We start from the raw sequence: 68847 nt of genomic DNA on the forward strand, positions 1-68847 counted from the left end.
TGTGGTAAAGTAAAGCTAACACACAAACGTTCACTCTCTAGAAATCATGATTTAAGTGAACAACTTCCAGAATTGGGCAATGTTTTTATCAGTTTTCTAAAGATGAACCACATTTATTTGAGTTTCTGGACATTCACTGAGGCTGCTTCAAACATACAGCAGACACGTTCATTTTTAAAGTCCAGCACAGGCTCCCTGTACGTCTGAATCTGCTGATGGGGCCTGTAAACAGCCCACTGCACAGGGAAGCAGTGCTGAGATGATGAAGAGGCTGAGTTACTGCTCATGAAAACTGGAGTTCAGGAGACATGATGGGATCACCTTGACCTTAATGTGCGCAGCTGTAAAGGTGAGAAAACAGCAGCTGCATGTTTGTGTATCAAGTTTTGTGACGGCTGTTTTCGACAAAGAGGAAAGTGGAGGTTAAATCTGAAGTGACTAAACCTCTCCTTCCTGAAGACCACATTTTGAACACACACACACTCTGCTGTTTCCTGCCAACTGCTTCCTTCCCTTCTCATACACTTGCACAGACACACACAGCTTCAGGTGACAGAGATTAATAGCCTCACTGACTGACAGAGTAACTTCCACTTCCTTTGTGTCACTGTCAGCCTCCAGCTGCATGTGCGTCTCGCTGTGTGTGTGTGAGTGTGTCGGTGAGTGAAACCATTATTAGAAGTATAATTGCAGAGACATTTAAAGTGTTTCCCCTCAAGGACTCTGCCGGCATCCAATAAAGTTTTCATACCGCAGGAGAGACGGAGGAAGAGGAGAGCGTGACAGAGAGGACAGGAGGCAGAAGGAGTCAGAGAAGACAGAAACACAGAGCAGCTGAAGGTTTGTGGGTGTAACTGTAGCAACCATGTGGCGTCCAGGCTGTACTCACACCCTTCATATGTAGGGCTCCAAGCTGCAAAAGTGTTTTATTATTTCTATCTGTAAATATCCAGAGACAAGAAACATCAAGAAAAAGTCCCAGATGCTGAGTCGAAAATATGAAGCACTGCGCCCACAGGTGGCGCTGTAATGGTCGAGATTACATTTCCGCAGTCATCACGAACAGCTTGGACCACAGTCTACGGTCTTCTCCTCTCATTTTTCAACATCTCTTCATAAACTGCTGAAGCAAGTGTTGCAAAACTGAAACGCAGAAACGTTGTCCGTGGATTCTGAAGCTGTGTTTCTGCTAAGATCTTCTTGTTTTGTTGGGTCAGTCGTGTGGTTTCATGTTCATTGCACAGAATCAGATTTACTTCCTGGTTAGTTGAGCTCCCTGTCCTCCATCCTCCATCATAAGATGATGTTGCAGAACCAAGCAGTGAAGACATCTGCAGATTTCATGGAATCAGTTCTTCTGTGTTCAGCAAACATCTAATCTGTTAAAGGTTGAACTGAAGAGGGAAAAAAAAGCCTATCAGTAACGGCATGTTTTTGATAAACTGCTGTTTCGAGCCAACAGCTCCATCTCATACAGCTCCGGAGGGCTTGACTGAGCAATCACTGCTTCATATTTTCACTGTTTCGAGTTAAATATGAAGTAAAGCATAGAGATGAGAGATGGAGCGAAGAAGAGGAGGGGGGGAAAGGTGATTACTGGTTCAGTGAATCTCTGAGGATGAAGGATTTTTATTAAAAACAGATAAGAAGAATGCAGGACAACTTCTCACTGCCGCTCAGCCTGACACCCACCTCTGAGATTTACATGTCATACTGAGACAGCAAAGATTGTACCTGAGAAGTTCACCAAATCAAACAGCTTCAAACATGATTTGTCCATTTGGATTAAATGAGCTGATAGCGCCAGGTGCAGTGCCTCCCTCGGTCTGTTGGATGCTTACTCTTTCTCAACATTTGCTTCAGTTGATGTTTACGTTGGCTTTGACGTGCCGTTTGGTTATGTTAAGTGTTCAGGCATTAGAAACTAACCAGTTAGGGTTATGATTTGTCTTTAAATAGCTATTCTCATGATAAAAATCTTCTTGTTTCTATTTTAATGGATTACACCTCCAGCTGAAATACTTAAAATCATGGCGTTGCACTAAAGAAATCATTCTAAAATTAAATTAGACTGAATTAAATCTGCCATTTTCTCAGTTATTCTCATCCTACTTCTTATTTTAACCATCAGGTTGACACAAGACATTTAAGCTGGTGATGGAAAAATGACATCCAAATATCACACTGACCCTCAGCAGCACTCTCATTGCCTACATCCTCCTTTGTTCTTCATCCACAGAGCACAAGGTGCAGGTACAGGAAGGGGGAGAAGAGCTAGATGAAGGGGAGATCTAAGTGATGTTTTAAAAACAGGAAGAAGGGATGGAAATGGGGAGAAGGACAAAGGCAGCAGACATCATCAAGATCAAATGTTTTATGATCATAAATTCCTGAGAGGGGTCCACAGCATCATTGTAAACATTAAAAGCCCATCTTTCCCCAACTATTCCACCTCTTCACTGATGAGATACCTCATTTGGACTCCCTTGATTAAGACAGTCATTTGTGAAAGATATGGACCAACCAGTTAACATACTTCTCATGACTGTCGTGTCTAATCTAAAATTCAAATTTAAGGCTTTTTTTCCCTAATTTCTGCACAAATGGCTTTGTTTATGTGGACAAAGCGCCTCTTGTCTTTCTGTTTGTCCGTTAAAGGAAAGTGACATTAGATGATGATAATGTTTAATTAATTGGTTTTAAATTACACCTCATTTTTAAGGAAAGGTTCCCTAACTCGAATACATCCACTTGTTAAGTTGGTAAATTGAGATCAGGTTATGAAGAAGTGATATATGACAAGTTTCGTGTAGACAGAGGTGTTATCTGAAGATCCATGGTTTTACAGCTTCTGAATCACCTCTTGGGGATTATCTATGGAACAACCTAAAATGTCTGCTGCTCTTGTTTGAGGTTGTCCTGTGAGAGCTGAAGACTTGAAGAAGTGATGTAAAGTGTTAAAAGGAACCCCGACTAATAAGACTTACAGAACTTAATATGTTCTAATTCTCCTCTCCTAGTAAAACATTGCTAAAAACAAATTAATTTAAATAGTTTGAACACTCAAAGTTCATCACATATTTAGGAATAGAGGCCCCACCTTTACTAAGCATGTGTGATGCATTTGGTGGTCAGTAAATATACTGATTCAGTGTCACTTGCTGCTGCCTTTCGTTGCAGTCTTCAGCTGAAAGTGACATGGATGAAAGTAAAGCAAGTCATCGCAGACAATAAACTCCGTTTATTGGAGCCGATTGGATGGAGCTAACAGGTGTTGCTTGTTGTACTGGAGAACTATAACTAAAAACTCTGATTTCATTATAATCCACTTAATTTCTAAGTAATATTGATAGATGCTTTCACAGAAAAACACTAACAGCAGCTCTCAGTTGTGTAATGCAGCGAAATTGCTGTTTGATCTATTTGATTTCAATCCCTGTTGTGTCCAAACACAGCCTTAAAGATAAAGTGAGGAGCTGGATCTCCTTAGAGAAAGAAAAAGAGCTGCTGCTTCTCCGTATCAAAAGGAGTCAACTGAGGTAGTTTGTGCATCTGATTAGGATCGCCTGGTTACCTCACTCTAGAGATTTTTCTGGCACATCCAGTCGGGACAGACGCAGAACTCACTGGAGGGATTATACATCCCATCTGGCCTGGGAACGCTCCGGGAGCCTCCAAGAGGAGCTGGACATTGTCACCGTGGAGAGGAATGTCTGAGTTTCCATCCTGGACCTGTTGCTTCCGTGGCCCAAACTCAGATATGCAGAAGATAATGGATGGATGGATGCATGGATAAAAATCAGCTGACAAACTTTCAGAAGGTTAAAGTGTAGCAGAGGTGTGTGGTTGAAATCTTCAAGTCAGCAGGTAACTCAGGTGAACTCTCTCTGTAGACAACATGGACAGAAACTCACAGCCAGCAGTTCAACATCCAGAGTGCAGAGATGATCTGTTGTTAAAGGCACTTGTTACCTCTCTGTCTGCAGAGTACAGAGGTGTTCGAGTTGTTCCTGATCCTAAGTCACAGTGAAATAAATCATATTACCTTTCCCAATATTCCTACATCATCTTGTCAGGGCTTCAAGCGCTTCCACTTTATCTGCAGTTGATCTCAAGTTTCCATGATGATCAAGAGAACAAATAGTTTAAATTTCCTTTTTCTAGTGCAGTGCCTTTCTCAAAAAGTCTTTATTTGGACTTCCTTCTTTCACATTATAAAAGCTTAGTTAATGTTAGGGGAAAAACATATGGTTAGATGTTTAAATACACAATGAAATGCATTTTACTACACCAGGCTCCACCAACATTTACCATAACGTGATGCATCCTGCGACTGTTAACTTAACAGATCAGGAAACCCTTTTCTTCTTCACTTACACTCACAATTTGTAGGTTTATTTAATAAAGATAAATAAGGTTAGAAATTAAACAATAAATGGCTGTTTTTTCCACATAGGTGTGGCTGTAATATGCTGCTGAGTGAGGACTCATTGTTAGAATTTGGATGATTCTGTAGCTTTTCTCTAGATCCCTCAGCTTCGTAACATTCTCCAGTACAGCTAATAGAACATCTCTGCATGCTACTAACATATGAACATGGACGTATACGTGCTCAAAAAAAAAAACATTAAACAGTTCAGAACTCAACTTTTCTCAAGTGTATTTATCAGTAACTCATCACAGATTGACCGGAGAACAACCTGAGGAAGAAATTTTGATTATGATGTAATGGATTGTAACAGTGGTTTCATCGAAGTCTGTAGAAGAACAAATTGTTTCGTGTTGAAGAGCGAACAGACATTTTCTTTTTTGCTCCTGCATTTGATCTGTTTTGATTCTCTGACAGTTGGATTGAATGTGATGACAGCTGGGGGCCCGTGATGCTGTGTGTGTCATCTGTAATTGGTAGTGCTTGATTTCGTATTTCAGAGGCAGAAAACCAGAGCAGCAATGTGACTGCACACAGGCAAACAGTCAAAGTTCCATCAAGGCAAGGTTGTTTCAAGATGTGAGAAGCAAGAGGAGGGAATATCGTTGCTTATAGATCAAACCTTGCATCGATGAAATCAGCATGAGACAGGAATTGTCTCTATTACTCAAATACAAAGACAACACAAGCACATTGGCTAATTAAAAGAGAGACAGGGTGGAGAAAAGTCAGACAGGTAGGAATACTGATAGGATAAGGGAGACTGTAGACTTCATGAAGAAAAGAGAGCAAATTGACCTCCTGAATGAGGGAAGTGTTTCATTACATGTCCCCCGGGTATGCAGGGTAATAAGGTTAAAGCTAGGGGCACTCACTACAAGATTAAAAGACACACCGCCAGGACAGAGATAATAGAGATGAAGCCATCATAGCACTGCAGTAACAGCTTTTTAAACTGCCTACAGTTTGCAAATATTAAGTAGGAATAACAGAAATTTCACACAAATGTTTCTGCATTTCTTCCATCAGGCGTTATTTTTCCTCACTTTTGCAACGAGTTGTCCTCACTGATCAAAATGTGTGTTACACCTGCTTCAAATCTGTTAGGGACAAGTCATCCATTTGAAGCAGCTCTACAGAGTTTTGTGAACCATAAAACTATTTGGTCCTGACTCATTTTGTACACAGACTTTTGTTATGCACATTCCAGGACCTGAAACTGCCCTGGAGAAACCGCCTGGGGGTGAGATACTGCACTTCGTGACTTTGTTTTCCAGCCATGCGTCACACCGTTTCACTTTACGGTCGCTGGACATTTTTCTGGGCTGTTGATGTGGCATCTTCGACATGACAACAAATCCACGTGCACAGCTGTGCATGTGCATGGCTCACATGTAAAAATTTGTATTCATGACTGTGATAAAAGTAAAAGAGTGAATAAATCACAAGAACAAAATACAACACACTGTTAGATTGCTGGTTGCTGTGTTTCTCCATGTCACTGCGTGCACGGCAGCTGCCAAGTGTGTCCTACTGCTGGTCTGCTGTGACTCAGATCTGTCCGTTTAAATCCCAGTTCAGCAACTAAGAGACGGTAGTAATGAGTAACTACGAAATCTGTATGGTGACCAGGATGTCTCTTCATTGGAACAACCTGGAAATCCAGAAGCAGCAGAAAGTAATGCTTTCGAGAAAGATATCCAACAGCTCTGATACAGCTTCTGGCAGACCCTGCTTCGTGAAACAGAGATCGCTCTTATGGCCTGATGCAGGCAAGGTACTAACTTCTCTTAAGCTCTACAAAAAAACTAACTATCCCTTTAAGTGTAATGGTGGAATCTCCCCTGTGTTAAGTGGAAGCACTTGCAGCCAAACGTCAGAAAATAAATAATATGGTAAACACAGCACAACAGAACAAGCAGGCTCAGGTATTCCTCTTGCCTCCTGTTTGTTCCCTGAGCTCCAGCAAGTCAAAGCCAGTCTGATGCTCGCTCTTGTTGGCGTGTGACATGGTACTGGAAATCAAAACAATATTTTTGCCACACTCCAGGGATGTTTCAAGCCTGGTAATGTGCATAATGAATGTCCGTGCACCTTGAAAACAAGTCAGAACCTAATCATTTAAAGGCTCACACACTTCTCTAAAGCTGCTTAAATAATTAGCGATAAACTGGAGCAATGAGTCTTCAGTTCTTTTCAGTGAAAACGCTTCAGTGGTGGGGTATTTTGACCTCGTTAGTGGCTGCATCTGTGATGGCCTCTTTTTTTTCATTGAGTTTTGGCACACAAAATGCTTTGGATCTTTGAAATCAAACCAAAATGAAGGACCATTGCAATGACGGTTAGCTTCTACACAAGATGAAACGGTGAAAGAGAATTTTCGATTTGTGTTCTTTGACAAAGCAAAGGTTGCAAAAAGTCTTCCAAAGAAGACTGTTTGAAAAAGTGAGAGCTTTTTTAGTGGGCTGAGGTCATCAGTCAGTCGTGAATCTTTTATAGTACAGCCGAATGACCTTCTGCTCTCACCACCATCTCTCACACACAGTGAAGACGGACAGCCGGAAACAGCAGACTGCAACACTTACCCACACACTGACTGGAGATGGGTGAGGATGGGCATGCACACACAGTATACTGCAGTTTCCCTCACACACATGCAGTCCCTGGCTGGCTGGACGTAAGAGTTCGCCACACACACACAGACAGTGAGCACCCAGAGTGAATTGTGTTGGTTTGAAGGGCGGAGGGTCAGGGTTGGGAGGTGACCAGCGTCCAGGTGTGCCTCTCCAATTATCGGCTGCTGCTGCCTCTGCAAAGTACGCACACACAAGCAAGCAAGTACACTCAAAAACACACCCATGCGGCTCTCATCTCTCCCTTCCACACAATTAAAGCATCTCCCTGCTCCAGCACCTGATCTCCCACTGCAGAGATGAGAGGGTATGTAGGAGTAGGAGCAGGAGAAGAAACATCGATTTGATATCCTGTTTGTGTTGCCTCTGCTGTTGTCTGTCTGACAGCCTTATTTCTTCTTGGTTTACCAGGAGTGAGATGGCGACCTGTGAGAGCTGACCCTGATGTTTCTGTGGCTCTATCTGACATGCCAACAACAACTATTTGACTATGAAAATAAAAACTACAACATGGAGGAAGGGTAGACAAGCTGGGATCTGAACACACTGACGAGTTAGTGTGGAGACACGGCCACCACAGGTGATTCACAAATATGTGGGAAGCAGGGGAAACAGGTGGAGGTGAGCTGGAGAAGAAATTTAAAACAAACAGAGGAAGTAGTAACAGAAGCTGAGTGGGAGACACATCGTGTGGGATGAAAAGAAATCTGAGGATGGAAGCAGATCAAAGCTCAGACGGGCGAGGAGTAAAATACTGAGATAAAACAGCAAACTGAGAAAAGACTGAGATTTAGAGTAACAATGCAGATGAGGAGGCCGTGTCCTCACCGCAAGGTGAGAGGTTAAGACTGCACATCCGAATGTGTTCCTCCATCAGTGCATACGTGATGCATTTAGTTTATTTTCCTTGTCTGGGAGTGTGAGGCTGAAGGTTCCACATCAGCTAAATTTGCATGTTTAGTTCTGACGGAGCGGAGAAGAACCTCTATATCGATATATCTACATCACAAAGAGCGATATGTACTGTAGGTGTTCAAATTTAACAACAAATCACAAAAAAACCTTCAAATAACAAAAAGTGTCTGGCTTTTTGGGGAAGAAGACCCAAACACAGGACTGAGAAGGAAGCGAAAATAAGCTGCTGGTCTCAAAAGGCATGAAAAAAGAAACAACAGAGAATCTACTGGGAACAGAACAGCATCCATCCATTTTCTACAGCCACATAATCCAACTCAGGATGGAGCTGGGGCTGGAGCCTATCCCAGCTGTCATCGGGCAAGAGGCAGGGTTCAAATCTGTATCTTCAAAACTTATGCTGTGTTCAGACGTAGTGCACAATTTTGTGTTACCTCTTGGTCACTTAAAGCATTTTCCTATTGTCACTCTGCTCTAATAAAATCCTGATTTTATAACCACAGCCTCATCTGCTAAAATCCCCATTCAGGGAACTTAAAGACAATGTCTGTGCAGTGAATTCAGCTGTACTTATATGATCTCTCACAGAGAGAGTTAGACGCAGCAGAATGTCTTGAACATTTTCTTATAAAATCCACAGCAGCAACATACTTCAGTCAATGAGTCAGTCATTCCCCTCCCATGCATGTATTCTGGGACAAGGACAGTAGGCCCAGTTTAATTGCACAGTAAGGTGCCTAAGAGTATCTTGACTAAACTGTGCTGAATGACCTTTGGCGAGGCTGTCAGCCACTCTGCCAGTGAGGCCTTATTGTTCTTAAAGCACCAAATTTTTAAGGCTTAATCTTGTTAAATCGATCCTATTCAGATCATCCGAATGATGGGTACAAGGCCGCTCATAGTAAATAGCAAAAAAAATTATTAAGTATTGGTAGATATGGAGGAAAACACTGTATACTGTAAACACAAAATACTGTAAAAAACACTGCAGCAGATGGTCTCAATGCACCATTAGGTTCATCTCACCTAAATGTTACTAGATCTAGTACCTGGCTGAGTCATGTTGTACCTCTGAGGCAGAATCAGTTGCTTTCTGATGTCAGGAGAGTGTTCACTGTAAATGCACTCAAGTGTTCAGATGGAAATTTGATTTAGTCAAAGGCTTTTAGTGAAAATAACCATCCTCAGGTCTGTTCTCGGACATGGTGGCAGTTAAACTACAGATTTAGATTTAGAAGACGCACGTTTAATGTTCACACTCATTGTTAATGTTTGTGATTCATGCTGACCAAACAAATGAAGGATGAAACCTCACAGAATTACATCCAGTAAGCACAACCTCCCTGATGTTTTTTGTCCCTTTTTATTGAGGGTCAGGAGACTTCACCATTTGAAAAGCCCTGGAAAATTTTTACCAAAACTTGATTTCTTCTTTTGTTGAAATGACTTCATTTTCTACCCTTGAACAGATGTGGAAATGCTTGCGTGAGTAAATCACAGCCAAGGTTGTGTTTTTATTGCCAATCAGAAATCACAGCGAACAGTGAGTCAACGTTTTCGACTAAGTTGTCTGGAAAAGTTTCAGTTTTTGCATCTTTTCTATTCAGAAATGTTCAGTGGATGAAAGCAAACAATTTTTACTTTTTCACACAGTTCTGGTAGGATGTATAGGCTCCTGTTCTTTGGCTTAATTGAACAGCTGTAGCCATCACAATAATTAACTTTTTTAAATCAACATGCCATTGTACGGGTAAACAGGTGCACAAAGGACCAGTTGCACAAAGTTTTTTCCTTCTCTGTGATATTTCATAGACCCAATCCCAATTCCTCCCATAGGCCCAACTCATTTTGCACAGATAGGGTCCCCATTCTCTTTTAGGATCTGGGAGTAGTGGGCAGCTAATCGTTAAAACAGAAAGATATAATGGGGTAAAACAGAGTGTTCTTCAACTGCAAAGTGATTGTAAATTCCTTTATTCTCCAACACAGCCTGAACCCTCTCAGACAAGCTTTCTGTCATTTCTTTAAGGAGTCTTCAGGAATAGTTCTCCAGGCTTCTTGAAGGACATCACAAAGCTCTTCTTTGGATGTCGGCTGCCTTTTGTTCCGTTCTCTGTCAGATGATCCCACACTGCTTCAATAATGTTGAGGTCCGGGCTCTGGGGAGGATTCATCCCTCCATAAGACCTGTTGCCACTGATTTTCAGTCCACTTCTTGTGTCATTTGGCATAGCCCAGCCTTTTCTCCCTGTTTCCCTTCCTTAAGAATGGCTTCTTGACACACTTCCATGGAGACCATTTCTGATGAGGCTTGGGCCAACAGTAGATGGATCAGCTGAAGGTAAATGGTAAATGGACTTGTACTTGTATAGCGCTTTTCTAGTCTAACTGACCACTCAAAGGGCTTCACTACATGCCACATTCACCCCACTCACACACATTCATACAGCACGTCTTAAGATACTTAACTTAACTACGTGCTTTTTCTAATCATTCATACCCCAGTGATACACTGGGAGGCAATGTGTGTCTTGCCCAAGGACGCTTCGACTCGGGGAAGCCAGAGTCGAACCACCGACCTTCCGATTGGGCGACTGCTCTTCCTCCTGAGCTACAGCCGGTCCAGATGCATCTCTCAGATCCTGTCAGGTCTTTGCTGGATTTTTTCCTCTTTCTTAATGACATCACTTTCAGATACTGTTCATCTGCTGTAGATGGTCTGGATCCTCCCAAGCATAATCTAAAGAAAAGAAGGCTGCGTCTGCACAGCAAGCGGCAGCAAATTTTCATTATATGTGTGTGATGGTAATATAAGTGTAATTCTAGTGTAAATAAGCCTTTTGAAGTGAAGGGATTTTTGTCACTTTAAGTTACTAATGACAGACTTTAATTTTAGTCCCATATGTGTGCACAAGTATTTATTTGTCTGCCATCTGCAGTGTTTCTTAGCATGTACATCAGATGTTTGTGGTGCATTCGTGTGTGTGTGTGTGTGTGTGTGTATGTTTAACTGGTCCATTTGTTGTTCATAAAATCATTAACAATGGAACCGCCGTCTCAGGTAGCTGAGGCGGTCTGTCTCTGTCAGCTTACCTCCTCAGATGCTTCCTCCCACCTCTAAATATACATAAACAGTGGACACACACACACCTACAGGGCCTGCACATGCATTCATTAATACACAGTAAAATTTTAAATGAAAAACGAAAGATAGATGAAATTAAATTAAACTTTGTGAGTGGACAGATGCTGCGCTTCCTGATTCTCCTGCCTTCTTTGGTGACAATTTTAGCTGGAGAAATTGAATGGCTTTTCAGCAGCAGATTGCATATTACACTATGTAATTTATGCCGGAAAATGCCTTTCTGTATTTTCATACTATGTTTTCATCCTGTACCGTTTACAAGGCGTTCGCTTTGTGTGTTATTCACACAATCTCTGTGATGTCCATTGGGAAGTGAAAGCTCCCAAGGTCCTCAAGATTTCACTGTGTGGTGAAAGTAGAAGATGTAAATCACTTATGGACTAAGTTAATGCAAATGAGCCCTACATCATATGTCTCACAAAGTGTTCTTCAATCACTAAAACAATTAGCAAAGCATTCACAAACACATGACATATTACACTGTGTCATTATTTACTGGACAAAACACAGAAGCAGTGAGTGAAAAACTAAGTGTACCCTTACTTCCACAGAAATAAAGAGGGTAAAAGGGTAAGTAGCAGCCAGGTAAGCAAACTGATCATCAGCAAGTGTGACCACCTCTATAAAAGCAGAAGTTCTGTCAGTTTGCTGCTCTGCAGCATTCAGGTGTGTGTTAACACAATGCCAAGGAGGAAAGACATCAGCAATGATCTCAGAGAAGCAACTGTTGCTGCCCATCAGTCTTGGAAGGGTTAGAAGGCCATTTCCAAACTATCTGGAGTCCATCATTCTACAGAGAGAAAGATTATTCACAAGTGGAAAACATTCAGGACAGCTGTCAATCTTCCCAGGAGTGGACGTCCCAGCAAGTTCACCCCAAGGTGAAAAAGCCAAGAGCTACATCTCAGACTCTACAGGCCTCAGTTAGCATGTTAAAGGTTAAAGGTCATGACAGCACAGTTAGTCAAAGACTGAACAAGGATGGCTTTTTTGGAAGGGCTGCAAGAGAAAGCCTCTTCTCTCTAAAAAGAACATGGCAGCACAGCTTAGGTTTGCAAAGCTGCATCTGAACAAAGCACAAGACTTCTGGAACAATGTCCTTTGGACAGACCAGACCAAAGTGGAGATGTTTGGTCATAATGCACAGCAGCACGTTTGGAGGAAGCCAAACACAGCATATCAGCACAAACACCTCATACCAGCTGTCAAGCACGGTGGTAGAGGGCTGATGATCTGGGCTTGTTCTGCAGCCACAGGACCTGGGCACCTTGCAGTCATTGAGTCCACCATGAACTCCTCTGGATACCAAAGTATTCTAGAGTCAAATGTGAGGCCATCTGTCCCACAGCTAAAGCTGGGCTGAAACTGGCTCATCAACAGGACAATGATCCCAAACACAGCAGCAGATCTACAACAGAATGTGTGAAAAAGAAAAGAATCAAGGTGTTGCAATGGTCCAGTCAGAGTCCAGACCTCAGCCTGACTGAAATGCTGTGGTGGGACCTTAAGAGAGCTGTGCAGAAACCAATGCTGCAAACCTCAATGAGCTGAAGCAATGCTGGAAAGAACAGAGGACAAAAATTCCTCCGCATCTATGTGAGAGACTGATAACGTCACACAGGAAATCATTACTGCAACTCACTGCTGCTGAAGCTGCTTCTACAAGCTGCTGGATCAGGGGGTTCACTTAGTTTTGCACACACTGCTTCTGTGTTTTGTCTAATTAATGGCACAGTATAAAATTTAATTTGCTGTATTTACCTCATTTCAAGACCTGGAAAGGACCAGTCCTGATATGGAAAACCTTAGAACGGAGAGTAATTTGTACCTTTTCTTGAAAAATTAAAAGAACATTTCTGTCTCTGTATAATTTAAATATCAGCATCAACAGATTATGCACATTTGGTATCATTGGGTGTTTGTATGTCCTGCAGCAGACAAATATAAGGAGTTACATGTCATAAATTCTTAATGCTTAAGGAGAAACCAAACAGCTAATGCACACACACAAACACACACACCACAATGCTCTGTAGGTCTTTACTTAATGAGCTTCAGATGCAGCTCTTCCCTACTGCGCTGAATAGTGAGAGAAAGATGGATGTATCAGTGAGGAGATGAGGGAGAAGAAAGAACAGAGCAGGGAGGGAAAGAGAGTGCGGTGGAGACAGCAAAGAGGTGTGGACGAGGAAAAAAAGCAGGTGAGACTAAGAGATGGATGTGTCTGGAAGAGTTATCACCACATTTATATTCGTTGGTCTTTGTGTTGATGCGTTCTATTTTGTGGAGTTTTAACTTGTCACATAAATCTGTATCTGAAAGAAATGTACAACACGTACTGTACTAAAGTTCCTCTTAAAAAATAGTTTACAAAAAATGTAATATGATGTCATCATGGGTGATATTTAGGTGTGTTTTTCTATATCGTGCAGTTGATTATAAGAGTGCTTCCACTCCAGAGCTGTTTAAACAGACCAGAGTTAATTTCTTCAGAAGGTCCGCCTTGTTCGGGCAGGTGTGGAAGCTCATCCGAATTCGTTTGCAAGTAAACCCTGGTGCAGTTAGCTTACTGTGCGACTATCCAGCAAACCAAAGAGAGGAAGTGACGTACCTCGCTTGGCGCCTGTGTAACCACAGCAGCACCACATAGTCGCTCTCTCTCCGCCATCTTTTTCGGTACTGATGCATTTGTCTCGTGCACAGAACAACATGCTGGATAGCTCGCTGTCTCGCCTGCTGCTCATACTGGGCAGCTTCTTGTGAAAAAGCATTTAGGTCAAAACAGAATAAATGTGTTGCTGCTCCGTTGTTTGTTTTAGAACACACCGGCTGAGGGGAATGGGTTTACATTTTTGGTCCTGTTGAGCCGATGAGCCGGGTTTTCTTCCTCATGCTTTTTTTCTTCCTGATCAGTGCATGTTTTGGGCAATAACAATCCCAAATGTTGTCCAGGGTGTTTGGTCTACTTTTAAAAGTGAAAATGTTTCAGCATTTCCCTTCCAATCAAACCGAGCCCCCCAGACTATCCTGGTGTGACAGTGATCCAGTGGCTCTTTTCCACTAGTACTTACTCTGCTCTGCTCGACTCGATTAACTCGACTCTGTTTTGGTCGTTCCATTACAATTGAGTACCACCTCAATGTGGGTGTGGTCATCATAGCAAGGTCGCCCAAAAGTCCTGTGACGTCATTTGTATGCGACACAACAATGGAGCCGGTGGTATACCTGCCACACAGAAATAATAAAAGCACACGGTTGCTGTTGCCGAGTTTTTAAACATGATGGGGTTCTTGTGAAGGAGTTGCTTTCACGACTCATCCAGTGACGTCACTCCCTGGCCAATCATTGGCCTGCAGTCAGTAAACGTCACATTTTCAGCTCGACTCAGCTCACTTGGAACCCCTAATAAAACTGTAACTGGTACTAGGTGCTACTACCTAATGGAAAATCCTAAAAACAAAGTCAAATCAAGCTGAATCGAGTAGGTCCTGGTGGTAAACGGCCATGAGTAACACGGGAGAACTTTGGCTCCCCCTACAGTTATAAACACTGTCATAAAACACCTCTCTGTGGGAGCCCTGCACATGTGCAGCCATACACATGGATCCGTTGTCTTGTTGAAGAGGTCACGAAGACGGGCTGGAAACCAAAGGACAATTTCAGACCCAATAATGTGCACAACAAAGTCAGAAAGGAGTCAGAAGTGCATAGTTTTAAGATTCAGAAACCTCTCTGGCGTTGCGTTTATTAGCAGACTCTTTCCAGCTGTCACCACTGCAACAAGGCGACTGTGTCACTGCAGTAATTCTTTATTTTTCCTACACAACAAATGTTCAATCATAGCATTTTTGGATTAAACACTCCAAATTCAGATCTAATTATGATTATTTTAGCTAGCACTAATGGATCACATTCCCCGATTTTAAGTAATTCTGGTGTTTTTCTGCCTTTTTGCTGAATATTAGAGAGTTTTTGATTAGTTTTGTCAGCTTTGGTTCTGGGAGTTCATCTCAGGATTTTTACATTATTTATAAAGAAATCACGAGTTATTAAGCAGCTGAGAAGTTATTTGTCACTCAATGAGACCGTGAAGATCTAAGGGGCAGAATCATTAAGAAGTTAATTAAACATGTTCTAACCAAATGCACGCTTGCTCAAATGTGTAGAGATCTGTTTTGTTTTTGACTGATCATTCTTCTTCTTCAGAAACATGAGTGCCAGCTGACTCTGCTGTGCTGCGTTCACTTTCTCTCTGCCTCCTGGTTTGCACACTGGCAGCCTTGACACGATCCAGCGCTCACGTGGCTGTTGTCTGTCACTACCATTATCTCTTTCTGCTTGTTTTTTCCTCCTGTTTTCTGTGCCTTCCTTTGCCTCTGCAACAGACACACTTACGGACCCCCCCCCCCCTCGCCCCATGTGCTGGTCCTGGCTACAGCTCCAATTACCTGGTGGCTGCAGCAGAAAGGCCCTAAATGGGCTGTAGCACCGAACAGGCATGTCTGCAAAGGATCGCTCAGTGGGAGGGAAGGAAGAAGAGGAGCAGGAGGAGGGAGGGAGGAGAGAATGCAGAGTTGGAAAGAAGATGAAGAGTGAAAAAGAAATGGGGATGGAAAGGTGGAAAGTTAGACTGAGATGGAAGAAAGGGAGGGGGTCCAACTGAGGAGGGGGAAAATGTACCTGAGAAGAGAGGATACATTTCTTCTTTTTATTTAACAATTGATAAATGAAAAGCTTTAATTTTCAGGTACATGTGCACAACGGCGGTTTTAAAAGCCTTTCTCTTCTTTATCGCTGGGTTCAACATCACTTGTCCCACAGTTCACATGATTAATCTCTCTGTTACTGTTCTGTCTTTTACCCTAATTCCTCTTTCCCCCCCCCCCCCCCCCCCCCCCCCCCCCCCCCCCCGGTGAGGAGGAGAAGGATAAGAGAAGGAGGAGGAGGAGACAGAGGAAAAGGCAAGCCAGCAGAATAAGAGCCGTGAGTGGGTGAGAATGAAAGGAAGCTGTCATTTCTTACAGAGCTTAAGAAGTGATCTCACTGAGCCTAATGCAACATTCAATTTGTGTGATTTACACCACGTAGAATTGAAGGCATATTTGCATTATCAGTCTATTTTTGTATCCCAAAACAAAAGCTGCTACATTAAAAAAAAGGTATCTAAAAACCTGCTGGAAGCATTTGACAGTCTCAATAAAACTGCTGCAAAAGCCTTAAAAGTGCCTCCAATCTGTTGTTCTGTTTCAAAAATTTGCTTGTTTGTTTCCTCATGAATTTTGGAAGTTCATGACAATAGTTTTATTATTATAACTGCCTCACAGAGCAACAGTATTTGGTACCTTTGAAAGATGAAACCATGAACTATTATTCCCTGTCATTACGCCTGTGGACACAAGCTGCCACTAATCAGCGTGTCTCAGTAGTCGAATGTTTTTCAGTAACAACACTGTCATATTGCCACTTTGTCACATGCTTTATTGATGTTATCTCATGCTCTGATTTTAGGGAAAAGTCTGTATTTGTAATAATGTTCTGAGTCTTTACCTTGTGTGTTGTTTCGTGTGATTGATGTTTGAGCATTCTGGGATTCACCGTAACGTCTCACCTGAATCTTCCGAACTGTCGTGGTACTTATTGAACTTATTAGGTGCTTTTGTCCAATATTCCTTCTTTTTTAAAAGAAAATCCAAATGATTTCCAGACATTTTGTCTGTAAACTTGTCAGCATTTGTCGTGGGACATAGTGCATCTATTTGTTTAATTCTACAGAGGTTTGATGATGGTGTGCTTATTTATTTGACTATTTTATCTGTTAATTGAATCACAAGCTTTGTCCTTGACTGAAATTGCCAAAGTAAATGCAATCTTCACTCAAGTAGAAGAACAACGTGTCTTGTATAAAGGGAGAAAACTCTGATTAAAGTAGAAAGACTGACTCATCTGTGACCTACAGGTCAGTAGTTATATTATATCATTTAAACAAAATATCTTTAAATGTAATAAAAAGCCTTAAAATGATTTCATATGTTAAAACAATCTCAAAGCATTCATCATGAAAATAAATGTGTTATCTATCTATATATTCTACAACAAAAAGGCTTTAGATGCTTCATCAATATCATCATAAATAGATGAACAATAATAATAAATCATAGCAATCTACCCACATTGTTATACAAAGCTTATGCCATATATAACATGTTAGAGATCACGTCAAAGTTTGTAACTTAAAAAAATGTTTTAAAGATTTAAAAGTGTAATTTAGTGTTGTCACTCAGCCCCTTTCCTCATATTTATTCACACGAATCACAGTTAATATGACCAGATGAAAATAATCGATCATTGCTATGAAAGTTGCAGCTTCAAGGAATTGTGGGACAGAATTATTGCATTTCCCTCATGAAGGATGACCCGATGTATCCTATGCTGAAGGAGACAATAAGGGGAGCTTTAGAGCTCCTTTCTTTAGAATTTAAACAGCTCTTATCGTGGCTGCTGCTCAGATACTTGCAGTTCATTTCACTCAGTTTGGAGGGTTCCTGAGCAAATTTGACCAGACCCTGATTGGATAATGATGTGTTCAGGAAACATGGGAAAAAAGTCTGTCATTCCCTCGCTCTGTCCCTTTTATTAGTGAACAATCAGTCCTTATTTCTCCTCCTTTGTGGTCTCCATCAACACAAAAAGGCCTGTTAATGTGTCCATCCCTTTGCGTGTTTTTCCACGTCTCCATATTTCCAGCATTGATCTTTTGTGTTCTTCTGTAGCGCACGTGGGTGGGTGTTTGTCTGAGTCTGTGTGTGGCTAAGTGACTGTTTGGGTGTGTGTCCAACACCAGTCCCACATTCTGCATCACCATTCATCTCATTTTAACAGCGTTCGACGCGTGACTCCTTGCCTGCGCGCGCGCACGTGTGTGTGCGCGGCCATCAGATGTATAAATCATTGGTTGAGATTACGGCTGTTTTATTATTCATGATGCAGGCCTTTTATTGCCTGCGATATTTATCTCCACGCTATCTCCCATGACCTGCAAGAGAAGGAGGGATGATGGAGGGAAGAGGAGAAAGAGAAGAGGAGAGAGAGGGAGGGAAAAGTCAGTGTGAATGGAGGGGGTGTGAGGCTTTAGCTGAGCTGTACATAAATAAATTTGTTAAGTGGGCGGGTGTGGTTGAGTGTGTGTGCTGTAAGTGTTATCTTCGATCCTCCCACCATGAGGCCCAGAAACCACATGCAGCAGTCCTGTGTAGCACTTTTTCCTCTCTTTCTCTTTTCTTTTTGTACTCAGACTCTTCTCCTTCCAATGCATTCCTCCATCTCACCTGCAGTTCTGTTTATAGCCCCGGCTTTTGTCATTATCTCTAGAAGTATAACGTCTTTATGCATTTCACATCAGGTAAAGCTGCTCTGTGTCACTGGCCTCTGTTGCTGAAAAGTCCCTCAGTAGCTCAGTTTCCAGCCAACTTTTTAATGTTGCGGTAACTAAAATTTATCAGGTACATTTCAGTTACAGCACCTGGTTTGGAGCTAAGATACAGCGCTGCGTAGTGTTGCATGGCGGTAATACACAGAACAGTGTGCCCTAAGCAGGAAAAACATGGAGAATGAAGAGATGTCTATAAAATGATTATTCTTTCATATCAAGAAGCATTAGCCATGTTTGACCCTCATACATGCAACCAGCTGATTGCTTGTTTTATCTGTCATGAGTACAATGTTAGTGTCACAGCAGTACTTACCCGTTCCAGCTGTTTTCCTCCTCCCTTATGCCCAGAACTCTTTTATGTTGCCTCGCAGCTGGAATCTCAGCTGGAGCCTTTCTGTGTGGGGTTTGCATGTTCTCTCCGTACATGCGTGGGTTCTCTCCGGGTGCTCTGCCTTTCCCCTGCAGCCCAAAGACATGGATGTTAGCTTAACTGGTGAATCCAAAGTTGTATGTCTCTGTGTTAGCCCTGGGCAGGTCCAGGAAGTACCTAGTGTATAAAATGTATGGATGGAAATCAAGAAATTAACAATAAAATGTATCTCTCAAATTGTCTTGTTTCGATCTATATTTTTTTAATGTATGACTTTAAAATGGGTCTAAACATTGTCTGAAAATGACTACTATTTCTTCTTTTTATTAATTATGTTGATTTCTTTGTTGACGTCCATGAATTATTTATCCATGTGTTTGTTTGGAAGACCAATCTGACAACCTGACCAACTGAGACTGATATCTTTTGCAGATGGGTCAAGAAGACTGTCATTAAATTAGCCAGAAGAAAAGAGATTTGTAACATGTGGTAGACGTTTTTCTGGGCAGATGTTCTGATGTTGTCTGTACCAAATGGCAAAGTCACAAAGGAGGCTGGAGGCGTCTTTAGTGGAGAGTGTTCTTTAACACTGTGCATAGGGTCAGAAAGCTTGCATGCCAAAGATGTAAGACAAAGAACAAAGAGGACAGTTCCTTTCTTATACCAATATGTACGTGCAAGACAGCACATCTGTCTCCAGGTTCTACTTTATAACGTCTTAGACAGCTTAAATCCTGCATTCTGTTCAGGTTTACTTCCCATCCTGGTTTCACCCCCGGGTTTACTTACTGACTGCCACTCACCTGCTGCCTGCTGTGACCGTTTACGGGCCTGTAATGGCAATGGTCATGAATTGTGAGGTGCGTAATGCAATATGTTTTTAATTTCCTGCGATACAGGGCTGAACTGAGCTGTAGTTTTACTCCGCTGCTTCTGCAGGAGCCGGTACGCTGCCATTCCATGTGTGCCAACGTCCACTGAATGTGTGAGCCAAGCTTTTCTCTCATAGCTCTTTTTCCTGTTCAGCTATCATTACTCACCAGGTCTATTTTTGTCCGGCCGGCTTGTATCTCTGAAGCATGAATTGTTTGCTAATGGCAGGAGTTCTTGCCAGGTTTTGTCTTTACAGACGTGCAGCTAAACTCTTTCAGAAATGCTAAAATAACTCACACTTTGAGGAAACTCTTAAAGGACCTTACTAGCACTCTCTTTGCCTAATATCAGACAAATCTGTCCACTCATGACTGTTTCCAGACATTGCCTGCACTCTAACTGGCGTTCATTTTTCTCCAACAATCACAACAGATCACAGTTTTTTTCCTTCATTTATTTTAGGTTGACATAATCATGCCAACATATCTGTTTGGCAAGAGTTTTAGAAGTGGACTGGAGCAAAATGAAATAGGAAAATATAATATCCTGTTATGGCACAAGACTTAACAACAGCATTGTTTGGCTGGTCGTTAGTGCTTCTAAGGAGTTGATTGGATCACTTTTTGTTTCAATAACTGAGACACTCTTCAAAAGAGCCCTTCTGCTGACATTGGTTGGAAAAATATTATTGTGTGGCCATATGTTGCTTATCAGGAAGTTTCAGCCATGGGTTAGTATTGCATGTGAGTGTGAAAACTGAAGTGGGGCCACAGCATAGAACTGTGCTGTTTAGTTGCACTTACACCACTTGGTGAGCTCCTGCGAGGCCACAGCAGGTTTGGATAAATTAGATTTTATTTAGGTCTTGTGACGAATTCTCGTGATTTCCTGCAGTTGCACACAGTGCCGTGATTAAAATCTGAGGTTAAGACACTAAATGTGTAAAATGTCACGTAGAAAACACAACACAAGAGATCCCCTCTTCTTTTAACAACATCTGTAAACATCTGGAACTGAGGAGACCAGCTGCTGGACCTTTGGGAGAGGAATGTCGTCCCATTGGGCAGTCCTGGGTCTTCTTTAGTAGGGGACTTTAGTGTTTTCAGGTGGTGAAACATCTGGACTGCAGGCAGGTCACTCTTCTCCAACAAAGCCGTGCTGCTGGAATAGATGCAGGATGAGATTTAACTTTGTCCTGCTGAAATATGCAAGGCCTCCCCTGAAGAAGACATCATCTGGATGGGAGTAGATGTTGCTCTAAAACCTTTTTTATACCTTTCAGCATGGATGGAGCCTTTCCAGATGTGCAGATTTCCAGTTCCAGAGTCATGACTGTTTTCAGTGCAGTGCTACCCGATTGCCGGAATATCACATTACTGATTATCAGCTGTGTTCCTTGCTCACAGAGAGGCCTCCAGATTCAATCTTTTGATGATATTATGATGTTCTGAAGATGATGGAATATTCAGTCTTCACAATTTTTAATTTTTTCTGAACTTGCTCAAGAATTTTAAGACGGTTTTCTGCAGATTGCTGAACCTCTGCCCATCTTTTCTTCTGAGAAACTCTCTCAAAAGTGCTCTGTTACTAACGATGAACTCTGGTGGAGAGGGAAAATGTGGAGAAAGATGATTATTCTTACCGGGAGAAATTGAACTGAGTTGCTTGATGCCAAATCTGCTTGAAATCTGATTCAACTTCACCCTTTTCACTCATTTACTCAAGTAAACGAAATAAAAACAAAAGATTGGATAACAAATTAGATATCAAAATATACACTCTTAGAGAATATGGAAGTAATCAGTGGATAATTGACCAAGTTATTTAGTTAGATTCAGTTATTGGACTGTGGTTGACAGGTCATTGCACATAAGACGGCCATTTTGATAGATAAATAAAGTATTGCTGTTGAATAAAAGGAAAAGCAGCAACTGTTTACTGTGATGAGGTGGTTGGTGGGAGCTGTACAGCCTGATGGCCTGAGGGACAAAGGAGTTCTTCTGTCTGTTAGTCCTGCACTTGGGGAGGAGCAGTCTCTCACTGAACAGGCTCCTCTGCTTGCTGATGACGGTGTGCAGAGGGTGACTGGCATTTTCCATAATAAAACTATTTAAAATATTATAAATATCCATATTATAATATCCTTATTATAATATCCATATGCAGTGAGTTTTATGCCCCAATTTTGAAGTTTATCTTATCATCTTATAATGAACAGATGCGTTTAGTTCCCACCTAGCAAAGATTTGTTGAAAAGATTGAAAAGATGTCATGGTTTGTGTCCACACAACATCTACATTTGGTTGAAACGTGAAAGGTGAAAAGCCGTCATTTTCAGGTCGTTGAAAAGGGTTTTTGGACTAAATTTTGACAAAATCAGATGGGCTAAACACAATCCAATTTTCAATGACTATTTCTGGACTGAATCAAGACTATGACGGACCGACTACGTTTAGCCCAAAAACCAAATGACGTCGGGTGTTTGGTGGCTATAGACTATAGACTGAAACAGGAAATTTAGAGGCTGATCCAATTGTGTGTACAGAGGAACTTTATTAAGCTAATTTGAATTAAGATACGCTTCAAACAAAACACAAACTTAGAGCAAGTGGGAATACAATATGGCAGACCGGCTCGTGATGTCAAATTCCCAGTCTTTACAGCTAATTAAGTCTTTATTTCTTTTTCATGCCATTTCTCCACTGATGTTAGTGAAGCCAAAGAAGAAATGCTCTAATCTTTCTCCTGTTCTCATACTGTGAACTTTTCCAGGAATTACAGAGAGCTATATAATTCATCTACTTATGACCACCCTGATGATAAAAAGGCTGCAAATGTGTGCACTTCAAATACAATCAAAACATCTGGAGGAGTAAAAGCTGAAAGCAGCTGTGAATATGTTACCTCTGGTCTTTTTCTAAGCTCTTTTATATAACTCTGTTGGATAGAACATGAGGTTAAGCAAAAATGGCAGAGCGAATTGGTAAGAAGTAAGGAAAAGAAAACTGCTGCAGCGAGACTACGACCATATTTACACTCAGCTGTGACGAGGGTCTGCAGTCCTGAAACTACAGCTGTTCACACAATATTCCAAAGAACTTCACCTTATACATTCTGATCACTTTTTAAAAGATACAGATCATATTAGATTAGATAAGATTAGATTTCCCTTTATTGTCCCTCAAATTTACATTGTTACAGCAGCAAGAAACATCCTCAGCCCACGAGAAAGATAAAGATAAAGAAAAACAATAGAAACACACAACAGCAGGTCGTATCAACAATAGCTGCAGTTGTACACAGGCTAGTGAATTGCACAGCGAAATAGTGGTTATTGCACATTAGTTATTGCACATTTTATCTTATTTCACAGTATTTGAGTGATTGTTCAGCAGTCTGACAGCAGCAGGAAGGAAGGACCTACGACGTCTCTCCTTCACACACTTGGGATGAAGGAGTCTGTCGCTGAAGGAGCTGCTAAGTGCACTGATGGTGTCCTGCATGGGGTGGGAGATATTGTCCATCACTGACGATAGTTTTGTTATCATCCTCCTCTCTCCCACCACCTGCACTGAGTCGAGGGGGCAACCAAAGACAGAGCTGGCCTTCCTGACCAGTTTATCGAGTCTCTTCCTGTCAGCGGTTTAGATGCTGCTGCAGACCACTCCAGAGAAAATGGCTGATGCCACAACAGTTCCCTTAGCAGATAGTCTGCTTTGACCTCATATTAGTACAATAAGATGTGAATTTTTACATCATTGTCAAGGTTGGTAATTCAAAAAGGAAAGAAAAAGGGAAAGATGTGGTCTCAGGCTGCTCACACTCCTCTCCTCATATGTATTTACATGAATCTCAGTTAGAAGGACTTTAGAATACTGACTTTTTGATATATTTTTGCTTTGTTCGTTGTAGCTGCAAGGAATTGTGGGAGTTATGTTGTTTTCTTTCATAAACAATGGTTCGAGTTTGTTTTTTCTTAAAGTATTTTTCTCTTTGTTTGAATCTTTTTAAAGAAGATAATAAAGGATGCCTTTAGAGAAAGGCTCTTATCAGAGTTGTTACTCTGACAGTTCAAGGTTATCTCACTCTGTTATGGACTTTTCCTGACCTAAAAACAACTATTCAACCCTTGAACTGCTGCAAAGATCCGATGGAGGAGAGGAACCACAACACAGCTGCATCTAGTGGACATCGCTGGTGAGGCTGCTGTGTTTTTATTCATACACCAGCCCCATGGCTCTCTTTAATGTTCCCCTCATGGGCGATATGCTTTTTGATCCATACTGAATTCAACTACATTTAAGTAATTAAACATCTTGGCCCTATTTCTTCTTTACAGGCATTCAGTGGCAGCTTCCTCTGGATAATCAAACTCTCACTGCAAAATTTATCTGGTTGGGTTTTCTATTTCATGTGGAAAAAAGGCCATTTTTACTAAGTGGTCCCCAAGATGCTGTGGCCTGTCTGTCTATGTTTTCTCTCCATCTCTATCACACACTCCCATGAAGTCATGTGGAACTAAAGAGGAGCATGTGTAGCAGGTCAGCCTCCCTTTCACCTCACAGGTGGCAGTCACAGCTGTTCACACAGACACACCTACAGTACAACTAACTGTAGTATGGAGCCCCCTGGTGAAGCAACAAAGCATGTCCCATCTTCTCTTTTTTTTACAGCTATAACAGAGTTTGGGTCTATTTTCCAGGCTGTAAAATGTTCTTGTGAATGCTTAGATTTTGCTGAATAATTATTTAGTTCACTTAACTGTCATTATATTGACTGGACTGTAACATGTTCTGGTCAAAGCCTTTTTAAAGTGTTGACTCACAGCACAACATTGGCAGAACTGCAGCACAGTTGAGGAGAAATGCTCCAACAGTCTGCTGACAGTTTGTCACTGTGTCTCCACGTAATATAACACAGTGAACTTTAATAAAGACGGTATTCCTTTGCTTTGTGAGTGTGGACCTCAAATAATGAAAAATATTGATTTGAAGCATCCCTAAGTCGATATTACTCTCTGTCATCTGGGAGCACAGATAGATGAGAGCTGAGTGTCAAAACATTATTAGGAGTCTTACGCCGCCATCTAGTGGCTCCTGGTGAGGACAGGCTTTTAAAAACATGAGCCAGTCGTTGACCTGTGCTTTTCTGACTAAAAAACAATGGAAATATACTTATATCGATTTGAATCAAAAGCAGACACTTGACTGTTTATCAGAAATAATGTCTGAGATTTTATTATTTAATTTGTCCCTTTTTTTCTGTGTTAGGCTATTGTGCATCACCTGAAATTTCTGTGACTAAAAATGTGTGCACATTCACTCTGGCAGTCTCGAGATCTAAAAGCATCACTCATGTCCATTTTTTATTCATTGGAAAGAAATGTATTATTTATTGTCCCGCTTTCCAAGGAGAAGGACTCAAAATGATTTAAGTAATGAGCTGAAAACATCTTTAACCCTCAGTTTTCGTCAAGCAATAATCCTTTCAGGCCTAAATCTTTTTAAGCCGACATTCATTTGGATTTTTGAAGGATGGAAACTCCATCGGTTCACTGATGTGGTTACTCTTTACTGGTCTATTAAGATCTCAAGTTTACCCACTAATTCTGTATCAGATATCAGTCTTTATTAATTAAAGACTGCAGGTCCGCACAGGCTAAATTAAAAATGTCAGTAATATTCAGTATTACACTATGCACAACACCAGCAGTGTATTTAAAAGGGAAATTACTGAGACTATTTTCAATTCTGTATCCTATCAACTACTAATGTTTGAAATAATTATCAGGGGTATAAATAAAGGACCCTCTCCACCCTTTGGAATATGTTCTTTGTATTGTCCCTTTAAAGACACATCTTGGGGATCTGAAAAGTCACATAATTTTAACTGGTGTAAATTAATTAATCTGTTTTCTTTTCCACAGAATGGCCACTTTATATAATATCTATCACCATGTTTCTACGGAAGCCCAAAACAGACAAGCTGTCACTTACTCTAAAGTGGCCCATTTGCTTTTTCTTTGTTTTGATAGCCACTACAATTGTTCAAACGGTATACACTTGACCACTAGATGTCGCTAAATCCCACACACTTATATCTTATTGGGCCGTCCTCAGCCTTCTGCAGAGCTTAAAGACCCGACCAATTCATTTGAATCAGGTGTGCTGGAGCAGGGAACCAAGGAAAAAAATGCAGGGCGGTGTGCCTTGAGGACCAGGATTGGGAAACACTGTCCTGATTTAATTCCCCAAAATGCAAACTGACTGCTATTTAATTGGATATATTGTGAACCAAAGATATTTCATGTTTTGTCTCATCAACTTCATGTACAAATGTTGATATACATTTATTTTTGCAGACCTGCAACAAATGAAAAAAGAAATTGTGACAGTAAAGCTTTTACCACTTTGTAATGTTTCCATTCCTTCTCACAACACTGAAAATATCTTTTGGCATTAAGGATACTGAATTAGATGATGAAGAGTTTCTGTTATTGCTGTTATTTTGTCCCATTCTTCCTGCAAACACGTGTTAAGGTGTGCAACAGTCCGGGGGGCATTTTACGTTGAAAAATGCATGGACGTCACTGGAAAAGATGTGGCCTTGAAGGCAGCATATGTTGCTGTAAAATCTCAGTGAACTTTTCCGCATTAATGCTGCCATCACAGAAGTGGAAATGAGCTTTGCCGAGGGCCCTGATCCAACCCCATACCATCACAGAGCCTGGCTGCAGGAACGGTTGCTGACAGCAGTCTGGAAGCTCCTTTTGCTCTTTGCTCCATTTCTTCCAACAAAGATCTGGAATACTGATGGGTCTGACCACGGTACACGTTTCCACTGCAGACAGAACTGGTTCCAAACAGTCAGGCTGCCTCTTTGCCTTTCTGAGACTTTCAGTGATACTTCGCAAGTTCAAAGCATAAATCCTTGGCCATGAGACTAATGACAGACTTTGCTCATAATATGTCTTGTAACAAAAAAACTCAAGAGCTTTATCATCATTCAACAACATGTCTCACATGAAGGAACAAAATTACAATCCACAGGATCTGTAGTGAAGTGCATAGAGTTAAAGGGCAAACAGAAGCGAGGCAACCAATTCAATAAAAGTGGGAAAAGTACTAAAAAAATAAATAAATCACAACTAACAAAGAAAGCTGTGAGTATAAAAATGTACATTAAAATAGACATGTTGAAAGGTTCATATCTTCTTTTTTAGTGAAGGGGGACTTTAAATCAAGGAAATATTGGATATTTGGTCACCTGCATTTTGCATCTTGCATAATGTTTATGAAGTGTAAACGCAACCAACGCTTCATATTAATGCAGGATGTGTGAGGTAGCCATCATGACCATGTAAATATGTAACTAGAAGCTAGGATACAAATACTGATTTTAATATAGTCAAGCAAACATTGACCAAAGACAAAATTACAATCAAAGGAAAACAGTCTCACTCAGCAGTTGATCCTCAGTCTACAAGGTAAAAGTCCACACCACCTCCAACAGTGGACTAAAGCATGCATGGGCATGTAATCAGTCTATGTTGAATGTGGATAATGACAATTCTCTTAGTATTTCCAAAAATTGACCAACCTGTTGTGGATGAGAGCTGGCTACAGATCGACCGACTGATGATGTTTTGTTGGAATAGTAATCCTGTTTGCTCCTTGTCTTTTAGGTCACAGACCTTCAAAATACTCAAAAACAAACAGTGAAAGCCAACAGAGGCCCAGTGACAAACACTTCAGTCTCACCTTTAACATCACTTTGACATAATCAGATCAGAAAAACTTTTTCTATCCTCAAGGAGCAAATAGAAGAAAGGCTCTGCGTGTGCATTGCTGCCAAAACCTGGGATTGAACCAGGGACCTTTAAATCTTCAGTCTAACGCTCCCAACTGAGCTATTTCAGCCGTTAAGCAAACTTCAGCAGCATGTAGAAAAATGCACCTTCAAAACATCCAGTGACAGTGACCTAAAATTAACTAAGAAACTTTGAGCACCGCAACAGATAAAATCATACGAGAAAGTACAGTAGGGTCAGTGGCAGTGCATGACACAGGTGAAGACAGTCTGTGAACATCTGCATCAAAGGCAAAACAAAAGTTCAGCTTACATCACAGGTGTTCTCCTCTGAATTTCTGCTGTGCAAACTCATCTGTTTCTCCTCCAGATTCAGCTGGGAGGCCCCTTTTTTCACTCTTTTATAGCTGTTTTGTAAAACCTCTGAACCACTTTTTGTCTGCCATGGGAATGTTGCTGAGCAGTTCTGTACATGTCTACTTCTGTCTAATAGTCCTAATGCAGCTGCATATAAGGTATCTCTTCCCTTAGACTGGAGCAGAAGTAATTGCAAAGTCTGTGGCTTCCACCTGAGCGCTCACCAGCAGGGTGTGTACAGGCACGGTTTGGCATGACACATTCAATATCCACGAGATCTTTGTTCAGTGCTGCGAGAAAGAGGCGCGTTCACTTTACATTCATTAGATGAAAACTGCCACGTTCAGTTCATTATTCACAGAAACATGAATGCTGTTGATGAACATCCTCAATTTAACAGGTGTGTGCACAACACTGCACACAGACCTCACACATAAGTGGATGTGGAATGGTGGATTGGCTTGTATGCTCAAAATTCCCTATTAATACTTACATATATATATATATATATATGTTGGTATGTGTAACATAACAGGTTACCGAGCATCATAGGAGCCAGAAAAAGGGCTCCATGTAGTATGTATGGGTATGATAACAACTAGTAATGGCTACTTAATAGGCTAATAACTTTTGAATCATATGAGAATTAAATCAAATGTCAACCCAAAACCTCTTCAAACTGATACCAAATGAACCTATTTTTTTCTTAAACCAACCCAGAAGTATTTTTTTTTCTGGGGTATTTGTTCTAAAAATCTTAGAAAACACAAAAAAATAGTAGAAAGTATTGTACTATTTGGCCTGATGAAGCATGAATATATACAGTGATCCCAAGAGCTGGGGCAACTGGACGACTTCTTGTTCTGTTGTCCTTATTCAAACTCTTATGATCACCATGACCTGGATGACTGAGAATCTTCATCAATAACATATACAGTGTAATCAAAAAAGTGCTTTTTAATTAAACAGTAAGCCTTGGTGGGGGAACATGTCACTCAGCAGTGAAGATCTGAGTGTATTTAGTGCAGGATATGTTTGACAAACAAAGCAGAATATTCATTCATGATTCAGCGTGTTCATGTGGTTGACTGGATAAACCATGTGGGTTAGCAAATGTCAGCATAGCACCTGTACAGTTTCAGTCCCCCTCCTACCTCTTTTTTAAAAGTGAGACTACGGCGATACGTTTGAAAGAAATTACACAAGATTCCTGTAAGAAAGGAGAAGTTAACATCCTTCATCCAACACATGCACAGAGCTTGCTGTTAAAGCTAATCTGGGTTTATAATCTCCAGTAACTCCAGTGACGCAACCAGAGATAAAACAGCTGTAAAAAGTGGATGGCACAACTAAACATTTTGTCCCTAAAGTCACACCAATACACTTTGCTGAGACTTCTTAACTTGACACGATATTCAAAGCACACCATAGAAAACGCAGGTAAAATTAGAATAGCTCCACATACAGCACGAAGCATTTGGAAAGGAGCACAGCCTCTTTTAATTCTAAGGTTTTATGTATCAGGAAATTAAAACAAAATTATGAGACTTAGAGACTGTCCTTTGCCTTAATATGTCCCCATGGGGCATTTGGTCATGCCGACTGAAACAGCTGGCATTTTATTTGTATATTGACTATATGGCTACTGGTCATGAGAGCAACAACAAGAACATTGTAAAAATGGCGTTCATGAACCATCATGAAGGTAATGGTTGAGGCTGCTTTGTAAAACGAATGTTTTAGTCCTAACCATGATTTTAGTCTGACCCTAACCAAGCTAAACCCAAACAGGAATATATAGCCCGAACCAATTAAATGCTATTACCAAAACCCAACCAAGTGTTTTTATAAAGTGTTGTCATATTTTAACTGATCATAACTCAGAGGTAAAAAAAGCCTGTGTCAGATTTTAGCCTTGACCTCTTGCCATGAATGCATGACTGACTGATCAGTCAGCTCATCACAGCACCACCTTACCCTGCCTCCTACGTCCTGTTATAGGAAACATTTGAGAATGATGTCTGCCCTGATGTGGAAATGCTCATATGACTTGCATCTCCTTCCTGCCACTTCTAGGGGCAATACTATATAGGAAGCTGCTATAGGTCATGTTAGATTATATTACTTATATGATCCTATTAATTGCGAAATGTCTTGGGTCCTCTTCAGGTCTATTTCCTGTCATTCTTCTTCCTTCTTTTGTCACATTGCATTGCTTTTATAGTGTATGTATGTCTGTTTTTGTCATTGGATTGATGTTCCTCTGTTTCACCATTTCTCCTTGGAATTGGTCTGTTTTATCTTTATTACACCACAAAAGTGCTGCAATGAGGCAGTTTTAAAATATTAGAGGAGAACATTTGCTTCCTGAAGTTTCTTGTTCACTGTGGCCAATAAAGTAAAGTAATCAGCCTCTAAAGAGACCCTTTAGCCAACACTCAGCTCACGCTTGATAGCAAACTCCAATAAATTTTTATAGACAATATTCTTCTGCTGCAAATGTCCTTGTGGAATTCTACACAGCTTACTAACAAGTATCCAGTTCAGCTGCAACATTTCCATCTTAGTCTTCAATTAAGTCTTAAATTTTACAATTTCCTGAAAAATATTAGCTCACCTTGAATCTGATGGCAGCAACACATCTCATAAAAGTTTGGACAGGTGCAACAAAAGGCTGAAAACGTAAGTGGTACTAAAAAGAAACAGCTGGAGAAAGATGTTGAAACTAATTAGGTTAATTGGCAACAGGTCAGTAACATAACTGGGTATGAAAAGAGCACCTTAGAGAGGCAAGAAGAAAAGATCTAATAATCTACAAAAAAAACTTTACAATTTCAGAATGAAATTCCACATCTACAGCAGTGTTCTTCAACCCTGGTCCTCGGGACCCACCGCCCTGCATGTTTTCGATGTTTCCCTCCTCCAACACACCTGATTCAAATGAATGGCTCCTTATCGGGCCACTGCAGAGCTTGATGACGAGCTGATCATTTAAATCAGGTGTGGTGGAGGACGGAAACATCGACAACATGCAGGGCGGTGGGTCCCGAGGACCAGGGTTGAAGAACCTTGATCTACAGAACATAACATCATCAAAGGGTTAAAGAGAAACTCGAGACAATATTCCTTTTCCCGAAGATCCAGCAGCTGGTCTCCTCAGTTCCCAGATGTTTACAGACAGTTGTTAAACGAAGGGGGGATGTTACACAGTGGTAAATATGGACATTTCGCTGTCATGAAATTTAATGAGTTAATATTTTTCATGAAATATTAAAGCATATCTCACTTTTAGCATTTGATATGTCTTCTGTGAATATTCTGTGAGTCTATTGTGAATAAAATATGGATTTGAGAAATTTGCAGATCAGTACACTGTGTTTTTATTTACATTTTATGGAACATCCCAACCTTAAGCAGAGCTGGAAAAACTAGTCCAGCGGTTGTTTTAGGCAGTGACGCCTCACAACCACGAGAGGGTGGAGGCGCACATCTTCTATTCTGTAATGTGTCTGACTTGTTTGGCCAGTCTGATCCTGCACACAGTCCAAATGCTGCACACCTCCTCTCATTATTTATCTAAGCATAAATCAGCTGTCTACACACGTGTTCCATTTAAATCATTGTCGGTGGTTCTAAATAAGTGTTTAATCTCATAGGATCTTCATCTTTAATCGGGATGTTCTGAGAAGATAAGTCACTTTGAGTTTAGTTGAGATTTGAACAATTATTAGGCAGATAATCATCTTTGGACTCGCTTGACTGTCGTGTTTTGATGACGCCATCACTGGGACTTTCCGGATACGTCACACGGAGCTTCCGAGTTATTAAGCTAGCTACCACTGTGTTCATGTCGTTAGACGCTGAAAACGTTGCAGCGTCGCTCCGGAATACACACCAACAGATACCATGAAAACACCAAAGTCTACCAACAACGCTGAGCACTTTGAATATTGAAACGTCGTTGTCAGAGGCGACAGTCACACCGAGAGGCGGAATGTCAACAACGCGGCCCCTCCTCGGAATGCGACCAGTCACCGAGCTAACGTACCCGGAGCAGCCGACCAGCAGGCTCCCTGCGTCAGTCGGCAGGCAGCAGCAAGAGGCCCTCACTGTGGACGAGTTTGCCGTCCTGGAGGATAAAGAAGAGGAGCTGAAATGCGCCAAGCCTCGAGTGGAACAGGTTTTTAAAGTGGCGTTCACCATTATAGGTCTATTGGACCACACAGGACAGCCTCACGGCAGCAAAACATTACGGCAGATATGGCTGCAGCTCAGAGGAAACAGGGACGACGTGTCGAAGGCAAAGGTGAGCCTCTTTACTGCAGTTTTAGTTTTAGTTTGAGTTTCAATAGATGGACCAACAGTTTTTGTGATATGTGGTCGTTTTTAGTCAAATATAGGGCAAATAACCACCTGTGCCACTTCTTCGGTTGAAGATGAACAGGTGCATTCAAAGTCCTCTAACTGATTGAAACTAGTTTCCACTTTCCAACACGCATCATTGATAGTATAGAGGTTTAGAACATCACAAACTGTGATTCAAAGAGTTTGCAATAGTTGTAGGAGAATCTATAACCTATATTATCAATCCTATTAATATGGTTTTTAAGTTGGATGTGATCTAAAGTTCCATTTATCAAAACAAAAAAACCAACCTTTTTTTCACAAATCACAGACCTTGTTGAAAGAAATCTCCTTTATCTGTCTGATAATCTAGTCCACATTTGAACAGCCCAAGTGATGTGGTTATTGAGCTATACTCTTCTAAAAGGCTCCATATGCCAAAAAAGGAGCGTTTTCATAATTAGAAAAGTGAGATAATCGGCAGCACGATCCCAGCAGTGTGTCTGACTTCTAAAACCTTTAGAGCTAAGAGGTGGTTGTGAGATTGGAAATGTTTATTGCTGTTTTAAATCATCATTTTATACTTTTATCTTTTTCTTAATATATAGCTGTATCCTACATTTGCTTTTACTTTGTAAAGCACTTTGAGTTGCACTTTCTGTTTGAAAAGTGTGATAGAAATGAAGCCGAGTCAGTCTGTGCCACCTTATCTGCAACACAAACTTTCTTTTGTCAGACGTATTATCACCCTCAACCACATTGTCTGGTACTTAGACGAAGACATAACTTTCCTTATATATTACCACACAATTTTCTAATTCACATTTTGGTATTTAGTCACAAATGTCATGACATTTGGCAGAGTTTACTGTTGCCATTATCAAACAAGTCACCAGTATTGTCTGCTGTTTAAGGTCATTTAAGTTTCATATTGATTTTAATGATTAGATGCAACAACTTGTTGAGTTAAATTAACACTTATGTTAACTTATGTTCTTTTCATCTCTATTCTATTTCATCTCTGCGCAGTTTGCTCTCTTTCATAAAGCAATACAATCATTAATAACATATTATTTTAAAGCTTGCAATGTTAAGGGAGGGTGTTGGAGACTAGAATGTAATCACAGTGTTGTCAGTGGGCAGATAAGACTGTGGGAGGCTTTTTATTTTAGAGGTTAAATACTTTCAAACATAAATAAAAAGGGAAAAACCTTCAACACAAAGTAAATAGATGAGAGATCAGTCTCTGTGACCCTGTGTAATGCTGCATTACTTAGCAGTGCTTTCATTTGTCTGCGTCGTTTTTGGAGCTTATTTAATCTTATGGAGCTAATTAAAGCAGAATTAGCACCATATTTGATAACATAGGGTTGTTGCTAATAAAGTGGCTGGTGAGTGTCATTATCACACAGAGGTAGAAAGTATTTCAGGCAGCACAGTGCTGACATCTGCCTATAAATTATAACCACCGATTACAGTGAAAAAGCCCTTGAAAATGATGTTGAATTATTCAATTCTGAAGGAGTTGAATATTAACTTTAGATGTTTTGTTCATTTGCAATGAAAATGAACACTTACTTACAGTCAAAATAACCTCAGTGATTTTTAAGGTCTAAACCTGTATTATTTCAGATATGTGATCATTTTTTCACTGAAATTTGTTGCAGTTTTGTTGTCTGACAGTATCTGACTTTACTGTGAACTGAGGAAAATAACAGTTTGTGATATTTAATCCCTGTAGTCATTAATCCGATGAAGTAATCCAATTATTGGGATGTTAACATTTGTTTTAAGATTATTTTGAATAATACATATTCCGCCTTTTTTTGCAAGTTGACACGTGTCCTGAGGTGTTAATGAAATGTCTGTGACGGGCTTTGGTCAAAGTACGGCAGAGAGGCGGTACAATAGTAAATGAGCCTCATTTAAGATCAGTCTACATGTCAAAGCTGTCATGCAAACATACATTTGGACCCATTTTACATTTGCCTTGGTATTAGAGTGGATAAAGAAAATGGCCTGAGAGCTCACACTAACACACGCCGGTTCAGGCTCCCACACACCAAACTAATACTGTTACATTTATTTACTTTTTATTACACCTTTATTCTCAAATACCTGCATTTCCCTCATATGCTGTTGTACCACAGACATTTGGTAGTGAGCTCTCTTTCAGGCACAGTCTCGCTGCGAATCACGCGTTGAACCGTCCCAGGTTGTTAAATTGCTGCGCCATTTATAAAGTAACATGTTGGTAGGTAATACAGCCATCAAAATTCACGTCATAACTCCTCCTTTGATGCTCCAAAAATGGTGGCTCTCACCATGGTTTTAAGGTTTTAGAGGCTAGCTTTAAGAACGCTTCTGCATATGGGCAACATTTCACCAAAGTGTGTTCTTGTGAAGGCAGGTTCCAGTGCGGCTACTTCTGTCTTGTTGGTGTTGTTCATGTTCTTATTTATTTGTTAAGCCAATGCTTCTGCTAATTCTTCCAACTTGGAGAAAAACTAAAGAACACCAGGAAGAAGTTGTATTTTCCAGTCGGGATATAAAACATTTCACCAAGAATTTACAAATCTGACACCGTGATCTGCTCCTCAGACTAGTTTTAGAAAAAGACGCCACAGTCAGTTCGTGGATACATATGAACTGTGATGATGATATTAAATCCTTTCATGCACGCTTAGCAAGAGAGCCGACATAACCGCATATTGATGTTTAACGTGTGTGTAAACCACACTGAATGCATTTACAGTCTGCCCTGAGGTGGTTTATTCATTTCTGAGTGGAAGATAAACATCAAAGTTCCCCACACTGAATGCATCTGTGCTGTTCAACCACAGCTGCTTCTTTTGATTACTAATATAATATTTCCCACCTCATTCACCGAACCTTCCCTGAAAGCGTTTGGAGCACCCCTGGAGGGGCACACGTCACACTTTATGAAGTTTGACTAAGCATAGGTAAAGCATTATTAGGTTATTTCACAAGTTGAAATAAACTGCTGATACAAATTTCCTGTTAATAGCAAAGCAAAAGGCAAGTGGCTTTTGACTTTCACAGCAAGGTAACAACAAAGTTGTGGGAGGGGATAAAGGTGGAGAGGCTGGATGGGTTTACTCTGAATGGTGACTTTATCAGATGTATGTGGCTCCAAAACAAAGTAACAGGGTTGCTGTATGTCAAATATATTCTCAGAAAATGTTTCTTTTTTTAATAATCGGCCCACTTGAAAGTGCCTTAGATGTTCAGGTAGTTTCAGGTCCTCATCAGGTCTAAACTCGTGAGCCAGTGTGGCAGCCCTCCTGTATAAAAGGGGTTTGTTGTAAATGAGTCACTTAATCTGACACAAACATCAACTCAAAACAGTCATCAGTTTAAGTCATGTGAGCCTGAAATGCATTTAGAGTTTTTATACTTACTCATGCAAACCAGCACCTAGCATCAAAATCCCAGTCTCAGTCAGTTTTTTTTATCCTCTGTGATTTCCCAAACAAGAGCATCTTTCACACTTCTGCATCTTGAGTCACGAGTCGTCTCCTTATATGTGAACTTTACCAGCTGTTCGGAGCTCTGCCAGTCAACCGAGACTGTAATGTGGGAACTGTGATTTCACTCTCAGCCTGATCAGCTTCTGATGAGGGTGAAACGGGAGTCAGAAATGACTTCCTGTATGACCGCTGATGTTCATTTTATCTTGTTGCTTCCAGTTTGGGAAACCACTACTAGAATTCCCATCACAACTTTCTAGTTTCCCTTCTAAAACCTTGTTACTAGAACTTACCAGAGCTGCTTTGGCTTGGTTTGATTGATGTGGTGTGTGTTGCGCTCACACAGATCCTACATACCAGCAGGATCACTGATGCAGGTATTTCTCTCTAACTTCTGAGGAGCAGATGGAACTGTTTGTGCAGTCTCACTTCTGTTTAATAAAATTAGAAATAGATGTTGTTTTCAGGCCATGAAAGATCAAGCAAAGAACACTGGTGCCTTGTAAAGCATCACCTTCATTGTAAACATACAGTTGACTGCAGTTTTAGGTGTGTTTGGTAGAGATTTCTACACTCACTCAGATCAGACATGGTGTCCCTTTTGCCTTTAATCATCCTTGGACCTCAACTGTTTCCGTAAAGACTGAACCTTTAACTATGGTTAAAAGAAATGGTGCATCTCTCAGGAGTGGAAATATTAACAGCTCAGCTCTGAAATATCAGGGTTAGACCTGATAAAAGGTGACCTCCGGGGTCGTACTGAGGGAGATGCTGATTGTTTGGGGTCCGTTAGAAGAAACTCATCCCTTTAAATGTGTCCACATCTGCATTTGGTGCCAGAACGGTCGGCACCGGGCATGAACAGTGTTTTTTGGTTAATGCTTGGTTCTCCATCTGTTTTCAGTTTTAATGTTGCACATCAGCATGTGTCAAGTGAAAATACACACAAATTACTGATCTCAGGAATAACGAAATGTCAGATTAATACAGTCTAAGTAGGATTTGCTTCCAAACGTAAGTGAAGAATCATTTACTTTCTGTTTTAAACTGTTTAAAAAAAAAAAAAAAAAAACTTACAGCAACACTGACTCGACCCGTTTGGACATCTGAACAGGCTGAAACTTCTGGAAACTCTTTACATTACGTCATTTTAAAGTTCAAGCCCAGATATTTGGGGTTATGTTTCCTCCTCAGGTCGGACTTTGTCTCTTTCTCTCGCTGCGTCATTGATGAGTCATTTTGCAAAGTCCGTGCTGAGTGTTTTGTTTAACCAATGCTGAAAGGAGTGTGACACATTATGTCTAAGAAAGCTGCTGCACCCACCTGCAGCTGATTCACCCAAACATTTGCACAGCCAGGAGATTCCTTGCATAAATCTGTCCAGTTTCATCACGTGGCAGCAAAGTTTGTGAGTGTGTGAGTGTGTGTGTGTGTGTCAGTCAGCCGAAACCACTACGGTCTTAAACGACAAAACAAGAGTTGGTAACGTTGTTGTTGGCGACCTGCTGCTGCAGCTGACATCTTCCTTGTTCTGCAGGAGTACATTCGAGGCCTGTGTGACCCCGAGCTGCAGAAAGAAGAGCGGTACCCAGTGGACATGCACTGTATCTTCGCGGGCGCCCGGGGCCTCTTCTTGGACAGGCTCATAAGGGACACGAGCGCTGAAGTCATGGTGCCGGAACCAGGCCGCCTCTGGCTGTTGGGTCAAACTGAACCTGTTGTGATGGCTCAGAGCAGAGTTCAGCAATTTGTAGCACTGTTCCAAGTAAGGATTATGTTATCAGACACAATTTAAATGTACAGCAGTGTCCAACAAATGAATGTGTGACAACTTCATAATTAAGCACATACTGGGTGGTCTAATGTACTGGTTTTAGTTCTGTGCAAAAATCCTGATCCAGCCCTCGTTTCTTTATATTTTGCTTCCAAGCAGCCAGACTGTCTGTAGTATTTTAAAATGTCTTAAGCAAAAGTTCTCCGGGCTTTTTGAACGTCAGTTTAAGTGAGAATCATTCAAGCTGAAAAAAGGCTCCGAACTCAAGGGATGAACCAGTGTTGTGTCGACACATAACAGACAACTTAGCAAAGAAGCCATTTTAAATTGGATCTTTAGGCACTTTGTTACCAGCAGCCTGTCACAAAGACACATCATTTGTTCCCATTTCTTTAGTTGCATCTATGAAAAACAGCAAAGATAACACAGTTTGACAGACAGAAAATAGGATTTCTGCAGCAACAAGGTGATTCCCAAAGAGCTGTTAGCTGAAAACTTGGCATATCTCAGCATGGTGTGCAGTGTGTCCCTAAAACATTTGAGGAAACTGGACAAGTGGAGGACAAAAGAAGAAGTGTCAGGCCTAAAAAACTATCTACAGCAGATGAACAGGATCTGAAAGTGATGTTCTTAAGAAAGAGGAAAAAATCCAGCTGTGACCTGACAGGACCTGAGAGATGCATCTGGACCTTCAGCTGATCCATCTACTGTTGGCCCAAGCCTCATCAGAAATGGTCTCCATGGAAGGGTGGCTGTCAAGAAGCCATTCTTAAGGAAGGGAAACAGGGAGAAAAGGCTGAGCTATGCCAAATGACACAAGAAGTGGACTGAAAATCAGTGGCAACAGGTCTTATGGAGGGATGAATCCTCCCCAGAGCCCGGACCTCAACATTATTGAAGCAGTGTGGGATCATCTGACAGAGAACGGAACAAAAGGCAGCCGACATCCAAAGAAGAGCTTTGGGATGTCCTTCAAGAAGCCTGGAGAACTATTCCTGAAGACTCCTTAAAGAAATGACAGAAAGCTTGTCTCAGAGGGTTCAGGCTGTGTTGGAGAATAAAGGAGCTCAGACCAGATATTCACTTTAAAGCTGCTTAGAACTGAACAAACTCTGTTTTTGAGCTATATTGACTCAAATCTCTCCTATTTTGCGCCTTTCAATAAATCACTGCACCTATATCCTGTTTTTCCATGAATTTCTAAAGAAACATTTTCTCTTGTGTTGTATAAGGAAATTAAATTAAGAAAACTGGTCGACAGTGATATCAATATGTGGAACCACACACTCAAACCTGCCTGTATGTTTCCATCCAGGAAAAGAGAAGTCTACCAAGTGACAGAGAATCAGCAGTGAAACGAGCGTTCAAGTCCTTTGTGGAGGAAAGAGACGATAAATACACTATGGAGCTTCTCCTGCTGCCCAGTGCCCTAAAGGAGGAGTTACTGGGTCTGGTTCACAGCCCCACCAGCACAAACACAACTTCTCAGGTCGGTTCATACCCATTCAACGTTTTTATATTGAATAAATAGAACCGGCAGACACTCTTTTCACCCCACTTTTGGATTGCTGGGAGTTGTTGGAATTGTAACCACGTACGCTGGACTTATTTAAAGCCTTCAGCCACACTGCCCACACCTCTGCAACTATAATAGAAATTTCTTTATTTTAAAACGGGTTTTAACTGTATTTGCCCTTTTTAACTTCAAGGTGTGTGAAGGGGTTCTGAAAGGTGGCCTCCGTGCAGTAACAAACTCTGGCTGTAATGAGAGCAAAGAGGGCCAATACAGAATGAACCGTGACCATACCAAATGACTGTGTTTTATACAATCTTTTTCTCTTTTCTTTTTGTGTGTTTTTGGGTGCTAGTGGGGCACAGAGAGTGGGAGAATATGTGCAGCAAAGGGGCTCAGACCGGGACTCAAACCTGGGCCAGCTGCATGGAGGAACTGCAGCCTCTGCACAGGGGGTGCCGTAAAGCTCAACTGGTGAAGCAGACGCCCCCTGTGCAAAGGCTGTAGTTCCTTCCATTTTATGGGATCTTCAAATATAATTCTCATGTCCATGTTCAGCTCAACCAGGTGCTGCACCCCAGCATGGCAGACATTGACCAGGACCGATCGCAGAATAGCACCCCTGTGACGGAGCTGTCCAACCGCATCCTGGATACCAGCTTCGAGGAGAAAGGTGTGGCGGCGGCATCTGTTGGAGGAGCTGGGAAAACTGGAGGCGGGACAGGTTTGGGTCCTGAAGTCGGGCTGCCCAACGGCACTCGGCCTTCACATAAGCGGCGCTCGTCTGAGAGCGAGACTCGAGACACAAAGAGACAGTACTCCCTGGAGAGGAAGGAGGAGTCACCTGAGAGGGCAAGGGAGCGTCAGAGGGACAGAGAGGGCCGAGGGGGCAGCAGCAGATCCAAAACCCCCTCCGCTTCCTCAACCCTGTCCTCCTCAGCCAAAGCGAACACGGTGTCTGGTCCGATCATGCTGGAGTCCAGTGAGGGCGTTCCAGAGGACGGAGAAGCCGTCAGTCCCGAAACCAACCTCCGCTGCTTGGTCAATTTTTTCAGGTAACGAACAAAACGGTTAGAAATGTTTGCAGTCGTTATCAGATCGTGGCTGTTTAGGAAAGCGTTGCTGTCTTTGACGTGTCATTTATCTTTCTGCTTCCGTGCAAGATGAGATATAAAGCTGCAACAATAATCCAACCTTTTCTGACAAATCTGTTAAGAAAAACATGATAAAAGCTGTCTCGTCCTGTTGTGATCACCTGGATTCACCAAGAGATAATAACAGGAAGACGGATGAGCTGCATGAAAGGAAGATGACTGTAAAAAAGACAAAACCTGATACTGAATCTGTTGCGTTAAACACAGAAACTGCAGCAGAGATGATGTAAAACAAGCAGCAGCAAAGGCTCAGAAGGCCTGAGGAGTCTCTTAGGGATATGATGCGTTAACTGATGCATTCTGGAGCCACTTGGATGAGATTTTGAGCTCAATCCTAAATCTGCACAGCCTGAACATGACAAATATTGACTAACATTAAAGAATAATCCCAGCATACCCAGTTAAAAAGAATTCCCCAAAGTAATTATAGAAAATACAGAGATCACTTCACAGATACAGACGTCTAAATTTTGGCTTAATTTTGGCCACTCGTTTCCCATCTTGAGGTCTTTGTAGGACGGTGTTTTTGTGGAAGTAGAAACTGTAACAAGAAGAAGGTCTCCCTGTTTTTTAGGTTGTGTTTTATGAATAACTTTTAACTTCGGTACACTCGACTTGCCGAGCTCGTGTTGGCGGAGCTTTAGATCTCCATTTCACACGTGATAGTAGCAGCCACCAAGGTCTGTTGAAGTGTTTAAGGAAAAATGACTCATCCTTTCAAACTGAGACATTATCCGAACACATTTTTTTCCAGAACCATGGGTTACCAGCAAGAAGTGGTGGAGCGAGTTGTCAAGACAACGGGACAGACGGAGGACACCTTTCTCGTCCTGGAGAAAATAGTAGAAGAAACCAAACGCTGTCAGGCAGGGTCAAAAGGAGAGGAAAAGGAAAGGCGAATGAACTCTGTGCACACCCTGGACATCCCCTCCTCATCGTCATCCTCTTCCACAGTGTCTCGCTCCAGGGAGAAGGAGCGAGAGCCGAGCAGGGCGTTGGTTGACCCAGGCAGGTCTAAAGAGAACATCAAGCCCAGCCGGCACGGCGGCAGCAGCAATGGGCTGGGACACCGGAGGCAGTGCAGCAGCAGCGAGACGAGCACTCAGCAGGTATTCAGCAGATACCAAACTACATAAGCATCTGTTTTTCCTCACATTTGATCTTCTACCTTGTATTCAAGTCATAATGATAATTAAAATCATATTTCAAAAGAATACTATAATCTTATTTTAGGCCATCACAATCAAGAGGAGCTCCAGCGCTCAAGGAGGAGCTGGAAACTACGAGGTCATTACTATTGATGATGACGACGATGTCATCCCCTCTGATACCAAAACGGCAGACAGCAGAACCTCCCGGATAATGACGGTGGCAAACCTTGACACGCAGTCAGGATCCCGAACGGACTATCTGGCTCGAGGAGGGGGCGGCATCTCACAGAGGGACTACCTGTCTCGATGTGGGACTCAGACTTTGGGAGGATCGGTGAAAGTTGAGAGCGTGACGGCACTTCGAAGCACGCCTCAGTGGCAGACTGCCTCCAATGCCTCCTTGGCTTCAACCCCCAGTGTAGGTATTACTTCCCCCTATACAGCGATACAGAGACATTGAACTATAGATGTAGTTCCAAACTGTGAGTGTAAATGGAGCTTGTGAGGTTTACACTTTACGCTACAAGATTTATGCTCGATTTTCACATCGCAGGTCAGCTTTGATGGTTACAGGCAAGTGGCCCCGATCTGAGGTAATTCTGCATTCAAACAGTTGTGTGAACGGACACACCCAGGACTCTGGCTGAATATGCAGCACGCTAGATTTTTAGAAGAAGCCGCAGGAGAGGAGTTGATGTGGTAGTCGACGAGAAACCTTGAGTGGAAACTTAAAGGGGATCTCCGGTATTTTTAAACCTAGACCTTATTTCTGGCATGAAATGCGTTTATCTACTCACCGAGAACAGTTTGGTGAAAGTCGGCGTCCTTCGGAAGCTATTTAGAAAACTCGCGATCGTCGTATATCCATATAACGGAGTGAACGGGGCATAGACGATGCAGCCTCTAAATAAGGCATTATCTGTCTTTATTTCACCAATACTTTAAGAAGAATTAATGAACAAACGTGTACAATTGCTCTGTTAGCACATAGCTGCTGTTATGTGGCTACTTGCAGTTATAGGAGAGCTAACGGAGGGAATTCTACACAGGCACTCTACTGGGACCACTTCATCCACACGCATGGCTGCAGCACAGCTTATTCACTCCGGTAAGAAAGTCCATCTTACTCAAAGTCGTCGTTCACGTTGTCAAAATCTGATAAATATCCTGCCATGTTGCACAAAACTATCAGTAGCAAACTCCGTGTGAAGTTAGCCGACTGTCACAGAGCACGGAGTGAATGAGGTGTGCTCCAGGGGGGCGTGTGGATGAAGTGGTCCCAGTAGAGTGCCTGTGTAGAAATCCCTCCGTTAGCTCTCCTATAGCTGCAAGTAGCCATATAACAGCAGCTATGAGCTAACAGAGCTATAGTACACGTTCATTCATTCATTCTTCTTAAAGTATTGGTGAAATAAAGACAGATAATGCCTTATTTAGAGGCTGCATCGTCTAAGCCCCGTTCACTCCGTTATATGGATATATGCTGATCACGAGTTTTCTAAATAGCTTCCGAAGGACGCCGACTTTCACCAAACTGTTCTCGGTGAGTAGATGAACGTATTTCATGCCAGAAATAAGGTCTAGGTTTAATAATACCGGAGTTCCCCTTTAAAAGAGGAATACAACAAGTGTGAGGAAGTGCAAGGTCAGAAAGTACAATGTGCCTGGACTCAGGAAATTAAGCAGAATTCATTAGTATTGAAAGTTGAGTCGGGAACACCCATCATGATAGACTTGAGGGAGAAAAAAGGCGTAGAGAGGAACTGCTGCAATCACCCGGCACTTCTTTCAGCTTAGTGCAACATCGATGATGACGAGAGACCTGACATTCAGACAGATGCGTCACATGAGAAGTGTGAATACACTAGAACCTTAAAACCTGATCACAAGAAAAGCATGTTGTGTGAACAACACGCCGATCCAACAAAGCTGACAGTTGTGTCATCTGAACTTTGCTTAAAGGGCAGTAAAATGGGCCCTCTGAGCTCAGAAACACTAGATCCGACAGTGGCTTTGTTCTCTAAACTATTCACAAAGTTGTAGTTGGTTTGTTTGATGGTGACTTTGCTTTAGTCCCGTGAAACGTTGGTGCTGCTGTCGCACCAGTTTGTCTAAGTGTGAAGAAGAGCCGGTGACTCTGAGCCAGCAGTGGAGCTGCCTCGGGCGAGAAGTTGTGTCTGATGCGCTGGTTTCTCTGGGCTCCAGCTGGATTTGGACTTTTCTTTTTTCTCTGCAAAGTAGTAGTCACAGAATGTAATTACTACTGTAACTATGAGTCAGTTCAAGTCATTGTGAGCACTGATGATCATTCCTAATTCTTACTCTTTTTTTCTCTGTTGCTGTTCTTTTCATGCCTTCATACATTCATATTTGTTTGGTCAGATTGTTTGAAATATTGCGCTGTTATTTTGCATAACCAAATTTCACCTCGCAGAGCTGAGAATGAGCTGTTATCTTAAGTGCCCACGCATCGCGATGGCTTTGTCAGGTTTCACTTTGATTCACACATGAATCACATCATTGTGTTTTTGTTTCTTCTTTCATTCTCAGTCAGCTCAGCCAATCCACCGACCTGCAGCCTCTCCCTATCAGACCATCAGCCACGTGGGTTTTCAGGGTAGCATGGCCCGAACTCCTCCCACAAACGACCCTCCTGCCCCCCCAGTCACTTGCTTGGGTCGTTTCCACCAGTCACTGAGGACGCCCTTCACCTTGAACCTACCAAATGAGCCTGGAAACCCAGAGCTGAGGCACATCATCATAGACGGCAGCAACGTGGCCATGGCGTAAGTTCACACACATGACAGCCAGTAAACAAGGTATTACAGTAACACATGATGTGAAGGTGCTTTGTGAACGGTGCTCATCAAAAGGAAAACTTCCTGTGGCAGAAACTGATCAGAACCACATTTGTTGTAGATTTCAGTTCACAGAAATGAGTCAGTGGGTCGGGTACTCGCACCTCGCAGAGCAAAGCGCTCTCCTGGAGTTAAGTTTGTTTTAAAAAGATCTGTCTCATCAATAAAACGACAGCGGAGCCTACTCTTTACTTTCAGGCCATGCTGAATCCTCCGCTCTCACTTTGAGTTTGCTTTCAGGGGATTCAGGCTGACAGCTTTCATCTTTACGGGCACAAAAATCCACGGTTATGATTCCCGCTCGGCTGCTGGAACAATGCATGCTCTCAGTTCTGGATTCCCCGGCAGTCAACTCTAAATGCTGATTGTAGACAGACTCGTTTGTTTTGTGATCTCAGAAACATTCACTTTATTTTCGCAGTGTTTTATTAGCTCAGCTCAGTGGATATTGTTGTCATTGTTTCTCACTGAAAGCACAAATCTGTTGAGTGTAAAGAGACGTTTTTTTAAAAATTATTATTACTCTTTAGTGTCGTTGGATACTTGTGAGATTCTTAAGATCCTGATCAGGCGGGATCCCATCTGTCTGAGCACCTAAACTGTGTTTATAGCCAAAACACACACGTTTGGGTCGGTCAGATCTTAACCTGCAGCTAACTGTGAGTTTTGGCTGCGACAGAAGTCAGTAGTGGTGGATATATATTAGGGATGCAATGGTACAGGTAACCCACGGTATGGTCCATACGTCGGTTTTTGGGCCACGGTTTCGTTCAGTTTCGGTACGTGTTTTGTTAGTCAAGAGAACAATATTTTTTCTCCCAAAATTCTCTCTTTATTTTGCTTGTCAGCAGCAACTGTAGACATACCAGTATCACTGCTGTACTGAATAATGTAACACTTTTCTTTCAAGTTAACAGTTACTAAACACGACTTTCAAATGGTAAAATTTAAATTCTGACTCGGAGCTCAGAGATTCCAACATGCGTGTACAACCTGAACGCACCATTAGTCGCAGCACACAGACGCCACGCTCTCAGTTAGTCTAACTAACCGAACATTACTCCGCTGTTAGACTCTGTTAGACCAGCCCCCACGAGACGGCCCACCGACCATCGGCGATCGGGCCGGTTTGGCGGCCAGGCCACCGGGAAATGTCCTGGTGCTCCCGATGGTTAATCCATCGCTGCTCTCAACTCCTCGGCTAGTGCTGGCCACGCCTCTTTGTTTTCTTTTTTCTGCTTCCGTGTGCGAGCAGCACTTTGAACCCGCCTCCAGTTAGAGTAGTGTGACTGACAGGGAGTGTGTGGGTGGAGGCACAACAGCGATTGGACATGAACTCGCGTCCTGCGGGGGGGCTTTTCACCTGCCTGAACAGGCACACAGTGGCCTGTAAAGCATCCGCGCAAAATGAATTGCAGTACGTAAAAACCTGAGGTCCGTATTGTATCGTGCATAGCGGACCGAACGGTTCAATATTTCACCGGGTACCGTTGCATCCCTAATATATATATATGTGCACTTAGCCATCTGGAGCATCAGGTTAGATCTTTTCCTCTTTGATCTGCAAGAAACGGGACTATACTGGAGGTTCCTGCTGACTCTTGTGTTGGTCATTAGCAAGCATGAGTTAATATTGCCCCTCAAGTAGAGCCTTAGAGGGGTTTCTTGCTTACAATTAAATGGACATCCATGTTGCTAACTGTGGTTATTGTCATCAGATTTGTAAATAAAGGTTATTTTTGACTCTGTGAAGAAATTTAGACAGACGGTTAAACAGTTTTATGACAAAGCTCCTTCTCAACCTGCCGCTTTTTGTAGAAATTACAGCTGCTGTACAAGACCCGCGGGGACTTCAGTCAGAAGCTGCAATGGCTTGGATCACACCTGTTATGTCTATAAATGAGTCCTCAAAAATGATGAGGAATGAAGAATTTGAAACGTGTCCAGTTGATCAGCAGTTGTGCGGTCAGATACCCACATATACCGTATTTTTCGGACCATAAGGCGCCCTTAAAATCCTTTAATTTTCTCAAAAATCAACAGTGCGTCTTAAAATGCATTTCGCCTAATGTATGAATTAATTCTGGCTGTGCTCTCTGACCTAGAGCCGATTTTTATGTGGTACACAGCGCTCAAAAATCTGTCAAAATGTTTTAGGACGTCCTTGGTAAGCTACGAAGCTGCACTGCTTGTTGGTTTGAGCATTACGGGCCACCGTAGTCATGAGCCTCGCAGAGTAATACGATGTGTGCTTCAACATTAAGGTGTGTGCATTCATTCATTAATTTTCTATACCCGCTGCCCTAAAAATGGCTCCTGCTCAGAGACATGCTGACGAAGCGCATTTCAAACTCAGCGCAAGTGAGTTGAATAAAGTTTGACTGCTCTGAGTTTTGTGTCTTTAATGCGCCTTATAACCCGGTGCGTTTTATAGCCCGAAAAATACGGTACCTGTGTTCATGCAAACTAAAATAAGCTTGCATATGAACACTTGGACGCATACAGTCGTGCTCTGTTTTGTTAACTAGCTACAAGACATAAACCCTTATGGCTTAGAAACAGAGTTTGTGACAGTGTCGGTGCCTTTGGGACCATCCTATCTGCCCTTTTACTGGCCTGAATCCACAATGATTTTATGTTCTTGTCACAGTTATGTGATCCGTTTGGATTGCTGAATACTTTCCACCTTTTTTTGTTATTTGGTGCAGATAGAAATAAATCTATAACAGCACAGACTACACAGGAGAAGGCTTTGCTTCACTGGCACATTTTAGGAACTACTACCATGCTACCAAGCTGCAACTGGCATGATTTCTCAGCAGTTGCTCTAATATTAAAAAAACAAGCTGATGATGAGTGATAGAAATCACACACGTAATCTCGACATGCTGCTATTTCACTGAATCTAGGGTTCAGCTTTTTTTGAGGGAGAAGATGTGAAGACTAGAGGTTGTAACTCATCGGATGACAAATCGAATCTGTGTTTTAAGGGCATCATTTCCCACACCTGTCACACAAACACCACGTCTTTCCTTTTACTTATGAAGCTACCGCCCTTCCCATCAATATCATCATCAGTTCAGGTCACACACGTGCACCGTGCAGACCATCTGTTACAGTGCGTCAGTTTCAGCTGCTACCCTTATTGTGTTGGTGCACCAAAACGTTGCCCACGCATTCACACGTTACTCATCACCATTGTGTATGACTGTGCGTGAGCCTGGAGAGCGAAAGCGGTTGTAGCAGAATGATATTGATGTGTCGGTGTGTAGTATGGAGGAGTTTCTGAGAATAAAGGCCTTTTCTTGTAAAAATCTGTATTCTTAGTTTCTCTGGTATCCAGAAATTCTGCAAGTAAAACTGAATTTGTGTCAAAATGTAGGCCAAAAGGAAGGAAGGAAAGGAGGAGTTCAGCCTCCTGTTTTTCCCATGTTCTCTTCTGCTGTGTCGTCATGCTCTTCATCCAGGATGACACCATCTTCACTTCTCACTTGGGCAACCACTTCCTTTTGTTTTATTTCTTCCTCTGTCCTTCCTTCTTTACCAGAAGTGTAAAATATGGTTCACCTCCAACCTGCATGTCCCGCAGGATGAACAGATTATGACTGATAATGTTTTTGACAGTTGATACATTTAAAGGATCTGCAATTTATTTTTTTTAAATCATTTTCAGAAATTTTAAGCCAGCATTCATTTGATTATACATTTTCAGAAAAAGTGAAAATGTGTGCAATGTTTTATTGAAAGATGTGGGAACATAAAAGTAAATACGGTATGTAAGACTAAAACGGTTTGTACAATTCTGAGGAACTTGAATATCTGGTCTGAGCTCCTTTATTCTCCAACACAGCCTGAACCCTCTAAGACAAGCTTTCTGTAATTTCTTTAAGGAGTCTTCAGGAATAGTTCTCCAGGCTTCTTGAAGGACATCCCAAAGCTCTTCTTTGGATGTCGGCTGCCTTTTGTTCCGTTCTCTGTCAGATGATCCCACACTGCTTCAATAATGTTGAGGTCCGGGCTCTGGGGAGGATTCATCCCTCCATAAGACCTGTTGCCACTGATTTTCAGTCCACTTCTTGTGTCATTTGGCATAGCTCAGCCTTTTGTCCCTGTTTCCCTTCCTTAAGAATGGCTTCTTGACAGCCACCCTTCCATGGAGACCATTTCTGATGAGGCTTGGGCCAACAGTAGATGGATCAGCTGAAGGTCCAGATGCATCTCTCAGGTCCTGTCAGGTCTTTGCTGGATTTTTTCCTCTTTCTTAAGGACATCACTTTCAGATCCTGTTCATCTGCTGTAGATAGTTTTTTAGGCCTGACACTTCTTTTGTCCTCTTTTTGTCCAGTTTCCTCAAATGTTTTAAGGACACACTGCACACCATGCTGAGATATGCCAAGTTTTCAGCTAACAGCTCTTTGGGAATCACCTTGTTGCTGCAGAAATCCTATTTTCTGTCTGTCAAACTGTGTTATCTTTGCTGTTTTTCATAGATGCAACAAAAAAAATGGGGACAAATGATGTGTCTTTGTGACAGGCTGCTGGTAAAAAAGAGCCTAAAGATCCAGTTTAAAATGGCTTCTTTGCTAAGTTGTGTGTTATGTGTCGACACATTGATTTAGGAGCCTTTTCTCTGCTTGAATGATTCATAGGTCAGAGTTAAGGGGCTTAAACACATTCATCTGAAAGAAAAACTTTCCAAGGAAAGTCTGGAGAACTGTTACTCAAGACCACTTTAAAAGATTACAAGAAAGTCTGGCTGCTTGGAAGCAAAATATAGAGAAATGAGGGCTGGATTAACACTTTGACCCAATCCCAATTCCAGTCCCTGGCCCTACCACATGCCTCTAGCCTTCTGTATTTCCGTGGTATTGCGCCCTTTTGTTCTGGTGTAACAGTCATAGTAGAAATCTAGGCCTTCAACGGGGGTGTTGGGCATCTTTCGGATGACTAGATTTACAGCATGACTTGATCTTTAAAGGAACCTTCCCTACTTGACAGAATGCAAATCAGAGGTGTAGAGTCACGGTGAGAAATTGATATTGGGCCTTTAAAGATCTAGACCCTAAAGGGGTTTTATGTGATGTAAAGTTATTCTAATGAGCTTTAAGATATTTTCCCTCATCGGTTTACGTTTCCACTAAGATTTTGGTGATTATATGATCTCTTCCTGCTGGGGAGCCATTCATCACTTTCTCTTTCAACAGTCGGGGAACTTCCCTTGTGTTTGCATCTGCCCTGAGGCTGAAATTCATCATGTTGTGTATAATCAGTTATGTGTGCCGCACAAGTACCAGGACGCTGAGTGTGAAATGGATCTGTACTTTTCCCCTGCGATAACAGATCAGTATCTTCACCATCGAAAGATGAATTCAGGTCAGGCGCTTCTCTCGGTCTCAGTCAGAGTTTATCTTGGACATTTTTATCAGCGTCTATGATTCTCATTTTGTTATCAAAAAGATGTACAGTGGCTTCCAAAAGTGAACGTCCAAAACCTAATGGACCTTTATGAAATAATCCACATTGGTAGAATGAAACGGGGAAGAAGACAATACACACAAGGTGGCACATGCAGATATGTCCACCCTCCCTTAGTAAGATCTGGTGCTGCCAATTACCTCCAGAGCTCACAAAATGTGTTGAATAAGATCCACCTGTGTCCACTTGGAGTCAGCAACACCACTAATCAAGAGGCACCATGAAGACCAAGGCGCTCTTCAAACAAGGGTACAGGAGGTACATGTAAGGGTTGGGTTGTGAAATCAGAAAATCTTGATAATCCCATGGAGCACCATTAAATCCATCATCACAAAATGGAACAAATATGGCACCACAACAAACCTGCAGAGACGAGGCTGTCCACCAAAAGTCATAGACCAGGCATGGAGGGCAATAATCAGAGAGGCAACAAAGATGGAAATAAAACATCTTTAGTACGCAGCTGAAAGGCTATTGACCAGCTGTACACTCCACAGAGCCGAGCTTTCCTTCCCAGACATATGGAAGAAGGTCCTCAGGTCAGATGGGACTAAAACTTAACGTTTTGTCATTCAAGGAAATTGCTAACAACACCATCCCCATAGGGAACATGGCAGTGGCAGCGTCATGCTGCGGGGATTGTTCTGAATCCACAGGGTCTGGTAAACTAGACAGAACCGAGGGAATGATGGATGGTGCTAAATCCGGGGAACATTTTGAGGAAAACGTATTTCAGTCTTCCAAAGACCCTCAGCATCCTGCTAAAGCAGTATTCGAGAGCCAAAGATTGCTGGACTCCAGCTTGAAGGAGCTGGAGCAGTTTTGCTTTGAAGAATGAGCACAAATTCCCAGTGGGTAGATGTATTAAGCTCATAGAGACAAACCCTAAGAAGCTTACAGCTGTAAATGCTGCAGAAAGATGGCTCTATGAATGCTAAATAGTTTTTTAATATTTCACTTTTGGTTGCGTCACAATAACATATTTAGCATCTTCAAAGTTGTTGGCATGGTCTGTAAAGTGAACAATTAAAACCCCCACAAATATGATTTTTAATTCTTGTATGGTCTGAGTCTTGGAATTTGGAAAAACACATGAAGGCAATAACAAAGTCGGCCTACTATCAACCTTAAGAATATATCAAGGCTAAAAGATCCGATGTCTCAGCAGGACCTGGAAAAACTAGTCCATGCATTCATCTTTAGTAGGCTTGATTATTGTAACAGCATCTTTACAGAACTACCTAAAAAGTCAGTCAGACACCTACAGCTCAGTCAGAACTCTAAGACCAAAAAAGTGGAGCACATCAGTACTGTTCTGAGGTCTTTAAACTGGCTGCCTGTTCATCAGAGGATAGAATTTAAAGTTCAGCATTCAGCTTCTATGCTCCACATGTCTGGAACAAACTCCCAGAAAGCCTCAGATCAGCTGAAACACTCAGTGTATTTAAGTCCAGGTTGAACACATCTATTTTCAGCTGCTTTTGAATAAAGCTCCAAATAAGCGTAACATTTTTATCAGTTTTATTACAGTTTATTTTATCTTATCTTTCATATATCATTTTATTACATTTTTATTCAATCTTCAATCTTTATTGTTCTGATTTTATCTATTGTTCTTATTTATTTCTTTTTTGTTTAAATTTGAAATCATGCTTTTTATTTCTGTTTTAATGTCTCTGTAAAGCACTTTGAATCACCTTGTTGTTGGATTGTGCTATAGAAATAAACTTGCCTTTCCTTGCCTATGCAAGCCAACAAAACACCCGCTGAAGTCTCTGCACTCATGACTATGAAAGAAGCAACCGTGCACTGATGTCAGAGCTGTAATCCATTAATATCCGTTGGTGCTGCTCTTGTTGTGGCTTGCCGTTGTTCAGCTGCAGCTCAAGCTGATTGAGTCATTATTTGTGACAGAACTCTTTGAAACTTTTTGCTGCCTTGGTCAGACCTACGTGTTTTGTGTGACATCACTGTGCAGTCAGCGTTCACCCAGCCTCTTCGCCGTGCGTCTGCTTTACCGCAGCTCCCGTGAGGCCAGATTTCTGGACATGATAGCACAAAGGGAAATAACCTGTGTAGACAACAGAAATACACATGCTGAAACAAGAGAGAACAAATCCACCATTCATTTACGTGAATTCAGGAGTTTTAAACGCTTGCTGACAGTCGTTATAGCTGGCTGTTGAGCTCACAGTAAACATATGAAGCATGTTTCCTGGTGCTTTGAACAGTGATGACAGAAACCTTGTGAGCTGAAAATAGAACTTCTGGTTTGACACTCGTCGTCAGACATTTCCCCTGAAAATATTTACCCAACGTTTACGGGTTGAATGTTTACCACAGACATCTAAGACCATTAAACGGCACCCAGACACAAATGTACTCAATCACAGGTCTTTGGCTGCGGCATGCAGCTTCCTGCTCAGCGAGGCCGGTGGCTCTGAGGGAGTTTCTCATCTCTGGTGCCACGTTTTTTTTTCAATGTTCTGTGGTTTTCTGCCCTATCTACCAATATGTTGTACCACAGCTGAGTGACGTGGGCTTGTTCACGTCACTGCCAACGATCTGGGTCAGCTGGTTCATTGTGTGTTTTTGTTGTGTTCCTTTAAACCAGGTTGGAAATGAGTTCTATCAGGACTGTTGAGAGCCTGTTTTAAGTTGCTTTTCTTACTGTTTCTTTCTTACAGTTTCTGGCTAGGATCCGTCACATAGTGTTTTAAAGTTGGTTCGAGTGTTTTTCCCCATAGAGAACAATGGGATTTTGCCAAAACTAGTGAGAAAACCCAGCCCTCTTTGGAGCCGTGTAGCTCACACAAATTTTACAGTAAAAACAGTATGGAAAGTTTCAAAGAATCACAGAAAGTTGGACTTTTGATGACTGAATCAGTATTTTTATATCTTTTATGGTTTCTACACAATCACGGTTTAATTTTTGTGACTTTCATTGATGCTGGTTTTGTCTCAAATTGATCCAGAATGTGTCCAAGCTGTAGTTGTCTCACTTTATTTCTGAGCTGGGAATTTATCTCTTCAGATTTAAAGGTGCAGAGTCTCTTTAACCTACCATAAAAACTACATGATACACAGTAGAGCCATAAATATATACGTCTGTGTCCAGCACAAGATTCTGATGCTCACGGTTCAGTCGTTTTATTTAATGCAACTTGCAGTTTTTGCACAGTGGTTCCCTAAAAAGGTGGAACCAGCAGCTTACGGTCACCCTTTTGTTCTCCTTCCTAATGCCCCCGACACGCCCCTTCTTAACTGTCCCACAGTGCAGTAGTTCTCCATTTGTGCGACTGTTTGTCAAAAAAAGCTGTGCAGCCTTTCCTTCCAGAGCCCCACCATTACATCCATTTATACGCTGTTGTTGTTTTCTAACATCGCTGCTTTTCCTCCCCTCGCCAGTCACGGCCTTCATCGTTTCTTCTCCTGTCGCGGCATCGCGCTGGCAGTGGAGACGTTCTGGAGGAGGGGCCACAGGGAGATCACAGTGTTTGTCCCTCAGTGGCGTCAGAAGAGAGACCGACTCACAACAGGTACAAATGCATCAGATCTGTACTGTCACGGGTTATTATGGATTAGTTTTTATTTTGTCGCCGTATTGGCTCCCTGACCAGAAGAATAAAGGTGCTCAAACCTCCTTAGAACTGTACAAACTCAGATGTTGCATCTCCACTTCCTGTTTTTCTGGGAGTATAAAGAAATGAGGGTTGGCTCAAGACTTTTACACAGAGCTGTAACTCTTGTCTTTATCGTTTTTTTTCTGCAGAGCAACATTTTCTGAACCAGCTTGAGGATCTGAGGCTGCTCTCTTTCACTCCTTCCAGAGAAGTCTGTGGACAGAGGATATCCTCACACGACGACAGGTACGCTCTCAGTCTTCAGCCGCCATTACGCCAGACGCGTGTCACAGCTGAAGTAGACGCTTCGGATGCTCTGATTTGAGCTGCAGTTAGAACAGACTCGGTTACAGACCTGCAGGTGAACACAGTAGCTCTGTTATTTTGGGATTTTTTGGTTTCATTATGAGCTTTTCTCCTCCCACACAAACATCAACACTGCACCCCCCTCACACACCCTGCCCACTGCTTACTAAGCTGTTTTATGATAAATGATGTCTGCTAAATTACCTCTGAACAAGCTGGTGTAAAATACCACAGTACCTGCTGGGTTTTTGTGTGTCGTAGCAGATATCTCAGGTCACTTTGTGAAGGGTTGCCTGGTTAAAGCCTACATAATGATACGTCTTCTTGGCTCACTTCTTTAATTGTTTCTTGTCCACTGGGTTTCCCGTTGTGGGCTGCACCGTCCAAGCCGTGAACGAGCGTCCGACCTTTGAGCGCAGGGAAAATCCTGAGTAAAAAGTCTGTCTTTTCTTCTGACAGGTTCCTGCTTCACCTGGCAGAAAAAACAGATGGGGTCATCGTAACCAACGACAACCTAAGGGACTTTGTCGATACCTCCGACACCTGGCGTAGGATCATTCAAGAGAGGTGATTGTGTGTAATGTAGCTCAGCTCGGTTAGTCATCCACTGACATGTTCCATTACCCAACGTGATGCTGGAAAGTCCACCGAGGCTGCTGACTAATGCTAAAGATTTATGTTTTATTTACGTTCATTTCAAAGAGGAACAGGAAACGGCTCCTTCATACAAACATGTTTACGGCCAGCTCTAATAAGATGGTTCTGAGAAACACAAAGATTACATGCAAATAAACTAAAACATCTTACGCTCATTTTAAAAGGAACTAAAAGGAGTTTTTAACAACTAAAGCAAGGGATCGATCGCAATAAAGATGTTTTATTACCATCGTGTCTTGCTCTGCTGGTTCAGATCCGTTCTCATTGGATACAGACATCATTTTATTTATTGACAAAATACTGATTCTAAATAAGTTCTTAAATGTGGAGCATTTTGGAGCAACAGTTTAATGATGAATGTAAGAGAACATATAACCAAAACTGTGAGTGTAATGTTCACTCAGGCTCACTTTAAGTCCATGTTCATTAAACGACTGTAACTTCCGACCTTTTCACATGCTGAATCGTGTTCGTGTCCATGGTGTGGGCCTAACTTTACTGGAGGGTAGAGGGGAAACTGCAGTTCTTTTGTGTGTGGTTGTGTCGCCCTCTGGTGGTTGTTGTGCGTCTCACACGGAGAGGCACACGGTTTCCATGTTCAGCTGCAGTTTGTGAACGTTTTTCCTTGTGATTGGCAGGTTGCTGCAGTTTACTTTTGTGGAGGATCACTTCATGATCCCTGATGACCCTCTGGGGAAAAACGGACCTCACTTGGACGTCTTCCTACGGAAAGACAACAGGTGCGTATTCCTCAGCTTATGGGGACCAGAAGAACCCCACGATTGATGTCCTTTTCACGGCAGATGAAGGATGCTGAACATGGTTGCTGTTGTTTAGCAGTAATTTAGCTTCTTCTTTGTGTCTTCCTGTCAGGAGGGCTCCAGCCACTCCTCCCCTTCTGCGGCCCCCAGACTTCAGGCCCTCGTCCCAGCAGCAACAGCCCGTTTACGTCCAGGCCCTTCACTCCGCCCCTCGGACCTCCACCTCCCTGACGCCCCACCCTGCCGCACATTGGCCCCATTCCGGGCCACCTGAATGGCACCCGCCCCGCCGCTCACCCTCCCCGTCACCCTCTCCCCCGCCTCAGCGGTCGCCGGGGGAGACGTCGGAACTGAAGAGAAAGCTGTACGACATCTTCCCCGACCAGAAGCAGCGCATCGACCGCATCCTCAGCGACAATCCGTACATGAGAGACCTGAACGCCCTGTCCGGGCTGCTGCTGGGATAGATTAAAAACTGGCACACGCATCTCACACACACGCACATGCAAGAGTAAACATATGTGTTGGCATAGAAATTATTTATTTTCCCATCTTCTCCAGCTTGGAGGACATGGACACATTTTTATTATTTTACATAAAGACTGATTATCAAACTAGCTGCTATTTGCTAAAGGTATTTTTTGGGATATGTATCGATTCCTCTTTCCCTCCTTTGCATTCAAATTAATCAAGGTGAGCAACACCGGTGTCTTCAGAACCAAAGCGTGAACAAATCCGCAGATCTGTCGAGCAGCAGAGTTTCTTGTGTGGCTCCCGTGGGATTCAAATCACTGCAGTTTCCATGAAGGTGGGACCGGCTGCCTCTGTTCACCATCAGACGCTGGCAGCTTTTTCTTAATCAGATTTGGGCCGCAGAGCTTTTTGTTAATGAGTTTCAGACGCTGCCGGGTTTAGCGTGTTTTCCAAATGTCAGTGTCAGGCGTGTGATGGAGGTTTTCAGGTTTTCCTCTAATCAAACCGCTCACAGTGCACTTTTTTTGAGAAGGGAGCGGTGATGAGAGCAGAATTTCTCCGCAGAAACACAAAGCGTTAATGAGGCTGCTTTAGGCACGTTCAGGGGACATTTTGGGGCTGTTTAAATGGGCACTAAAGACTTTATTTTCTTCTTTTTTTATTTGGGATGCAGCTTACTGTGAGAATTTACCCAGGCTGAGCACTGCTCATCTCTCCCCACAAAATGTGCCCTTAATGTCCTGCTGTGGCTGTCGCGTGTGACTAAAAGCCAGTTCACAACCTCGTGTGTGCTTTTGTCGGTCAGTCCACCAGGTCTCCAAGTCTCGTTTTTAGGCGATACTGCAGGAGGATCGCTGTTATTCACGCCTCCTGTTGACCCGTTACATGCACGGAGACCCAAAAGGTGATTGGAAGGGAGGCCTGAAACCTTTTCAGCCGACTGTCATCAGTAACTGTGAGAAACTTCCTGCCATGTCCCTACAGTAGCCCAGAAAGGACATACTAAACTGACCTTTTCTTTTCTTTTTTTAAGCTGTTTGAATAGTGTTTTCTTGCACGTGAGGTTTGGGAGTTTATACGTCCCGCAGGTTCAGTCAGGTGATCAGGTCCAGTCGGAGCGCTCTCAGTTTGGAGAATCAAAAGGTTTTCTGATGGCTTAAAGCTGCTCAATGTCGCCCTCTAAAACAGCCCAAACCTCGGTCATTTATTGTGGCATAAATGTTGTCACATGGGGCTGGAAGGTGGATGTTGTGTGGTTTAGAAAATAAACCGGTCTGATTCAGAACAGGCGATTCTTTTCCCAGCATGCATGCGCAGGAGCAGAATTGAGTTCTTAAACAAAGTTTGTCAGACTGGGTGAGAAGACGGCTTCTGTTGCTTAGTACAGCTGAACTCGCTTTCAGTCACGTGAAAGATGAGCTTCGTATGATCTCGGTCGGATTAACCTGTTTACATGCATTTTAAAGGTCTGGCCTTCTGTGTGAGATGGCAGATAATCGACCGGGCTAACCTGCGGTGTCGCTGAATACGAACCAATTCGTATTTGCAGAAACTGTTCTAAGTTTTCGGCCCCACGTTGTCTTTCAGTCGGTGAATAATCTCCACCCAGAACTAGCTGCTCTGCGTACGGGTCGTTCCGAGACACTCGGTGAGTTATGAGCCTTGAGGTGTAACAGGCGGAAGCAAACACTAGAAGAGTTTTTGTTTTATTTGATTAAGTTCAATTTTGATACAAAAGATTTTAGTCTTGTGAAAAGATCCAATTTTCAGTTTGATTTAAGAATGTATTGAATGCACTGAACACGAGCGAACAAGGTTTCATTGAAAAACACACACACACACACAGAATGTGGGCTGCAGCTTTCATATTTAATGTGCTTCTGAGGTTTGTAAATGAAAAACACTTCATCTTGTAAGAAAAAGTTCTGCACAAAAACTTTACAAAGTTTAGTTCGTACTCATTGTTGCTGTCAGGATTACTGAAGGATTCTGTTTTTCTTGTATTATAATTCTTCTGTGTATATTGATTTTCTTTTTTGTAAATATACACATTTTTGGCTACAGTGCACATATGGTTTTATGTATGTGAAAAAACAATAAATGCACCATTCCTCATGAAAAGGTTTGACAGCATGTCTAACAGTTCCTGCAGCTCTCAGATACAAAATAAATGTTTTGATTGATTTTAGGGCTGGGCACATTAACGCCTTATTTTTGCCTTGACTAATGAATTCATTATCGCCGACAATTATTTATCTCCCATTAACGCAGTTTTTATTATTTATTATTTTTGTTGTAAACGTCTGTTGCTCATCGGCTTTTATTTTGAAGTAGTCCATCGTGAGCGAGCCTGATAGGTTGCTACTGCTGCGGCGCTCACAGGGAACAGCCAGAAACGAAAAGAACGGCGGATGAAACGGGCTAAACAAACATGGAGAAGCTTACGGAGCATTTGGCCATTTTCATTTCAAAGTTCTTCCAGACAGCAGAGCCAAAGTCATCTGTAAGCACTGCACTGTTGAATTATCTCATCACCGGAGTACTTCCATCAAATGACTGTACGGTTCCAATAAAAGTGCGTTATAGACTACTTTTGAATTGATTACTGGATTTTGCATATAACAATGCGATTAATCATGATTAATTACAGGAAATCATGCGAATAATGCAATTAAAGAATTTAATATTTGCCCAGCCCTAATTTATTTATGTGTGTACATATATATAGAGAGAGAGATTATAAAGAACTTTGGTCTTTCAGCACCTACAGAGCAGAATATTATGAACAGATTCAGGGAATTCACAGTGTGTAAAGTTTTGATACAAAACAAAAACCACATGGTTTAAGTTTGTAAAGTCTTTTGAGCCTTTTACTCGGCACATCTTCACTGTGTGGCTCCTTCACTAGGGGTCAGTGTGTGTTCAGCTATGGATAAATCGGTCATAATTTCCATGAGTTCACTTTATAACCTGCTCAAGGTTCAGCTTGTAACAACAGGTAAATCGGCGCATGACAGCCGCAGATTGTAGGGAGAGACGTGTTTTACGCCCTGCTGCAGAAAGTGATATGAATTTTAGGTCGTTTTAAACTGAGGTACCAGAATAGTACCTGTCGCTCAGCTTGGAGTCTCAAAACTGAGAAAAGGAATCGTGCAGTGTCAAACTGTTACTCAGAACATCAGGTATATGAGTACAGTCTAAAAACCCTAATTATGCTCTTTCTATGACAACTTCTCTCTTAAAGAAAATCTTCAGTTCTTCACATTTGCATCCGCTCCATCCAGCCTCCACCTGAGCAGAGAATGGGGGGATTTAAAGAGGAGGCCCTTCTGATGGACCTGGTGTAAAGGTTAGTTTTGCCTCCTGTCCATCACTTTGCTTTCATGCAAATGTGTGTTTCAGGTAGATCTCATTTAGCCTGACTCTGTAGCCATGTGGATATAATTTTATCACTTTTAGCTTCACACATAAAGCAAAATTATGCAGTCCAACAAAAAAAAAGGAGGATGCTTGGAGGAAAGGAATCCCAACCTAAAAGCATGTTTTTAGCTCAGCATGTTCTCTGTGTCTTATTATTTAATTAATCAGGCCCAGACTCTGAGACACAAGTATGACTCATGGAGCGCATGTCAGGTGCAGCATTACATAATCAACATACCATTTGCAACCAGACTGCCATTATGCAAATGCAGGTGGTTTGAGTTTCAGGTGTCTGACACATGTGTATCCGGAGATAATTGCACAACTGCAGTGGAGAGTGTGCCTCGGCCTAAAAAATAGCTCCTGGAGAATTCCCCTCGGGCCGTGCAGTCTAATTTGGGGCAGACAGGGTCGCCTCATGTTGCAGGAAGTGTCTTCTGCATGCAAAACATATGCTTCTGCGCAGCCCGTTTAGCAGTCATACAGAGTTCTGCCTGTGGGGTTATTAAAATCAAAACCTAAAAGAGAACAAATTACTTTTGAGCTCCCTGTGAATGTTTTGCATTGTACACACCACAATCAAAGCAAAGGGGGTTTTAACTTGGAACCTTTCTTTTTATCATGTTGATAAATGCACTAAACAGTTTTTTTTACTGTAAAATTTCAGACAATGTCTTTAAAAAACAAACCAAACACAAGAAGACGCTGTTGCAAAGAACAGTCGTGTAAAAGTTCTGTTCTTTGTTTTCACACCATTCACAGGTCCTGATGTTGTGTTTTTAGAGGTCTTTGCCAAATATCCTCATTTTAATGACTTAATGTCATGATACACGTGTATTTGTAAAAATGTGATCTCGCACAGAATACGGATTTTATTGACAATTATACTGATAAAGATTAAGATTAGCAGCAACACATTACGGCATTATTTGGTTTTTGCTGGAAACTTAATGTTGGAATGTCTGCACTTCTGTATTTAACTCTGTTTAAAATATTAAGCAATTTGCCAAAGATCTGAGATTTTAAGTACCGTGTCGTGGCAGCAGATTCAGTCATGAGTGCATGTGAGTGCATGTGAGTGCATGTGAGTCACAAACCCTATTTCGTGCCAGAACGTGCACCAGCTACGTTGGTCCGTGACCCAAAACGTTGCACATGTCTATGACTTATTTCATGGAGATGTAGCTTCTGTCTTTGCTATGTGACTTTTCCCATTTGTTCTATCTCATGAATGTTTAAGGCTGATATTAAGGTGTGGGGTTAAGTTTAAACATTTCTAAATCAATGGTTGGGAATGAAATACTTTAGTGATTATGGTTTATGGTCCAAGCCATGTGACACGGACACTGCTTTTCACAAAACAACACCCTGAGGATATGTATCCATCTCATGATTTCTAACAGTGAACTGTGAGAGCGCTACATTTTTAAATAGTTGATAGACACACCGACAGCAGACTGGGCCTTGCAGTGTGATAAAGCCAAACCAGTTTGTTTTGGACTGGTTCTGTTGAGCTACCACAATGCTCTGTAAGTTTCCTCGGTTTTATATTGCACCCTAAAGTTCACATCTGGACAATTTAGGAATTATTTTGGACTTAGAGTACCGTCCATTGGGATCCCCGCTGTAAAAAGTCCAGTTTATCTCGGCCAGGTGTTTAAAATGAAAGGGTAAAAGCTGTTAGGTTTCTTCTGTTAGCGGAAGAACACAAAAAGCCTCTAAAGTTGGTTGTTTGCTTACTTATTACCTTCCTCTTTGGGTTGTTTTCTTTCAGTTTGAAGAATGTGTTTATAGTCTGTGTTCTTCTTGACATCTTACACAACACAGTTCATATTTAGGAGGAAACAGAGACTGTTTTTGTAATGGTTAAAGATTCTGTTTATTTTCCCCACAACAAATTGAATCAGTCATATTTATCTAGTTGTTCATTTATTATGTACAGTGATGTCAGTAACATGAGTCCAGTTCTCTCTGATGATTTTGTACTGCAGTACAAAGGAGGTGGTAATAAGAAAACAGAACAGGCTATCAGTGTGTGCATTTTACACACTGTAGATGTGTCTTAAAACATAAGCATAGATCAACAAAAACTGATGAAGAGCTACTCCTTTATTAGCACACGCCTATTTTGATCTCTCGCTGAGTTACCTTTTCACAAGTACGGAATATATCATACAATTTGTTTGGTTTTTAGCACGAGCATTGTGGCAAATATGCAAACACTCTGGCCTTTTTGCTGTATTGGCTCTGTCTGTCCTCGTTAGCCCACGACTGGTCCTCTTTGGTAGTTCACACAATCCAATTAGAGGCAGATCAGCACCATATCAATGCACACAGCAAGCCGACATCATGGAACAACTGAGGAAAGATAAAGCTGCAACATAATCTGCATCCACAACGTTAACAATACAAACCAGAGCACCCATTCCAGAGCAAAAACAACATTTAAAAGTAAAGTTACTTCTAGGCTTACAAGCTGACGAGTCCCACCCCCTCAGCTAGGCATGCAAAACGTGTTGGACACACGAAGCAGACGTCCTACTGACACTGTTTTCTGTTACGTGCCTATTTCACGTTTTTCCTTGAGACTGGATTTAACCTACAGCCTGCCAAGGCCACTCACTGGGCATGAACCGCCAGAACAGTGACTAGCCTAGTGGCTATCAGTGTTATTGTGCTTTAAAACACTCATTCCTTAGAGTCATGTCTCAGACCCTGCAGCAACGTTTCTTTCATACACACTTAATGGTTATGACCCGTTCGCATTAGCCCCCGTTCTTGTGGTCTGCTCACACAACCATCTGTTCACTGAAAACTGCTGCAACATCTGTAAAGGAGCTTCTTCTACATGTATATGTATGTTATACATGTGGTGTGACTAACTCAGTACACACATTTATTAACGTTTGACAAAGACTTTAAGGAACAGCATCGATTTTAAAATAAAAAACTGAAAATGTAGCTGTTGGTTGATTTGGGCAGCTTTTTAGTTGAGATTTCTGTAGTTTCTATCACCAAACGTGAACAGAAGTAGGGCTCCTTGAGGCCTGTGGGCAGAGGATGTGATTGAGCCCTTTGGTCGTAACTCTTGAACAGAGGATGAGGAAATACTGGCCCCCATTATAGACTTGTGGTTCTTTCCACTCTTACTGAATACAAAACCCTGTCTGTGCCGCTGTTTGTCTGAGTCAGGCTATGTGCTTGATTAGTGCTCCAGTCGCCTCCGTTTGTGACATGCACAACCCTGCGGTCATGGATATAAAGACACAGACAATGTTGTTTGCACTGCAGATGTGCTTTGATCGCTGACTATGGACTGTAATTCGATGACCCTGTTTCATAATCACATAATTACATTAATCTGGTGTAAATTCGTTTGGCAGAAGCTGGTAAAAAGAAAAAAATTACGTTATGTAGCACAAATGTGACACAAAATGTCACAAAAAGACTCTGAACTAAAGACCTCTGTTAAGTGCTTTTTGGTGTCATCTTCAACAGGCACATAACCAGCCTCAAGACATTTTTCAGAAATAAACCTGACAATAGTTTTTGATTTAAAGACGAGCGGTTTGTTTATGACTGGATGTATCTTTTGCTCTTTGCTCCATTTCTTCCAACAAAGATCTGGAACACTGATGGGTCTGACCACAGTACACGTTTCCACCGTGTGACGGTCCATCCCAGATGCCTCCGAGCCCAGAGAAGTGGACGCCGCCCCTGGACGAGGTTAACATCAGGCTTCTTTTCTGCACAGTGAAGCTTGTGAATGGAACTCTGTATTGTAGTGCTTGACAAAGGTTTCCCACAGTAATCCCTCGTCCATGTGCTTCTATCAGCTATTGATGAATGAAGGTTCTTGATGCAGCGTCGTCTGAGGGGTCAGAGGTCACGGGGGTCCAGTTTAGGCTCGCTCCCTTGTCCTTTACACTGAAACTCCTCCAGAGAGCCTCTGGCCACCTTTGCTCATCAGACTCAGCCTTTCATGGATGCTGTTTTTGGACTCAATCATGGTTAGAATCACCAGTTGGCATACTTTATATCTCAAAGCTAATCCGAAAAATAGTTTTATAGACAGAGACAAAAGTTAAAACAGAGCTGTGAAATTATTAATGGAAGACAAGGGAAAAAAACAGCTGTTCATGTTTTGTTTGTTTTTTTACTTTCTCTAATCTTTGGGTTTTGGGTAGATATTTCTCAGTATTTACTGAAGTTACACAATGTTTTCAGATTCATTTTGGTGGTCTTGATTTGATGAAACAGATTTTTTTAAAAATAGCATTGAGTAACAGAAAAATCCAAGAAAATTAGAGAAGCTTGCAGCAGAGGGCAGATTAAGGATGTGTGATTCAGTCTTGATGCTGCATGCATGTAACTGGCTGGGATTAAGATTAAGAGGTCATGTTGCCTCTCACACAGTAATCTGAACATAAAGGACCCCCCACCCCCAGCCCACCCACCTACCCGTATATGGACGATAAAGAGAGGAGAGACAGCGAGGGGTGGGAGGGGCTGCAAAGGCTGGGATTACAGAGAAGGATTGGTTATGTAAGTGTTTTGTCCCAGCAGGCTTTCTGCAGTCACAGCGAACTGGAGTAAAAGACGCTCAGGCGCAACAGCAAAAACAAGAACAGACTTCTGTAAAGATGATCCTGTCGTGAGAGGCGGCTTTAGGCACTTTACTGTAATTATACATTGTGCAGGATTTGATTCTCTACAGTTCTGTCCAAAAGTCTCGAGCCACCCCTCAATTCTTATATATTGCCATAAAGAAAGAGAAAATAAAGAGAAATAAGTGTAACCATTTATTAAAACATGCACAAATATTAATGTAAATAGAGGATATAAGACAAAAACAGTTTGTACAGTTTTAAGCAGCTTTAAAGTGAATATCTGGTCTGAGCTCCTTTATTCTCCAACAACACAACTTAGTCAAGCTTTCTGTCATTTCTTTAAGGAGTCTTCAGGAATAGTTCTCCAGGCTTCTTGAAGGACATCCCAAAGCTCTTCTTTGGATGTGGGCTGCCTTTTGTTCCGTTCTCTGTCAGATGATCCCACACTGCTTCAATAATGTTGAGGTCCGGGCTCTGGGGAGGATTCATCCCTCCATAAGACCTGTTGCCACTGATTTTCAGTCCACTTCTTGTGTCATTTGGCATAGCTCAGCCTTTTCTCCCTGTTTCCCTTCCTTAAGAATGGCTTCTTGACAGCCACCCTTCCATGGAGACCATTTCTGATGAGGCTTGGGCCAACAGTAGCTGGATCAGCTGAAGGTCCAGATGCATCTCTCAGGTCCTGTCAGGTCTTTGCTGGATTTTTTCCTCTTTCTTAAGGACATCACTTTCAGATCCTGTTCATCTGCTGTAGATAGTTTTTTAGGCCTGACACTTCTTCTTTTGTCCTCCACTTGTCCAGTTTCCTCAAATGTTTTAAGGACACACTGCACACCATGCTGAGATATGCCAAGTTTTCAGTTAATAGCTCTTTGGGAATCACTTTGTTGCTGCAGAAATCCTATTTTCTGTCTGTCAAACTGTGTTATCTTTGCTGTTTTTCATAGATGCAACTAAAGAAATGGGAACAAATGATGTGTCTTTGTGACAGGCTGCTCGTAACAAAGTGCCTAAAGATACAATTTAAAATGGGTTCTTTCCTAACTTGTCTGTTATGTGTCGACACAACACTGGTTCATCCATTGAGTTAGGAGCCTTTTCTCTGCTTGAATGATTCATGGGTCAGAGTTAAGTCGCTTAACAAACAAAAAAATACCTCTGAGGTGTGGTAACAAAAATAACTTTCAAGGGGAAATCATGTCCACCAAAATCTTCTGCGTGCCAGTAAAAAGTACCAATTAATCACTAACATCTGAAAATAACTGTTAAGATAAATTATTAAAAGTGACACAACTAAATGATTAAAAGTTTAGGTTGACTTTCAACATAACTGAGTAAGCAAGAAATCACTCCTCTTTGCTATAATATGCCTGAATAAAATTATGTGTTTTTACAACCACAAGGAAACTTTGCATTTTCAGTCAAGACAAATATCAACAGATGTTATTTTTTCCTTGTGGCTTTTTCAGCCTCTACTCTTGGACACTAATCCATTCCTCTGAGTTGCATCATGTTTTAGGGTTCTCCACCGCCACCCCACCCCACCCATCTGCTGAGCGGGAATCAAATGTGGACTTTGACTTGGCCGTTCCGTAACCCTCCGTTTCTCCTTTCTAAGCCGTTCTTTGTTAGATTTGTTGTGTGCTGAGGGTCATTATCCTGTTGAAAAGTCCACTTGTGTTCAGATTTAAGTCGAACGTCGCACAGTCTTGAGAAATGTGCAGCGAGATCATGGCCCAGTTACTGATGACTTTGTTCATTGTTGTGATGAGTCCTTTTAGGGGCTGCAGTGAAGCAGTACAAGGGTTCAGTCAGCATCCTGGATGAGAAGCTTCTTTTTCATGCAAATACTGGTGCTGTATAGTTCTTTTTGAAAGTCAGAGTGTTAATGTAGATAACTCACTTATAAAAATGTTTGGCTGTCTTAATCTTAGAAGTAGAAGCAAACTGATGGCTCTTTTACGCCAAACCGGTGTGAAGAACTAGCAGCCATCAGAGGCCTCCAGCTGGGTCTCCTCTGGTCTCCGGGTGTCTAAGCAAACCATATAGCACATGGACACATGGCAAAGACAACTTCCAAATTACCAGCCTGGAAAATCTACACCTGCACAAGAAGGCTTTGCTTAGCAGTGGAGAAGAGGGTGGAAATATGTACATTTTACAATAAAGGAAACATAAAAATAAAAAAACATAAAAATAGCAGCGTGTACTTTGTGTTTTATACATTAAGTCAAACAGAGCTGGCCTCTCTTGTGTAATGATCATCAGTTTGGTCACTCCACTACACGGGCAACCTTGGCTCAGTGGTTAGAGTGGGTCGTCCAATATCTGCTTTAGGAATCTGCTTTAAATCTTTTTGAGAAGAAATAACATGTTATTCTTCCTACGTAATGTGTATTTCTTATCTATGATTCATAGTTACAGCGTTGGACGTTGTGGAGAGCTGAATTCTGTCTTGTGTTGTGTAGTTTGTTCTGTAATATGTGTGTTGAATGCTGGTTATTATTTCTGATTGGTTGAGTATTTCCAGCATTTTATTTCAACCTTTCTGTCTAAGTTGTTTTAAGTTGAATATCCAGAATAGCTTATAAAATTGGTGAACTTTAAGTAAAGTACCACTATTTGTTAACACAATATTCAAACTCAACCTTAAAATTTGCTCCAGAATGAAGGAGGAGACAGAGGTCAGACTGTGCCGTGATGATATTTAAAACAGTAAATATTTCATCTCTGATGCTGTTTCTGTACACTGAAGCAGAAATAAAACACCTAAAAACCTGTAGAAATAAGTCAAATTAAGCCTTTCAAAATACTTCAATTTCACATGGTTTTACGTGATGTTTAAGGCCACCCACATCGAAATTAGAGGTACCACAGGTCCACTTGGCCCACAAATGATTATTTCAGATTTTCCCTTTTTTAAGTGGAAGAAGTTCAGGGCTATGCAAGTTTTTATTTTTGAGAGACGCACTGAGAGACGTTTTACTGAAACTGAGCTGTCACATTTCAAAGGCAGGTAAGTCTGAGCCTTATCAGCTTAACTTTGGACTGAAATGTGATATTTCGGGGTGGAAGGATGGAACCGAGGAGAAGTATGTCAGGGGAAAACATTAATGGCCCACGCATAGAACCATGGGGCACACCACCAGAAAGAGGGAGATGTCCACAAATATACTAATAAGACCATTTTCAGCATTTCCATCTTTTGTAACCTTAATTGTGACACTCTTAGTTTTTTTAGGTGTAGACGTTATGTAGTTGTTACATATTCTAACTGAGATGGAAGTGAAAACAACAGTAACTTCCTCAACAATCTAAGAGAAAAAAGTTCTCATCAATTTGCATGTCATAAGAGATTAAAAACTTTTTAAAATGTGCCCTTTTTTCTTAAAATGACTGTATATAAGGGCTAAAGCACACTATTCCAAAAGGCCTGTATGCTTATTTGTAAAATGGAGTTTGGAGTCTGTGGAGTTTGTAAAATGGAGTCTGTGGAAGCTCTTTCAGACCGTGGACGCGGTTCTTTGACACCAACGACTGATGAGTCACTTGCAGATATTGGCACGAAATTCTGGTGTTCTTGGAGTTTTCTTTTTGTATCACTTACCCTGAGTCAGCCAATCCTGACCAAAAAATAAGAGGTTTGAATCTATGCTCCTTGGCTTTTCCTCACAGTTTAATGTTTTATTTAAGATTGTGAAAATGACAACAAAATGTGTTTTTGAGTGAATCACCTTTAATAATAGGAACAGTCTCACATCAGGTATGTCCTATTTCTCAGTGGCTGCACTGCTGAAGTCCAGAGAAAAGAGCTGTCCCAGAAAAAATAATGAGGGTATGTGTGTTATTTTCTTTTGCTTTTCCACTTCACTATTTTAACCATTGACATTATTCTTAAATACTCACATTCATAACATTATTTAAGCCAAGATGATGGTGTCACAAAAAGATTCAACAGTGCTGTTCAGATACTGTCTGTGCAGACCGAAGTGAGGATCTAAAACATGGCACTAGAAGGATGGTACTGTCATTATTTTCTACAATTAGAGGATCTTTGACTGTCCAGTTGTAAATGTGTTGGAGGTGGTTAGTGAACCTGTGTTTTTTTTTTAATGGTAAAGCAAAGGAGGAATAAAAACCACAGAGAGAACAGCAAGGAGAACATGTGAGAGGGGCTGAGGAAGGAAGGGAGAGGAAGTGGAGAGATCCAAACCCAAGGGAATGTTAAGCTGCGCTGGTATGCTGGAGGAATTTGAATTTCTTGATCGGACAGAGCAGCATACACACTGGTTTACTTTCTCTTGTCCGTGTAAAAGGAAGAAAAGGTTGGGGGAAATGCGCTAAACTGAAAATATGGTGTGAAAAGACGCTTAATCTGAGAAAGTGGGAGTCCGAAAAGTTTTAGAGAAAGATGAAATTTATGAGAGTAAAACTAGGGAAGAATAGGTAAAGATGTCGCAGCATGTGTGAACAGAAATGAGGGAGAGGAATTGAGATGACGGAAAGCCAGCAGAACCATCAGCAAATTCCAGGCATAACCCTGTTTGGCAGTATTATCCTGAAATAAAAGCAACTCCTCTGCTGTGGATTTCCCAAGCTCCTGACTGAGAGCTTGTTTGCTGCTGAGATTCTTGCGGAAAACCTCAGCCCAGTCCTTAGAACTCGAGCTCATGTCAACAGAGTGCAGTGAAGGAGTCAGAAAGTGAGGAAATAGCTGTGTTTGAGGCAGATAGCCGTTAGATGGGGAATACGAATGATATTTGAAGCATTGCCTCTTTTATGCTGCCACTGATTCCAAATCAGAAGAAGTTGGGATAATATAGAAAATGAATGCATCAGTTTAACAAAACCTGTCAAATAGTGGGTTCATACTGTCTGCTATGGAATAAAGTCAAAGTAAATGTAAGAATCAGTTATTCTTATTGACATTTTCAACTTTTTTTTAAAGTGGCTGCCTTCACACACACTGTGGTACAAAACGTCTAATGATGTTGTGTTTTAATACTTTAACTAGATTTTGCTGCTTATAGTTGTTGGGTTTTTCATGTAGGACCTTTACATGATGTGAAAGATTTCTGATCATACTGGTATTTTCACTAAGGCTGATTATATGAATGCCTCCTCTATCACTGTTTTAATTTTCCACTGAAGGTAAAATACAGTGAAGCTAAAACCTGTATTTCCTTTATCTGTTTTACAATGGTGCTGTTATTTATCATATTAGGTTAATATTGGAAAGGACGCTTTTTAAATGTAGTTTATTTTATTTCGTAGTG

The 68847-nt window shown here is 41.7% G+C and overlaps 1 protein-coding gene and 1 non-coding gene across 2 annotated transcripts; one reads left to right on the plus strand and one right to left on the minus strand.

Moving 5' to 3' along the window:
- Positions 1-27642: 27642 nt before the first annotated feature.
- Positions 27643-27713, minus strand: trnaf-gaa (transfer RNA phenylalanine (anticodon GAA)). Its single transcript has one exon. It is a non-coding gene; the product is annotated as a tRNA-Phe (tRNA).
- A 4007-nt stretch (positions 27714-31720) lies between these two features.
- n4bp1 (nedd4 binding protein 1) lies at positions 31721-57662 on the plus strand. Its single transcript, XM_072386656.1, has 12 exons — positions 31721-32266; positions 37333-37560; positions 38885-39058; positions 39641-40137; positions 40991-41345; positions 41470-41805; positions 43938-44173; positions 53129-53259; positions 53493-53589; positions 54109-54216; positions 54945-55046; positions 55180-57662. The coding sequence occupies exons 1-12, from the start codon at positions 31955-31957 to the stop codon at positions 55532-55534; spliced, it is 2931 nt and encodes a 976-aa protein (XP_072242757.1). The 5' UTR covers positions 31721-31954; the 3' UTR covers positions 55535-57662.
- Positions 57663-68847: the final 11185 nt, after the last annotated feature.

Source organism: Leuresthes tenuis, unplaced genomic scaffold (assembly GCF_036924035.1).
Source record: "Leuresthes tenuis unplaced genomic scaffold, fLeuTen1.0.hap1 SCAF_5, whole genome shotgun sequence".
NCBI classification, from domain to species: Eukaryota; Metazoa; Chordata; class Actinopteri; order Atheriniformes; family Atherinopsidae; genus Leuresthes; species Leuresthes tenuis.

What these genes read in the sequence shown, in the direction of transcription:
- n4bp1 (XM_072386656.1), top strand. Translation starts at nt 31,955, where the DNA reads ATGTCAACAACGCGGCCCCTCCTCGGAATGCGACCAGTCACCGAGCTA. An exon ending in CCTTGGCTTCAACCCCCAGT is followed by an intron (nt 41,806 to 43,937) that starts GTAGGTATTACT and finishes TTTCATTCTCAG; the next exon opens with TCAGCTCAGCCAATCCACCG. An exon ending in GGCAGCAACGTGGCCATGGC is followed by an intron (nt 44,174 to 53,128) that starts GTAAGTTCACAC and finishes TCCCCTCGCCAG; the next exon opens with TCACGGCCTTCATCGTTTCT.